Source organism: Ornithorhynchus anatinus, chromosome 4 (assembly GCF_004115215.2).
Source record: "Ornithorhynchus anatinus isolate Pmale09 chromosome 4, mOrnAna1.pri.v4, whole genome shotgun sequence".
Lineage (NCBI taxonomy): Eukaryota > Metazoa > Chordata > Mammalia > Monotremata > Ornithorhynchidae > Ornithorhynchus > Ornithorhynchus anatinus.
The window spans coordinates 69,469,003-69,541,091 of record NC_041731.1 but is presented as its reverse complement, the minus strand read 5'-3'; the positions used below and the strand labels follow the sequence as shown (position 1 = coordinate 69,541,091).

The window sequence follows — 72,089 nt, the reverse complement described above, 5'->3', positions numbered from 1 at the left end:
GAGGTGAACATTTATGTTACAGGAGTTGTGAGTACTTAAATTCTTGGGTGGCCTAGAAGAACTGAATTGATGGGGATGTAAAGTAAGGAGATAAATGAAAAGTTAATTAGGGTAGGTCTCCCAGAAGAAATGTGATTTCAGAAGGGCTTTGGAGATGGAGAGAGTTGTGGTCTGCCCAATATGAAAGGGGAGTGAGCTCCAGGTGGGGAGGAAGGCAAGAGCAAGAGGTCGGGACTTGTTCTTCATTATCATTATCATCATCATCATCTCTACTATTTACTGCACTACTGAGTGCAGAACACAGCATTAAGTCATTTCTTTTTAGATGGTATTTGTTAAGTGCTTATTATGGGCCAGGCACTGTACTAAGCACTGGGGTCAATCCAAGCTAACCACATTGGACACAGTCCATGTCCCACATGGAGCTCATTGTCTTAATCGTTGAGATCAAATGATAGAAGCAGAAGATAAGCTTCCTGACCTCTAGAAGTGTACAAGCAAAAGTCATAGTAAAAGCTATTGCATCGAATGCCCTCCCTCCCCACCTCAGACAATCTAATTCTCTTGCCCTCTTCAAATCCCTACTTAAAACTCACCTCCTCCAAGAGGCCTTCCCAGACTGAGCTCCCCCCTTTTTCCCTCTGCTCCCTCTACTCCCACCCCTTCACCTCTCCACAGCTAAACCCTCTTCTCCCCCCTTTCCCTCTCCTCCTCCCCCTCTCCCGTCCCACCCCCTCAGCACTGTACTCGTTCGCTCGACTGTATATATTTTTATCACCCTATTTTTTTTGTTTATTTTGTTTAATGAGATGTACATCTTTGTGATTCTATTTAGTTGCCATTGTTTTTATGAGATGTTCTTCCCCTTGACTCTATTTACTGCCATTGTTCTTGTCTGCCTGTCTCCCCCGATTAGACTGTAAGCCCGTCAAAGGGCAGGGACTGTCTCTATCTGTTGCCGACTTATACATTCCAAATGCTTAGTACAGTGCTATGCATATAGTAAGTGCTCAATAAATACTATTGAATGAATGAATCCTTGGTCTTCCACCTGCTCTTGCTATTTGTGACCCTAATTTCTGTTTGTTTTCTCCATTAGACTAAAATCTCTGAGGTCTAGGGATATGTGGTTTGCTTCTGCTGTACCCATGTGCTTAGTACAATAAGCTTTTGACAAATATCACTGATTGATGGACTGGGTTTGTCAGTCAGTCATATTCATTGAGCACTTACTGTGTGTCAGAGAAGCAGCATGGCTCAGTGGAAAGAGCACGGGCTTTGGAGTCAGAGGTCATGGGTTCGAATGCCAGCTCGGCCACTTTTCAGCTGTGTGACTTTGGGCAAGTCACTTAACTTCTCGGTGGCTCAGTTACCTCATCTGTAAATGGGGATTAAGACTGTGAGCCCTACGTGGGACAACCTGATTCCCCTGTGTCTACCCCAGCGCTTAGAACAGTGCTCGGCATATAGTAAGCGCTTAACAAATACCAACATTATTATTATTAGAGCACTGTACTATGCAATTGGGAGAGTACATTATAACAATAGAACAGATATTGCTGCCCACAATCCGTTTACTGTCTAGAGGGGGAGCTTATAATCTAGTGGATTTAGGCGGTGTGGGGCTTTTCTGCCATTTCCTCCTAAACCTTTAAAGGGATAATTTAGAAGTGTTAAATTTGAAAAGTTTAAGAAAATTTAGGGATAGAGAATGGAGGAGGGATGCTATTCACTCCCAACACAGGCTTGTTTCCACTCATTTCTTCAGAGCATGGACAATTCAAGAGCTTAGTACACTGCTTTACACACAGTAAGCACTCAATATATAACACTGAATGAATGCCTCCCACCTCCAAAATGTGATTCTCCTGATCTGGGCCTCTCTTTTGCACCCTCCCTTCCCTGCAGATCACCAGTTTTTCTCCCCAGCCTCTGTAGAAGGTGAAACAGAGTAAACTACTGTTCTGGGCAATAGGAGAAGACAGATGGCTTTGAGATCCCATCCCAACAACCCCTCCCCTCTTCTAAGATGAAAACATTTTGCTTTTTCCTGGTGTGTCACCTAGGTAACAGAATTGCAGGACCAAGCAAGTCATCTCACTGGTAGTGCCACCTTTGGAAACAGTCTAGAAAGCAGTGTGGCCTAATGGATAGAGCATGGCCTGGGAGACAGAGGTACTGGGTTCTGCTCCCAGCTCTGCCACTAGGGCAAGTCACTTAACTTCTCTGTGCCTCATTTTCTTCAATACAAAATAGGGATTCGATACCTGTTCTCTCTCCTACTTAGACTGTAAGCCTTATGTGGGATGGACACTGTAAACCAACTAATGAACTTAGAATGAACTGCTTAGAAGAGTGTTTGACGCACAGTAAACACGTTAGAAATATTATACTTAAAAAAAAGCAGTTCAGCTGTCTTTCTCCAGTCACACGTTATGTTCAGTTACAGTACATGAGTGCAGTTGCTGAGTAGACCTCTTCTCCCCTTTGCTTGAATGGGTAAAGCCCCATTTTTGAAAATAAGATTTTCAAAAACAAACTCAAGCAAACACAATCCCTGCCCTCAAGGAATTAGTGGGGATATACTAGAAACTTGTGTAAACCAATATAGAAGTGACTAATGAACCCTCTAGTGAAATCATAAGTGTGTTGGAGTGACAGCCAGTAGTAGCATGAACATCCCCGGAGTACACTAAAGTGTTTGAGAAGAATAAAACAAGCAAGTGGCACATCCCTTGCCGACAAGGAGCTTACACTCTAAGGGGTGAGACAGACATGAAAATATTTGCAAGTAGAGTCATCAAAGGAAGTAATTGAATGTACAACTGAATGACATATTAAAAACATGCTCAGTGTGGACATAAATAGGCACATATGTGCTAGTTTGTTGGTGGCTTTATACAACTGGGGAGCTTGGAACTAAGCAGGAAAGGCTTTCTATAGGAGGTGGAATTCTAAAAAGGTACTGAGCATGGGGAATGTTGTGTCCTGTCAGATCTTCAGAGGAAGGAAATTCTAGGTCTGGGGAATAATATGAGCAGGGAAATGAAGGCAGGAGAGGGGAGAGTGAGAGACAGTTTACTTGAAAGGAGCCAAGAGAGAGAGTTGGGGAATAATGGGTAAGGACAGAAGATGTCCAAGCTGAAGCAAGTTTGACTGATTGTTTGATTGGGAGGAGCACGGGAAGCCAGAGAAGGGTGTGGAAGAGTGAGAAATGTGTGCTGAGTGACATTCCAAGAAGACAATTGGTGCAGCAGAGAGTGGTGTAGCTTGGAGGGGGGAGAGGACAGAGGCAGCTCAAAAAAGACCCAGGTCACCTACCAGATTAAGCTAGGAAAACAACCAGGGTTGGATTTCTGGAATTTTGGAGCCCCTCCATCCCAGTGCAGGAGCCAGGAATCATTTGCCAGAGTTGGGGGATGAGAACCTTTACCGGGTCTTTCTCCTTTTGATGACATCCTGTGGCTAACTATGCAGAGGACTATGAACAGTCACACAGTGGGCTACGGTGCTCATAGCATACTTTACTTTTCTATTTATGCTTACAATTTGTTTGCTTTTGGAATTGGAGTAACTTGAATGCAGTCAAAATTGGGCTACTTGGAAGTAATGAAGCAAAAGTGTTATATGCAAATGGTACAAAAGTCACATAGAATAAGGATAACCAGCAATTAGATCCCTCAATTTGATGTCATGTACTGTTTCCCTTTAAAACACAGGAATCTCCCCATTTAGAGGTATGGCATGAAGGAGAAGAACTCAGATATAGGTCCCAATATTTCAGACAGTTGAACACTGTCATGACAGTTGAGATGAATATCTTCTTTCTTCCAATGCGAATAATAAAGAAATTGGGTTATGTCTGAGATTGCTAAATTTCCAGTTGGATAAGTAGACATGCCATTTTCTATGTGATGAGTGTTTTAAATGCATTTCCTAATATCCCTCCAAAAATCAAAACTGAATTTGGCTTTTAATTTACTTAAGGTATTAACATTTGCCCATTTTGGCTTCAAATATTGTAACAATTTATCCAAGTACATGTCAGTTAAAAAGCGTGAAGATGAGCTATTTAGTGCACTAAACTTACACTACGACTCTTTGGTCATTTCAACCTTTCAATCATTTTTTTTTCCACACATAAAAGAAAAAGACTGAGAGCTAAATCTCTTTGAAATTATATCTCTCCAGGTAATTCATGCAAACATATCCTAGGATCTAGTCACAAGTCATCATAAAAATTAGAGATGGAAATTACACGGTGGACATATGATCCCTGACTCTTCCAGTCCCAGATTATTTTCCACATTACACATTGTAAGGGAAAATAATGTGTTGATCTTAAACAGTAGAGACCTGGCAAATGGGTATCTGTAGCGACGCAGAATGGTCTAATGGAAATAACATGAGCCTAGGAGTTATAAAACAGGATTTCTAATCACTGTACTAAGTTATAAAACATGGTTTCTAATCCTGGCTCCACCACTGAATTACTGCGTGACCTTAGGTTTAACCTCTCTTTGCGTCAGTTTCCTCATCTTTAAAATAGAGATTACATTTGTCTTCTCCCTCTCCTTTAGACTGTGAGCCCCATCTAGGGCAGAATGTGTAGGATCTGATTATTCTACATCTACCCCATTTGGGATGAGGTAAGTGCTTAACCAATACCATTCTTATCATCATCATTAAATGACTATTTTTCCTACAATCTGAGAAGAGAGAAGTAAAAATAAACATACGATGATAAAACCTTCAGGAAATATTAGTGCAAGTTCTTAACGCAATATTCATTGTCCCTAACTAGACGGATATTCCCATTTCAACCTTTAGGGACTGTGGATAAATTTAATAGTGCTGAGAACTGTGACCTTTGCATTTCCTGATTGGAATTAAATTACAAGCATATTATATTTAAGTTAAACATTTTTCTTTAATACTCTACCGGGATTTTGGGTGGATATATCAAGGCTGGGGGCTGTCATTTTTCTGGGAATGGTTTTCCATCATTTGATAGTCATTTTCTATAATTTTTCTTTTCTTAGTAATTTTTGGAAAAAAAAATGACATCATCCTGGCCCTGAATTTCAATCCATATACAAATTTGCATTTTCAAAACTAAAACACTACAGGACCACTGAATAGTTTGGCAGGGTGGGCCATTTACAATGGGACCATCAGAGCATTCAGATTCTTTCTGGGACTGACTTCAAATTGGATCAATCAATCAGTTGATTAATCAGTGGCATTTACTGAGCACTTAACTGCATGTTAAGTGCTTGGGAAATTACAGTAAATAGAGTGGTTAGACCTGATCCCTGCCCACCAGGAGCTTACAAATAATCAGTTCATTCTCTGTGGAGTATCATTCAGAACTGGAGACAGTTTTGTTATTCTTTACCCTCTCAGGAGGAATAACTAGCTTATCCTAAAAGAATTCCAGTTATCGGATGATCAAGTGTCTGAATTGATTTCATAAAATGAAAAAGAAATTCAGATCAAACTCCCTCGGCTAGACAGAGGATCTAGAAATACAGTTGTCGGGTACTGGAATTCTCAGAAAACATGATGCTCCTCTGGATTCTTTCCTTGGCTGTTTTCTCCCTTGGGGGCAGGGGGAAAGTTGCAGATTTTGAGATGTGTTTCTACATGAGGGAAGCAGCCTGACCTAGTGAAAAGAGCATCGGCTTGGGAGTCAGAGGACGTGGGTTCTAATCCCGCTTCCGCCACTTGTCTGCTGTGTGACCTTGGGCAAATCACTTAACTTCTCTGTACCTCAGTTACCTCATCTGAAAAATGGGGGATTAAAAGTGTGAGCCCCACATGGGAGCCCCACATAGTAAGCGCTTAACAAATACCAAACAAACACATGTGAACAGAGATGATATACCATATTCATTCATGTAATTGCCTCACCACAACCTGATTTTTGAAGAGGAAACAGGTTGTCTTTTTTGTACCACATACGGGTAATTGTACATGGGGTTGGGAAAGGGGAAAGGCTCAGAGTGCACTAACATGGCAGATATAGGCTTGTTGAGATGGACAAACTGAATAGGAAGAAGAGATGATGGTAGGGGGTAGGGGGAAGATGGGGCGTATTACCGTAATGAATTTAGTGCCTTTTGAGAAGCAGCGTGGCTTAGTGGCAAAAGCACGGGAGTCAGAGGACATGGGTTCTAATCCCTGCTCTGCCACTTGTCTGCTGTGTGACCTTGATACTTAACTTCTCTGTGCCTCAGTTATCTCATCTGTAAAATGAGGATAAAGACTGTGAGCCCCACATGGGACAAGCTGATTACCTTGTATCTACCCCAGTGCGTATAACAGTGCTTGACACAGTAAGTGCTTAACAAATACTATAATTATCCCAGCATTTAGAACAGTGCTTGGCACATAGTAAGTGCTTAACAAATACCATCATCATCATCATCATCATTATTATTATTATTATTATTATGCAGCATTGGGGAAAGTGCAATAGAAATGAGAGACACTCTTCCTTCTCCTCTCTTCCACTCCCACTCTGTCAGACCTAATTCTCCACATAGTAGGCCCTCCCTCGTTTCGGCATTGCAAAAAATATGCAAAAATAAATATGGAAAATCATGCAAATAAGTATGGTAAATACAGCAAGGCAAGAGCGCACTGTGCCTAGAGGAGCAGGGTTTCAGTCTCTTCACTACCCTGGCCAACGGTCGCAGAGGTCAGAGCTGTAGCACTGGCCAGTATCTTCTAGAAGTTGATAGGGCCTCACACCGCTGGAATTTGAGTCATTCCTGAGTTGGAGCAGGGGGCGATGAGGGTCCCACTGGCCGGTGGGTGACTCCTCTCCTGACTTGTGGTCCAGTGTTAGGTGGTCTAATGTTAGGAGTCCGGTTGTGGACTCACCCTGCTAGTATTTGAGTCCTTCCCAGGCTGGAGCAGGAGATAGCAACTTGGAAGTTTTGAATATACTTGTGCTTCTTCCCAGGGCCCCTATTGTGAATGCTATACTGGAGGTGCATAGGCGAGGGAGAAGAGTGGGGGCTGCTTCTTAGGGTCCTTTTTAGCATTTCCCTACTTAGGTTTAGGGAAATGTTAGCATGTGCTCTGAAACCCTGGGATTAGCAGAGTTAACTGTCCATTCCTTTTGGACCTCAATATCCACGGGGCCCAGGTTTGGGGAATTTTATAATAATGTTGGTATTTGTTAAGTGCTTACTATGTGCAGAGCACTGTTCTAAGTGCTGGGGTAGACACAGGGGAATCAGGTTGTCCCACGTGGGGCTCACAATCTTAATCCCCATTTTAAAGATGAGGTAACTGAGGCACAGAGAAGTTAAGTGACTTGCCCACAGTCACACAGCTGACAGGAGGGGGAGCCGGAATTAGAACCCATGACCTCTGACTCCAAAGCCCGTGCTCTTTCCACTGAGCCATGCTGCTTTTATAATGCAGAACAGACCACACTGGGGATATAATCACCTTCTGTTCCCCTCTTCCAGAACTTTGAGGATTAAAAGTTACACTCTAATTGGAAATTGTTCATTAGTAGCATTCTACCTTCATTTTCCTGAAACTGAAACGAGGAAAAATTCAGGTGGGCAGACAAGAATTCTCTATGAAGTTGAGGCTGGGAGAAATAATGTCATATTCTTCCCTTTTGGTGGGGGGAAGAAAAGAATTTTTAAAAAACACTGGTGGTATGGCTTTGTTTTTTATCTTGACCGGAAGACGGCACTTCTAGCAGAACAGAGGCCAAGGATAAGGAACACGGTGGACTCCTGAAGGAGCAATGAATCAATACTGACTCAGAGGGAAATCTGAATCATCATCACCAATACATGCACAGCTTGGGTTTTTCTTGGAGGTCTACCATGTAAAAGCTGACCGGCTCGGCTTAGCTAATAAAACATGACAGTATCCCAGACAGAAACAAGCCACAAGAAAACCCCATATGGGCTGGTGAATAGCAGTGTGGCCTAATAGTTGGAAGACTGGGCTCAATTTCGGGAGACCCCAATTACTTTCCCACTAACTCCCTGTGTGATCTGTGTGAGACATTTACCGTAACTCCTTTTGCCTCAGTTCGGTCTTGTAGATACAGTAGATTACCAAAAAAAATTATAACCCTCATTTTCATCATCCCACAAAATTTACACATGCTCCACACTGACCGCCCCTGCCTCTCCATCCATTCCTGTGGCTACTGAACATGGAAGTTAGGAGGTAGAGCGCTGTGTGGTACAATATTTAATACCATTCATTCATTCACTCAATCGCATTTATTGAGCACTTACTGTATGCAGAGCACTGTACTAAGAGCTTGCAAACGTACAATTCAGCAATAAAGAGACACAAACCCTGTCCACACCGGGTTTACAGTCTAGAAGAGGGAGACAGACATCAAAACAAGTAAACAGGCATCAATGTGAATAAATGGAATTATAGATATAGACACATTAAAACAAGTAAACAGGGATCAATGTAAATAAACAGAATTATAGATATATACATATATTCATAATAGCAGTACCCGGAGACCATCCAGACTCAGATCATGCACCCCTCCCCAAACCAAATTTCCTTAGTTGATTGGACCTGCAACCAGGCTGCTTATAACCATGAATAAAGGTTGGATAAGGAGACATTTTTTGTGGTTGAGGAGTGGGGGGGGTGGATATTACACAGGGTACCAATTCAGGTCTTGTAGAAACAGCATGGCTTAGTGAATAGAGCACAGGCCTAGGAGTCAGAAGGGCCTGAGTTCTAATCCCACCTCCACCATTTAACTACTCTGTGACCTTGGGCAAGTCACTTTACTTCTCTGAACCTCAGTTACCTCATCTGTAAAATGGAAATTAAGATTGTGAGCCCTGTGTGGGACAGGCACTCTGTCCAACCTGTTTAACTTGTCTCTACCCCAGTGCTTAAAACAGTGCTTGGCACATGGTAAGTGCTTAACAAGTACCATAATTATTATTATTATGTTTCTATTGCAGAGAAGCTGCCTTGCCACTCAGCAGAAGAAATGGCGAAGGCTGCCATGTCTGCCCTAATGTCACCCCATTTGGGGAGCGTGGTCTTGGCTGAGGCCATGTTGAGGCCTGGCTGATGAAGGAGGGAAGGAGAAGCTGGAAACAGCAGGGCAGGGGAGATGAGAGAAGGAGGGACAAAAAAAATAGGAAGATGCCTCAGGACTACGAAAAGGAAGAGTCAGAAGGAACACTGAAAGGATAAGTTGACTAGTAGGGGAGAAAAAGGGAAGAGAAAGAAGTGGGTGGAGAGAGAAAGCGAGGTGTCTGGTCAAGCTTCTTCATTCCTTGGCTCAGCAGAGACAGGTCTTCAGGAAAGTCAGGATGGGTCTTCAGGAAGGGTCTTCAGGGAGGGCTATAAGGGTTTTTTCTGGGCCCTCACCTAGATGTGCCCAAGTCAACTGCCTCACTTGCTCTTGCCGAATACCACCTTTGGATAGAATAAAAAGTGTGTCATTCTCCATGTAGGGCAGGCAGATGCCACGGGTCTTAAATTTATTTTTTCCCTCTCTTTCACTATCTGCAACCGATACCTCCCTTATTGAACCCCTTTTAAATTATTAGTATCTTGTACTTGGGAAGTCAGAGTTTCACTCTAAAATAATGTGTGAAATGGATCCAGGGGCAACAGGAGGGCAAGCCCCTCCTCTTTTTTTTTTGTGCCCTTTCACTGGCTTGATCCAGAGAAAAGGGGGTTCTAGAGATTGCCCATTTCCCCACTCTTGGGTTCCTGTCTGGTGTGGCGTATGGGTTTGTAACTTTTTTCCACTCTTCGAGATTTGTATTGTGTATTTATTGTGGTATTTGTTAAGCAATTACTTGAGAAGCAGCATGGCCTAGTGGCTAGAGCATGGACCTGGGAGTCAGAAGGACCTGGGTTTTAATCCCAGTTCTGCCACTGGTCTGCTGTGTGATCTTGGGCAAGTTGCTTCTTTTCTCTGTGCCTCAGTTACTTCATCTGTACAGTGGGGATTCAATCTGTGAGTCCCATGTGGGACAGGGACTGTGTCCAACCCGTTTGCTTCTATTCACCCCAGAGCCTAGTACAGTGCTTGTACTAGGCATTTTAGTAAGCACTTAACAATACCACAATTACTGTAGCTATTATTAATAATAATAATCTGCTAAGTACCAGTCTAAGCGCTGGGGTAGATACAAGGTAATCGGGTCGGACACAGTCCCCGGCCCACTCTCTAGGAGTGTCAGTTCCATTTTGTACCTGCTCTGAAGGGGATGCTGTGTGATGGAGTGGCATTTCACTCCCCTAATAATAATGATGGTATTTGTTAAGTGCTTACTAGAGAAGCAGTGTGGCTCGCTGGAAAGTGCCTGGGCTTGGGAGTCAGAGGTCATTCATTCATTCATTCATTCAATAGTATTTATTGAGCGCTTACTATGTGCAGAGCACTGTACTAAGTGCTTGGAATGTACAAATCGGCAACAGATAGAGACAGTCCCTGCCCTTTGACGGGCTTACAGTCTAATCGGAGGAGACAGGCAGACAAGAACAATGGCAATAAATAGAGTCAAGGGGAAGAACATCTCATTAAAACAATGGCAAATAAATAGAATCAGGGTGATGTGCATCTCATTAAACAAAACAAAAAGTGTGATGAAGATATATACAGTTGACCGGATGAGTACAGTGCTGAGGGGGTGGGACAGGAGAGGGGGAGGAAGAGAGGGAAAAGGGGGAGAAGAGGGTTTAGCTGCGGAGAGGTGAAGGAGGGGGGTAGAGGGAGCAGAGGGAAAAGGGGGTAGCTCAGTCTGGGAAGGCCTGTTGGAGGAGGTGAGCTTTAAGTAGGGATTTGAAGAGGGGAAGAGAATTAGTTTGGCGGAGGTGAGGAGGGAGGGTGTTCCAGGACCGCGGGAGGACGTGGCCCAGGGGTCAACGGCGGGATAGGCGAGACCGAGGGACGGTGAGGAGGTGGGAGGCGGAGGAGCGGAGTGTGCGGGGTGGGCAGTGAAAGAGAGAAGGGAGGAGAGGTAGGAAGGGGCAAGGTGATGGAGAGCCTTGAAGCCTAGAGAGAGAAGTTTCTGTTTCGAGTGGAGGTTGATGGGCAACCTCTGGAGGTTTTTAAGAAGGGGAGTGACATGCCCAGAGCGTTTCTGCAGGAAGATGAGCCGGGCAGCGGAGTGAAGAATAGACTGGAGCCGGGAGAGACAGGAGGAAGGGAGATCAGAGAGAAGGCTGACAGAGTAGTCTAGCCGGGATATAACGAGAGCCTGTAGCAGTAAGGTAGCCGTTTGGGTGGAGACGAAAGGGCGGATCTTGGCGATATTATAAAGGTGAGACCGGCAGGTCTTGGTAACGGATCGGATGTGTGGGGTGAACGAGAGAGACGAGTCAAGGATGACACCGAGGTTGCGGGCCTGAGAGACGGGAAGGATGGTTGTACCATCCACAGTGATAGGGAAGTCTGGGCGTGGACAGAGCTTGGGAGGGAAGATGAGGAGCTCAGTTTTGGTCATGTTGAGTTTTAGGTGGCAGGCAGACATCCAGGTAGAGACGTCCTGGAGGCAGGAGGAGATGCGAGCCTGAAGGGAGGGGGAGAGGACAGGGGCGGAGATGTAGATCTGCGTGTCATCTGCGTAGAGATGGTAGTTGAAGCCGTGAGAGCGAATGAGTTCACCAAGGGAGTGAGTGTAAATGGAGAACAGAAGAGAGCCAAGAACTGACCCTTGAGGAACTCCAACAGTTAAAGGATAGGAGGGGGAGGAGGAGTCTGCGAAGGAGACCGAGAATGACCAGCCAGAGGTTCTAATCCCGGCTCTATCACTTGTCTGCTGTGTGACGTTGGGCAACTCACTTCACTTCTCTGTGCCTCAGTAACCTCATCTGTAAAACGGGGATTAAAACTGTAAGCCCCACAAGAGACAACCTGATCAGCTTGTATTCCCCCGGCGCTTAGAACAATGGTGTGCACATAGTAAGCATTTAACAAATACCACCATTATTATTATTATTATTATCTGCCAAGCACTGTTCTAAGCGCTGATACCAACCTACTCACTAGCCTTGGCCTCACCTCACCCACTATTGAACCCTTGCTCATGCACTCCTCCTGGCTGAAACTCCCTTCCTTTCTTTACCTGTTAAATGGGGATTAAATATCAGTTTTTGTGCTCCCTTAAACATGTGGGACAGGGACTATGTCAGTCAGTCATATTTATTGAGTGCTTATTGTGTTCAGAGCACTATATATATATGCACTTGGGAGAGTATAATATAAGAATGCAACAGATGCATTCCCTTCCCACAGTGAGTTTACTTTTTTTGGAGGGGGAAACAGACATTAATATAAACAATTACAGATATGTACATAAGTGCTGTGGGGCTGGGTGGAAGCAAGTCAGGGAGATGCAGAAGGGAGTTGACGAAAAGGAAAAGAGGGCTTAGTCAGGAAAAGCCACTTGGAGGAGATGTGCCTTTAATAATGCTTTGAAGGGGAGGGAGAGTAATTGTCTGTCAGATAGGAGGGAGGACGTTCCAGGCCAGAGTCAGGATGTGGGAGACGTCGGCAGTGAGATAGACGAGACTGAGGTACAGTGAGAAGGTTGGCATTAGAGGATCCAAGTGTGTCGACTGGGTTGTAGCAAGGTGAGGTAAAAGGGACCAAGATGCCTGAGTGCTTTAAAGACAATGGTGAGGAGTTTTTGTTTGATGAGGAGGTGGATGGACAACCACTGGAGTTTCTTGAGGAGTGGGGAAACATGGCCTGAAGGCTTTTGCAGAAAAATGATCATGACAGTGGAGTGAAGTATGGACTGGAGTGAGGAGAGACAGAAGGCAGAAAGGTCTTTATTGATTGGCTGATTAGATAGAATCTACAGGATTTGGTGTAAGACTGACTCTGAGGGCTGAAAGATGAGTCAAGGATAATGTCAAAGTTATGGGCTTCTGGGTTAGGGTGGATGGTGGTGCTGTCTACAGTGATGGGAAAGATGTGGGAACAGGGTTTGGGTGGGAAGAGATGGTGTTCTATTTTGGACATGTTCAATTGGGACCTCAAGGTAGAGATGTCCTGAAGACAGGAGCAAATGTGAGACTGCAGAGAAGGGTAGAGGTCAGGCCTAGAGATATAAATTTGGAAATCATCTGCATAGAGATGGTACTTGAGAACAGGGGAGCAAATGAGTTCTCCAAGAGAGTGGGCGTAGTTGGAAATCCAAGGGGACCCAGAACTGAGCCTCGAGGGACTCCCACAACTAGGGTGTAGGAGACAGAGGAGTCCATGAAAGAGACTGAGAATGAGCGGCCAGAGAGTAGGAGAAAGAGGAGAAAAAAGACAGCGAAGCCAAGGTCAGATAATGTTTCCAGGAGAAGAAGGTGGTCCACGATGTTGAAGACAGCTGAGAGGTTGAGGAGGATTAGAATGGAGTAGAGGTTATTGGATTTGGCAACAAGGAGATCTTTGGTGAACTTTGGGATGGCAATTTCTGTGGAGTGAAGGGTGCAGAAGCCAGATTGGAGGGAGTCAAGGAGAGAACTGGAAGAGAGGAAGTGGAGGCAATGGACATAGACAATTCCCTCAAGGAGTTGGGAGAGAATGGTAGGAATGAGATGGGGTAATGAGCGGTAGAAGTGACTGCTGTGATACTTTTGCCTTTTGTTTTTTGTTTTCCTATTTTGCTTTTTCTCCTGGTTTTTTAAAAGAAAGTAGAAAAGAGCTCCCAACTCTTACTCAACCACTCAGTATCAGTAAGCAGTGGTATTTATTAAGTGTTTGGATGCAGAGGCATGTACTAAGTGCTTGGAGGAGTACTACGTAAACAATTTAAACCAGAGACATTTGGAGTAGAGAATAACAATCAGTCAATCAGTAGTATTTATGGAGTGCTTACTTTGTGCAGAGCACTGAACTAAATCCTTGAGAGAGCACAATACGGAATTAGACACATTACCCGCCCACAAGGAGCTTACAGCCTAGAGGATGTAATATAATAGTGGGTAGTTATGTGATTATTATGTGCCAATCATTGTACTAAGTGTGGTGATAGATTCAAAATATTTGAATCAAGCCGCAGTCTCTGTCCTATGTAAATCTCACACACTAAGGTAGAGGGAGGACAGGCATTTAATCCCCATTTTACACATGAGAAATTGAGGAACAGAGAAAGTGAACGACTTGCTCAAGGTCACAGAACAGACAAATGGTAGCACTGGAATTAGTACTCAAGTCCTCTGATTCCTAGGCCCGTGCTCTTTCCATTAGGCCACACTGCTTCAGAGAAGGGACACACAAAAACGTCGGCAACAAGACATATCACGCCCCTCTCAGCAACTGGAGTCTAAGCAATGCTCACCCAATTGCTTGGGGCCACAAAAAGCCACACTACTATATTTTTATGGATGAAGGGGGCTAGTGTACAAAAGATTATCTCCCAAAGACACTCACATTCATGAATGTGCTCTCACCATTAGCAGCTTTATCTCTGTATTGAAGGGAAACTCTGCTGCCACGCTCAGAGGGCCTGTGTTAGTGTCAGTCCAGGTCTCGGAGCTGGCGCTGGTGAATAAAAAACCGAGAGGAGAGAAAACTGTCAGCACTACTTGAATCTCCAGTCAGTCAGCCAATCATATTTATTGAGCACTTACTGAGTACAGAGCACTGATTAGACTGTAAGCCCGTCAAAGGGCAGGGACTGTCTCTATCTGTTACCGATTTGTACATTCCAAGCGCTTAGTACAGTGCTCTGCACATAGTAAGCGCTCAATAAATACTGTTGAATGAATGTACTAAATGCTTGGGAGAGTGCAATATGACAATGTAACGGACACATTTCCTGCTCACAATGAGCCCCTTGGGGGGCCAGCCCAGTTGAGTCAGAGGTGGCCACAACTGCAATAACCCAAACTGATTAACGCATTGGAGTTAACCCATTCATATCAGAGGTGAAACTTTTTATTTGACTGTGGGAGTGAAATGGGGGCAGACATTGTGGGGGTGGGTGAAGATAGGTAGGAATAAGAAATGAAGAGTTAATAGACCCAAATCCATCATTCTGGGACTTCACAGCACTAATTATCTCGATCTCGTCTATCTTACCTCCATCTCATCTGTCTTGCCGCCAACCTCTTGCCCGCATCCTACCTCAGGTCTGGAATGCCCTTCCTCATATTGGGCAGATTATTGCTCTCTCCCACTTCTAAATCTTATTGAAGGCACATTTCCTTCAAGAAGCTTTCCCTGACTAAGCCTTCCTCTCCTCTTCTGCCACTTCCTTCTGCATTGCCCTGACTTGCTCCCTTCATTCATCCTCCCTCCCATCCCCACAGCACATATGTATATGTCTATGATTGATTTATTTATTTATTTATTTATTTATTTATTTATTTATCTATCTATCTATTTAATTATTTATTTATATTAATGTCTTTCCCCCCCTCTTGGCTGTGAGCTTATGTGGGCAAGGACTGTGTCTGTTTGTTGTTGTTTTGTATTCTCCCAAGGGCTAAGTATAGTGCTTTGCACAAGGTAAGTACTCGATAAATACAATTGAATGAATGAAAGAATGATTAGAAACTCTCGGGTCTTGTCAGAGACCTAAAGTTAACAAATGTGTGACTGCAGCTCAAAGAGCTGTATGAGCTTTGTCCCTTCGCTCCCACAGAGAAGACACCTCCATTCTATCCTGAAGGCTACAAATCAGTCACTCAAAGGAATTTATTGAGCACTTATTGTGTGCACACTACTACTGCCTCTGTCTATTCCTTGTGTGGCCCCGAAAAGGAACCTACCTTCAGATTACAAATTGACATTTGCAGATTGTTGTGGTTCAATCAGCAGTGGAATTGAAAAATGAGAAGAAAAACATGTACACACAAAAGAAATCTATAAATCCATCCTAGAAAAAATAATGTGATTATAGAGGACAATGACATGGAAAATGACTATTCTTATTGAACTACCCATGAACAATTACTCAATTATTGCAAAACATTGATCAGTTTACATAAATGTACAAAAGAATTAAGCAAAAACACACTGGTAGCCAGAAGTAGAATAAGTTACATAAATGAACTTAAACCAGAAAAAATTTGGCTACACATTTAGGTCAGAAGCCCTGTTGTGATTTGTTAGTTAACTAAAGCATTCTGGATGGCATTTACACTTTTGGGATGTATGGCTAAGAAATCATTGTTTATAGTTCTTCCATTCACAATTAATTACAGGGAATTAGAACCAAATGCTCTGGACTTGATTCTAATCCTGTCTAAACACAGGATAGACGTGAGCAAAAGAGTGCCCCATCTTGAAGACTGTATCCCCAATTTTTATATTCAAGATGTGAACAGCTGTTCCTCCCTCAGCTTCCCAGAACAAGCCTGAGGGACTGGGTTGGGGATGAAATGGGTGAAGGGGGCTCGCATACCAGTCAGTATGTCTTCAACATACTTACAAATGAAAAATATCTGCCTGGGTTGACATTGGATGAGCATAAACATGCTCAAACTCTTTACTATTGGTTTTAAAGCACTCAATCAGCTTTTTTAAAAAATGGTATTTGTTAAAAGCTTACTCTGTGCCTGGCACTGTACTAAGTACTGGGGCAGATACAAGCTAATTAGGTTTGACACAGCAGCCTGAGCCATATCATTCCTACATGGAGCTCACAATCAATCCCCATTTTACTGATGAGGTAACTGAGGAACTGAGGAAACTGATGAGATAACTGAGGTGACTGATGAGGTAACTGAGAAGTGAAGTGACTTGCCTAAAGTCACACAGCAGACAAGGGGCAGAGCTGGGATTAGAACCCAGGTCCTTCTGACTACCAGGCCCGTGCTGTATCCACTAGGTAATGCTACCTCACCGCATGGATCTCCTATTGTAGCCCAGCCCACATACTCTGCTCCTCTAGAGCCAGTTTACTCACTGTTCCTCAGTTCTTGTCTATCTCACCTCTGACCCTTTCCCACATCCTCCCTCTACCCTGGAATTCCCTTTCCTTCCATATATGCCAGAGCACCATTGTCTCCACCTCCAAAGCATTATTAAGGTCTCCAAGAGGCCTTCCCCAATTAAGCCCTCGTCTCTGGCTTGCTCTCTCTTCTGCGCTGCCTGTGCACTTTTGATCTGTGACCTTTGGACATTTGATATTCGTCCTACCCCAACCCCACAGACCTTAGGTACATTACATATCTTTAAATTATATATTATAAATAACGTTTATATTAATTTCCATCTTCCCCTCTAGACTGTGGGGAGTGCTCAGTAAATACCGCTGATTGATTGATCAAGAGTACCGTACAGTTATGGTGAACTGGGTCTGGGCAGTAGTAAGAGCATTTATTGAATACCCACTCGGCACTCAGTTACATGACCCCTGAGCCGATTTTAAAGCACTCAATTTCCTTGCCTCCTTACCTTACCTCACTGATTTTCTACTACAACCTAGCCCGCACACTTCGTTCTTCTAATGCCAACTTATTCACTGTACCTCGCTCTCATCTATCTTGCCACAGATCCCTTGCCCACATCCTGCCTCGGACCTGAAACTTTATATCTTCATATCTGACAGATGATCACTCTTCCCACCCTCAAGCCTTATTAAAAGCACATCTCCTCCAAGAAACCTTAACTAAGCCCCCGTTTCCTCTTCTCCATCTCCCTTCTGCATTGTCTTGGTACTTGGAATTGTATCCTTTATTCATCCCTCCCTCAGCCTCTCAGCATTTATGTACATATCCATAATTTTTTATAATAATGTCTATCTCCCCTTCTATACCTTAAGCTTGTCGTGGGCAGGGACCGTGCTTATCAACTCTTTTATATTATAATCTTCCAAGCACTTAGCATACTGCTCTTCACACAGCAAGTGTTCAATAAATATGATTGATTAATTGCACTGTACTAGGTGCTTGGAAAGTACAGTATAATCTAACGAGGTAGACCCATGAAAATATTTTCAACATTGCCAAAATAAGTCAATTGAGTTAATGTGGGCATATGAATGTGTGTGTGCCATGAAAGGGACAAATAAATGCCTAAGTACTAGAAGTGGCTGAAGGAATGATATGGCTCAGGCTGCTGGGAAATTAAGAGGGAAAACTGGCTGGAATTTTAGAAAGGATACAAATTTTAGAATTTAGAAAGGATATGAATGCAGGGAGGGCTGTGGTCTGTCCGACATGGGAAAAGAGGGGCATTATTTTCACTGACAACCCACAAAGCTGTACGACCAGTACAATCACTACTGTTACTCTGTTTGCCCATGTTTGTCTTTCCTGGGGTTCCTGAATGGGACTGGGTTGCGGTTCCTGTGTCTTCTCCGGACAAGGCCTCAAATCCTTGTGGTTCCAAAGACTGAAGATGCCCCCTGCCCGGAGTATCTCCCTCAGATCGTGTCTTCATAAGACTGTGAGCCCCTGAAGAGGCAGGGACCTTCCATACCGAATTCCCACCTGTGAAGTCTCTCCCAGAACTTAGGACAGTGTTTTGCACACAGTAAACACTTAATAAATACTATTACCTCTACTATTGTTTTCCACTTTACTATGTTTTGTCCTTGTCTTTTCATGGCTTTCGACTCTTTATAATTTCATTTTTCATAATGTATCTGTAGCAAATCCTCTCCCCTATTATTCTGAGATTCTGAGCCCACCGAGGGCCAGGAACTGCACCGGTTTCTCATTCAAAAACTGTTTCTCACCGCTTAGTTCAGTGCACACAGTAAGCACTCAACAATCACTATTGACCGAATTAATAAAATCAAGCATGGCAGTATGGAGGACTGCAGGAGGTGGATGAGTCACCCAATTGTTTAGACATAAAAGTTGGGTAACCGGTACTGAATATTGCGGCACAGTTCATTCTATGGTTTTTCCACTCCAGAAGGATGTAACCTTTCTCACGGAAGATGACGTCTCCCTATCACCAGTGCAGTTGGGGCTGTGTGGGATCAGAGTCTAACGGACTTCAAATTATAATCTGGTTTTGCCGCTAACTTGTTTTGTGACCTGAAGAAGGTTTTTAAATATCCCTATGTCCCTATCTCCATCATAGGGGAAAATACTCTGAAGAGTGTTAAAATATTAATTCATTCATTCAAATTTATTGAGCACTTACTGTGTGCAGAGCACTGTACTAAGCTCTGGGAATGTATAGTTCAGCAACAGATAGAGACAAATCCCTGCCCAACAACGGGCTCACAGTTTAGAAGCGGGGAGACAGACAGCAAAACAAGTAAACATGCAACAGTAGCATTTTTATAAATAAAAGGAATTATATATATACACACATCATTGATAAAAATAAATATAATTATGATTTTAAATATGTAGATAGATACACAAGTATTGTAGGGCAGAGGGGGGGGTGATGGGGGTGGGGAGGGGGAGCACACGCACACACACACACACAGAGTAAGACTTTGCTTTAACAAACTCTTTGAGGTGAAGGCTCAGAAATAACACTTCTCATCCCATAGTCTTGGAGAGTTCATACAGGACACAGTGTATTTTTACTATGACTTTAAGCTCACTGTGGGCAGCAAACGTCGCTATCAACTCTATTATATTGTACTCTCCTAAGTGCTTAATACAGTGCTCTGCACACAGTAAGTCCTCAATAACTGATTCTTTGATTGACTGACATTCTTTGAACACAACTGATTCTTTGGTTGATTGACAAATCTTGTGTACTCATATACGTCTGTGTTATCAGTCAGTCAAAGGTATTCAAGACCGTGAGCCCGTTGTTGGGCAGGAATTGTCTCTATCTGTTGACAAATCATTCATTCCAAGGACTTGGTACAGTGCTCTGCACACAGTAAGCGCTCAGTAATTACAATGGAATGAATGAATGAATTGAGCACTTACTTTGTGCAGAGCATTGTCCTAAAATAAAATAAATAAATGGTGGTATTTGTTGAGCGCTTACTCTGTGCAAAGCACTGTTCTAAGCACTGGGGGATACAAGGTGATCAGGTTGACCCACGTGGGGCTCACAGTTTTAATCCCCATTTTACAGATGAGGTAACTGAGGCACCGAGAAGTTAAGTGACTTGCCCACAGCCACACAGCTGACAAGGAAGTGCTAGGGAGAGTATAATACAGTTGAGTCGGTAGTCATGATAAACACCCTCAAGGTGAACACACTCGAGTCAGGGAGACAAATCTTAAAATAAATTACAGGTAGGGGAAGCGGCAGAGTATAGGATATATTCAGTTTGAATAAGTGTGTTGAGTCAAGGATAATGCAAGGTTACTGGCAAATGTGACAGGGAGTATGGTGGTATTGTCTACTGAGATGAAAAAGTCAGGAGAAGATGGAAAATGAGTTGGTAGACGGCCTACCAGAGCTTAGTACGGTACTCTGCACATAGTGAGAGCTCAATAAATATCATTGGTTGATTGCATCCTTGACCTCAAACCTACAATCCACTTGGGGAGAAAGACATTCAAATCAATTACTGGTAGGAGAAGCAACAGAGAAGAAGGATAAGTACTTAAATCCTATGGGCATGGGGGTGGGGTGAGTATGTAAAGCACTGCTACATTCTGGGAATGGAGAGAAAACCTACCGGGGCTTTTCACACTAAATGCTTGTTTGGAGTTTTTACATTCCAATTAACTTGCATACTTCCTGAGAAAGTGGGAAAGATAATAATAATGTTGGTATTTGTTAAGCGCTTACTATGTGCAGAGCACTGTTCTAAGCGCTGGGGTAGATAAGGGTAATCAGGTTGTCCCACGTGAGGCTCACAGTCTTCATCCCCATTTTACAGATGAGGTCACTGAGGCACAGAGAAGTGAAGTGACTTGCCCACGGTCACATAGCTGACAAGTGGCGGAGCCGGGATTCTAACCCGTGACCTCTGACTCCCAAGCCCGAGTTCTTTCCACTGAGCCATGCTGCTTACCTAGGAGCAGTGAGAGAGTGTGTAAGTACATAGAATGGTGGGATAACGCGACTAGTGTTCTGCATATGAGGGTTCTAGCGGGGGGTTTACAGATGCTGTTCACACCCATCCCTCTTCTATCAGGAGGCCGCTTTGGGAGAAATTCTGTCTGAATTATTACCACTGCGGGGAGGGGTTGCAAAGCTTGGCACAAGGCAAGTGTTCAACAGATGCAATAAATACAGGCAGGGCAAATATATTTTAAAAAAATAATTGGAGGCAGCACGGCCTCATGGAAAAAGCTCAGGACTAGAGTCAGAAGACTGGAGTTTTAGTCCCGGTTCCACCCTTGCCTGCTGTGTGAGTTTGGGCACTTATTCATTCAACAGTATTTATTGAGCGCTTACTATGTGCGGAGCACTGTACTAAGCGCTTGGAATGTACAATTCGGCAACAGATACAATCCCTGCCCATTGAAGGGCTTACAGTCTAATCGACTTATCTTCATTACAGTCTAATCCCTTATCTTCCCTCCCAAACCCTGTCCGCTCCCTGACTTTCCCGTTACTGTGGACGGCAGTACCATCCTTCCCGTCTCACAAGGCCACAGACTTGGTGTCATCCTCGACTCTGCTCTCTCATTCACCCCACACATCCAATCCATCACCAGAACCTTTCATTCATTCATTCAATAGTATTTATTGAGCGCTTACTATGTGCAGAGCACTGTACTAAGCGCTTGGGATGAACAAGTCGGCAACAGATAGAGACAGTCCCTGCCGTTTGACGGGCTTACAGTCTAATCGGGGGAGACGGACAGACAAGAACAATGGCACTAAACAGAGTCAAGGGGAAGAACATCTCGTAAAAACAATGGCAACTAAATAGAATCAAGGCGATGTACAATTCATTAACAAAATAAATAGGGTAACGAAAATATATACAGTCGAGCGGACGAGTACAGTGCTGTGGGGATGGGAAGGGAGAGGTGGAGGAGCAGAGGGAAAAGGGGAAAATGAGGCTTTAGCTGCGGAGAGGTAAAGGGGGGATGGCAGAGGGAGTAGAGGGGGAAGAGGAGCTCAGTCTGGGAACGCCTCTTGGAGGAGGTGATTTTTAAGTAAGGTTTTGAAGAGGGAAAGAGAATCAGTTTGGCGGAGGTGAGGAGGGAGGGGGTTCCAGGACCGCGGGAGGACGTGACCCAGGGGTCGACGGCGGGATAGGCGAGACCGAGGGACGGCGAGGAGGTGGGCGGCAGAGGAGCGGAGCGTGCGGGGTGGGCGGTAGAAAGAGAGAAGGGAGGAGAGGTAGGAAGGGGCAAGGTGATGGAGAGCCTCGAAGCCTAGAGTGAGGAGTTTTTGTTTGGAGCGGAGGTTGATAGGCAACCCCTGGAGTTGTTTAAGAAGGGGAGTGACATGCCCAGATCGTTTCTGCAGGAAGATGAGCCGGGCAGCGGAGTGAAGAATAGACTGGAGCGGGGCGAGAGAGGAGGAAGGGAGATCAGAGAGAAGGCTGACAGAGTAGTCTAGCCGGGATATAACGAGAGCCCGTAATAGTAAGGTAGCCGTTTGGGTGGAGAGGAAAGGGCGGATCTTGGCGATATTGTAGAGGTGAAACCGGCAGGTCTTGGTAACGGATAGGATGTGTGGGGTGAACGAGAGGGACGAGTCAAGGATGACACCGAGATTGCGGGCCTGCGGGACGGGAAGGATGGTCGTGCCATCCACGGTGATGGAGAAGTCTGGGAGCGGACCGGGCTTGGGAGGGAAGATGAGGAGCTCAGTCTTGCTCATGTTGAGTTTTAGGTGGCGGGCCGACATCCAGGTGGAGACGTCCCGGAGGCAGGAGGAGATGCGAGCCTGAAGGGAGGGGGAGAGGACAGGGGCGGAGATGTAGATCTGCGTGTCATCTGCGTAGAGATGGTAGTCAAAGCCATGAGAGCGGATGAGTTCACCGAGGGAGAACAGAAGAGGGCCAAGAACTGACCCTTGAGGAACTCCAACAGTTCACCTTCACAACATTTCCAAGATCCACCCTTTCCTCTCCATCCAGACTGCTACTCTGCTGGTACAGTCTTTCATAATAATCCGACTGGATTATTGCATCTGCCTCCTCTCTGATCTCCCATCCTCCGGTCTCTCCCTGCTTCAGTCTATACTTCACGCCACTGTCCGAATGATCTTTCTACAGAAATGCTCTGGGCATGTCACTCCCCTCCTCAAAAATCTCCAGTGGTTGCCTATCAACCTCCGCACAAAACAAAAAATTCTCACTCTGGGCTTCACGGCTCTACATCACCTTGTCCCGTCCTACTTCTCCTCCCTTCTCTCTTTCTACCGCCCACCCCGCACGCTCTGCTCCTCTGCCGCCCACCTCCTCACCGTTCCCCGTTCACACCTATCCTGCCGTCGACCCCTGGGCCACGTCCCCCCGCTGTCCTGGAATGCCCTTCCTCCTCACCTCCGCCAAACTGACTCTCTTCAAAGCCCTACTGAGAGCTCACCTTCTCCAGGAGGCCTTCCCAGACTCAGCCCCACCTTTCCCTCTGCTCCTCCTCCCCTCCCCATTGCCTCTACTCCCTCCCTCTGCTCTATCCCCTTCCCCTCCCCACAGCACTTGTGTATATATTTGTAGATATTATTACTCATTTTATTAATGATATATATATATGATTCTATTTATCTATTTTGATGGCAATGATGCTTGTCTACTTGTTTTGTTTTGCTGTCTCTCTCCCCCTTTTAGACTGTGAGCCCGTTGTTGGGCAGGGATTGTCTCAATATGTTGCCAAATTGTGCATTCGAAGCACTTAGTACAGTGCTCTGCACACAGTAAGTGCTCAATAAATACCAACTGTTTAACCTTTCTGTACCTTAGTTTCCCCATCAATAAAATGGTGATAAAATACCTGTTCTTTCATCCTCTTAGATTATGAGCCCTGTGTGACAGGGACTATGTCTAATCTGATTATCATGTAATGGTATTTGTTAAGCACTTACTATGTGCCAGACACTGTACTAAGCACTGGGGGGGGGATACAAGCAAATTGGGTTGGACACAGTCCCTGTATCACGTGGAGCTCACAGTCTCAATCCCCATTTTACAGATGAGGGAACTGAGACTTAGAGAGTGAGACTTGACCAAGGTCACACAGTAGACAGAATCGAGGCAGAGGCAGGATTAGAACCCATGACTTTCTGTCTCTCAGGCCCATGCTCTATTACCCCAACTCCAGTCCTAAGCACAGAGTAAATGCATAATACCATCATTATAATTATTCTAATAATAAAAAATGAGATTGCAGCCAATGATAAAATCAGTCAAAACGACAAAAAGTCCACTGCGTTCATTTTAATATTCTGTCTCCACTTTGCAAGGTTTACATTCGGAACATTCATTCATTCATTCAATAGTATTTATTGAGCACTTACTATGTGCAAAGCACTGCACTAAGCGCTAGGAATGTACAAATCGGTAACAGATAGAGACAGTCCCTGCCCTTTGACGGGCTTACAGTCTAAATCTGCATGATTTACGTTCAGGTTGCTAAAACCTTAGCAGTGTTTCAGGACCTACCTCTTTTAGAGAGAAACTGATTTTAAAAGACTTGTGCAGCATCACACTCGGTGGCATAAAACAAACCAAAAAATGGTTGCTGTTGCTCTTTACAGACTAATCCTTTTACATCCTGATAGATTTCAAACTCCTTGATGGTGGGAGTCATTCATTCATTCATTCGATAGTATTTATTGAGTGCTTACTATGTGCAGAGCACTGTACTAAGCACTTGGAATGTACAATTAGGCAACAGATAGAGACAGTCCCTGCCCAATGACGGGCTCACAGTCTCCCAATTCTGTTGCACTCTCCCAAGCATTTAGTACACTCCTCGGCATCCAATAGGTGCTTCAAAAATACTTTTGATTTCGAAGCAGTGTGGCCAAATGGATAGAGCATGGGCCTGGGAATCAGAAGGTCATGAGTTCTAACTCCTGTCTGCCACTTTCATTCATTCAGTAGTATTTATTGAGCGCTTACTATGTGCAGAGCACTAAGCGCTTGGAATGTACAATTCGGCAACAGATAGAGACAATTCCTGCCCATTGATGGGCTTACTGTCTAGTTGTGGGGAGACTGACGGACAAAAACAATAGCAATAAATAGAATCAAGGGGACGTACACCTCATTAACAAAATAAATAGGGTAATAAAAATATATACAGATGAGCAAATGAGCACAGTGCGGGGGGGAGGGGAAGAGAGAGGGGGAGGAGCAGAGGGAAAAGGGGGGAGGGCAGCACTTGTCTGCTATGTGACCTTGGGCAGGTCACTTCACTTCTCTGGACCTCACTTCCCTCATCTGTAAAATGGGGATTAAGACTCTGAATCCCAGGTGGGACAGGGATTGTATCCAATCCAATTATCTTGTAATAATAATAATGGTAAAAAATTGTGGTATTTAATAATGTTGGTATTTGTTAAGCGCTTACTATGTGCCGAGCACTGTTCTAAGTGCTGGGGTAGACACAGGGGAATCAAGTTGTCCCACGTGGGGCTCACAATCTTAATCCCCATTTTACAGATGAGGGAACTGAGGCACAGAGAAGTTAAGTGACTTGCCCACAGTCACACTGCTGACAGGTGGCAGAACCGGGATTCGAACCCATGACCTCTGACTCCAAAGCCCGGGCTCTTTCCACTGAGCCATGCTGCTCTTAAGCGTGTACCATGTGCCAGGCAATGTGCTAAGCGCTGGGGTGGATACAAGCAAATAGGGTTGGACACAGTCCCTGTCCCACGTGGGGCTCACAGTCTCAATCCCATTTTACAGATGGGGGAACTGGAGCCCAGAGAAGTGACGTGACTTGCCCGAGGTCACACAGCAGACAAGTGCAGATGCTGGAGAAGCAGTGTGGCTCAGTGGAAAGAGCACGGGCTTGAGAGCCAGAGGTCATGGGTTCTAATTCTGGCTCCTCCACTTATCCCCTGTGTGAATTTGGTTAAGTCAGTTAACTTCTCTGAGCCTGTCACCTCATCTGTAAAATGGGGATTAAGACTGTGAGCCCCAGGTGGGACAACCTGATCAACCTGTATCCCCCCCAGCGCTTAGAACAGTGCTTTGGACATAGTAAATGCTTAACAAATGCCATCATTATTATTATATTAATAGGTCGCCAGACTGTTTTGTTTTGTTCTATTTTGTGGTCTGTCTCCGCTGTTTAATAATAATAATAATGTTAGTATTTGTTAAGCTATGTGCAGAGCACTGGTCTAAACGCTGGGGGAGATACAGGATCATCAGGTTGTCCCACGTGGGGCTCACAGGCTTCACCCCCATTTTACAGATGAGGTAACTGAGACACAGAGAAGTGAAGTGACTTGCCCACAGTCACACAGCTGACAAGCGGCGGAGCCGGGATTAGAACCCATGACCTTTGACTCCCAAGCCTGTGCTGTTTCCATTGAGCCACGCCGCTTCTCTAGTTTAGACTGTGAGCCTGTTGTTGGGCAGGGATGGTCTCCATCTGTGGCCGAATTGTCCATTCCAAGGGCTTAGTACAGTGCTCTGCACACAGTAAACACTGTGGGAATGCGGGAAGCAGCGTGGCTCAGTGGAAAGAGCCCGGGCTTGGGAGTCAGAGGTCATGGATTTGAATCCCGGCTCTGCCACTTGTCAGCTGTGTGACCGTGGGCAAGTCACTTCACTTCTCTGGGCCTCCATCTGTAAAATGGAGATGAGGAGTGTAAGCCCCATGTGGGACAACCTGATCACCTTGTATCCACCCCCCCAGTGCTTAGAACAGTGTTTTGCACATAGTAAGCGCTTAAAAAATGCCATTATTAGTAAGTGCTCAATCAATGGAATTGAATGAATGAAGGAAGGAATGAAGTGGTGAAGCGGCTATTAGATGGAGAAGCAGCGTGGCTCAGTGGAAAGAGCACGGGCTTTGGAGTCAGGGCTCATGAGTTCGAATCCCAACTCTGCCACTTGTCGGCTGTGTGACTGTGGGCAAGTCACTTAACTTCTCTGTGCCTCAGTTCCCTCATCTGTAAAATGGGGATTAAGACTGTGAGCCCCACGTGGGACAACCTGATTCCCCTATGTCTACCCCAGCGCTTAGAACAGTGCTCGGCACATAGTAAGTGCTTAACAAATACCAACATTATTATTATTATTATTAACCCATGACCTTGTCTCTCCCTCACTGGTTAGAACGGTGCCTGGCACCTAGTAAGAGCTTAGGAAATATCTTCGTTATCAGGATCCTTATCGTACTAGAGAAGCGAAGCAGCATGGCTCAGTGGAAAGAGCCCGGGCTTGGGAGTCAGAGGTCATGGGTTCGAATCCCAGCTCTGCCACTTGTTGACTGTGGGCAAGTCGGTTCCCTCCTCTGTCAAATAGGGACGAAGACTGTGAGGCTCACGTGGGACAACCTGATGACCTTGTATCTACTCCAGCGCTTAGAACAGTGCTCTGCACATAGTAAGCGCTTAACAAAGACCAACACTATTATTATTATTATTGTGATTCTCTGGGCCTGAGTGACCTCATCTGTCAAATGGGAGTGAAGACTGTGAGCCTCACGTAGGACAACCTGATTACCCTGTATCTCCCCCAGTACTTAGAACAGTGCTCTGCACCTAGTAAGCTCTTAACAAAGACCAGCATTATTATTATTATTATTATTATTATTATGAGTGTGGCTCAGTGGCAAGAGCCCGGGCTGAGCCAGAGGTTGGGAAGCAGCGTGGCTCAGTGGAAAAGAGCCTGGGCTTCGGAGTCAGAGGTCATGAGTTCGACTCCCGGCTCTGTCACTTGTCAGCTGTGTGACTGTGGGCAAGTCACTTCACTTCTCTGTGCCTCAGTTCCCTCATCTGTAAAATGGGGATTAACTGTGAGCCTCACGTGGGACAACCTGATGACCCTGTATCTCCCCCAGTGCTCAGAACAGTGCTCGGCACATAGTAAGCGCTTAACAAATACCAACATTATTACTAGGGTTCGAATCCTGACTCTGCCCCTTGTCAGCTGTGTGACCTTGGGCAAGTCACTTTACTTCTCTGTGCCTCAGTGGCCTCATCTGTAAAATGGGGGTGAAGACTGTGAACCTCCCGTGGGACCACCTGAGGACCCTGTACCTCCCCCAACGCTCAGAACGATGTTCTGCACATAGTAAGTGTTTAACAAATACTAACATTATTATTATGATTCCCTGGGCCTCAGTGACCTCATCTGTAAAATGGGGATGGAGACTGTGAGCCTCAGGTGGGACAACCTGATGAGCCTGTATCTCCCCCAGCGCTTAGAACAGTGCCTGCACAGAGTAATTGCTTAACAAATACCAACATTATCATCATTATTATCATTATTCAGTCTGCCCCGTGGAGCCAGAGGTGAAAAGTCGCGGGGGCCTGGGGCCGACCGGCTGTGGACTGCGCCTGCGCGAGCGGAGCGCGTGCACGAGGCTGCCGGCCCTTTGCCCGCTCCGCGCATGCGCCCGGCCGCCGGGGCCGCCGCCAGTCCTCGCCCGTTCCCTCTCCCGCGCATGCGCCCGGCCGCCACCCGCCCTCGCCCTGTCCCCCTCCCGCGCATGCGCCCGGCCGCCGGGTCCGCCGCCCGTCCTCGCCCGCCGCCCGTCCTCGCCCGCCGCCCGTCCTCGCCCTGTCCCCTTCCCGCGCATGCGCCGGGCCGCCGCCCGTCCTCGCCCTTTCCCGCTCCCGCGCATGCGCCCGGCCGCCGGGTCCGCCGCCCGTCCTCGCCCGCCGCCCGTCCTCGCCCTGTCCCCTTCCCGCGCATGCGCCCTGTCGCCGCCCGTCCTCGCCCTTTCCCGCTCCCGCGCATGCGCCCGGCCGCCGCCCGGCCCCGCCCTGTCCCCTTCCCGCGCATGCGCCCGTCCTCCGGGGCCGCCGCCCGTCCTCGCCCTGTCCCGCGCATGCGCCCGGCCGCCGCCCGTCCTCCTGGCCGGCCAAGATGGCGGAGTACGACCTGACCACGCGGATCGCGCACTTCTTGGACCGCCATCTGGTCTTCCCGCTGCTCGAATTCCTCTCGGTGAAGGAGGTGAGGGCGGGGACGACGGCGAGGGGGGAGGCCGCGGGGATGGCGGGGGGCGGGGAGGCCGGGCCTTGGCCGTGAGGGGAGCCTCGTCCTCCTCCCGCTCCTCCCCGCCCCCCCGCCGCGCCTTCTCCTTCCCCGGGCGGGAGCCGAGGCGGCCTCGGGGGCAGCGGGGGCTCCGGGGGCCCCCGCCCCGCCTCTAACTCTTCCTCTTGCTCTTGGTGGACGCGGGGGGAGCCCCGGGAGCGGGACCAGGCCTCGCCCCGCCGCCCCGGAAGTGCTTCGCCCACGGCCATTCATTCATTCATCCATCCATCCATTCATTCATTCAGTAGTAGCCACTGAGCGTTCCCTGTGTGCAGAGCACTGGACTGAGCGCTTGGAATGGACAGTTCGGGCAACAGATAGAGGCAGTCCCTGCCCTTTGACGGGCTCACAGTGTAAGCGGGGGAGACAGACGGCAGAGCAAAACACAACAGCCTCATTCTCTCATCCACTTATTCATTCATCCATCCATCCATCCTTCAGTGATATTCATTGAGCCCTTACTATGTGCGGAGCACTGTACTAAGCGCTTGGAATGGACAGTTCGGGCAACAGATAGAGGCAGTCCCTGCCCTTTGACGGGCTCAAAATTTAGTCGGGGGAGACAGACAGCAGAGCAAAACAGAACAGTCTAGTCCATCCATCCATTCATTTATTCATCCACTCATTCTTCCATTCATTCAGTAGTCATTGAGCACTTACTATGTGCAGAGCACTGTACTAAGTGCTTGGAAGGGACAATTCGGCAATAGATAGAGACAATCCCTGCCCTTTGACAGGCTCACAGTCTAATCGGGGGAGACAGACGGCAGAGCAAAACACAACAGTCTAATCCATCCATCTATTCATTCATTCATCCACTTATTCATCCATCCATTTATCCATCCACTCATTCATCCATCTATTTATCCAGTCATCCAGTAGTATTTATTGAGCGCTTACTGTGTGCAGAACACTGGACTAAGCACTTGGAATGGACAGTTTGTCAACGGAGAAAGACAATCCCTGCCCAATGACCGGCTCACAGTCTGATTCATCCCTCCATCCATTCATTCATCCATTCAAGAGTATTTATTGAGCACTTACTATGTGCGGAGCACTGGACTAAGCTCTTGGAATGTACAAATCGGTAACAGATACAGTCCCTGCCCTTTGATGACGGGCTTACAGTCTAACCAGGGGAAAAAGATGGCAGAGCAGAACAGAACAGTCTAATCCATCCATCCATCCACTCATTCATCCACTTATTCATTCATTTATCCATCCATCCATTTATTCATTCACCCATCCATTCATCCACTTATCCAGTAGTAGTTGTTGAGCACTTACTCTGTGCAGAGCACTGTACTAAGCACTTGGAATGTACAATTCGGCAATGGATAGAGACAATCCCTGCCCAACAACAGGCTCACAGTCTCATCCATCCGTCCGTCCGTCCGTCCGTCCGTCCATCCATCCATCCATCCATCCATCCATCCATCCATCCATCCATCCATCAATTCGTCCATTCGTCCATTCATCCATTCATTCAGTAGTATTAATTGAGCACTTACTCCGTGCAGAGCACTGTACTAAGCACTTGGAATGTACAGTTCGGCAACAGATGAGACAATCCCTGCCCAATGACAGGCTCACAGTCTAATCCATCCATTCACCCATTCATTCATCTATTCATCTATCCATCCATCTATTCATCCATTCATTCAATAGTATTTACTGAGCGCTTACTCTGTGCAGAACACTGTACTAAGCACTTGGAATGTACAATTTGGCAACAGATGAGACAATCCCTGCCCAACAACGCGCTCACAGTCTAATCCATCCATTCATCCATCCAGAGAAGCTGTGTGGCTCAGTGGAAAGAGCCCGGGCTTGGGAGTCAGAGGTCATGGATTCTAATCCCAGCTCTGCCACTTGTCTGCTGTGTGAATTTGGTCAAGTCACTTCACTAGGCCTCAGTTACCTCATCTATCAAATGGGGATTGAGACTGTGAACCCCACGTGGGACAGGGACTGTGTCCAACCCAGTCTGCTTATATCCACCCCAGTGTTTAGTACAGTGCCGGGCATCTAGTTAAGCGCTTAACAAAAACCATAATCATCATCATTCATCCATTCGTTCATCCATCCCATCATATTTCTTGATGAGAAGCAGCCTGGTTCAGTGGAAAGAGCACGGGCATAAGAGCCAGAGGCCATGGGTTCTCATAATAATAATAATAATGTTGGTATTTGTTAAGCGCTTACTATGTGCCGAGCACTGTTCTAAGCACTGGGGTAGACATAGGGGAATTAGGTTGTCCCACGTGGGGCTCACAGTCTTAATCCCCATTTTACAGATGAGGGAACTGAGGCACAGAGAAGTTAAGTGACTTGCCCACAGTCACACAGCCGACAAGTGGCAGAGCTGGGATTCGAACTCATGAGCCCTGACTCCAAAGCCCGTGCTCTTTCCACTGAGCCACGCTGCTTCTCATCCTGGCCTCGCTGCTTGGCAGCTGTGTGACTTTGGACAAGTCACTTCACTGGACCTCAGTGACATCATCTGGAAAATGGGGATGAAGACTGTGAGCCCCACGTGGGACAGCCTGATCATTTTGTACCCCCCCCCCCCCCCCCCACCGCTTAGAACAGTGCTTGGCATGTAGTAAGCACTTAACAAATGCCATCATTATTACTATTCTATAAAATGGGGATCAAAACTGTGAGCCCCATGTGGGACAACCTGATTACCTTGTAGCTACCCCAGCACTTTGAATTCTGTTTGACGTGTAGTGCGCGCTTAACAACTCCCATTATTATCGCTGTTAAGCTCACCTCCTTCAGGAGGGCTTGCTAGACCGAGCCCTCCCTTTCCCTGATTCAAGGGAATCAGGTTGGACCCACTCCTTGTCCCCCGTGGGGCTCACAGTCTTCATCCCCATTTTGCAGATCAAAGAATGGAGGCCCAGAGGAGTGAAGTGACTTGCCCAACGCCACAAAGCAGACAAGTGGCGGGGCTGGGATTAATATTAGTAATCATTATTATGGTATTTGTAAAGCGCCTGATATGTGCCATACATTGTTTTAAGCACTGGGGTAAATCCAAGGTAATTAGGTCGTCCCACTTGGGGCTCACAGTCTTTATTCCCATTTTACAGCTGAGGTCATAAGCCCAGAGAGGTGAAGTGACTTGCTCAGCGTCACACAGCAGACAAGTGGCGGAGCCGGGATTAGAACCCCGTGAACTTCTGACTCCCAGGCCCGTGCTCTGGCCGCGATGCCGTGCTGCTTCTTACCGCCTCAGTCATTCAATCATTCGATCGTATTGATTGAGTGCTTCCTGTCGGCCACTTGTATTTATTGAGCGCTCACTGTGTGCCGAGCCCCATAGTAAGCGCTTGGGGAGAATACACTACAACAGTAAGGAGACACGTTCCTCGCCCACAGTGAGTTTACAGTCTGGGGGTCTGGATAGACTCCTGCCCCTCTTTTGGAGGCTTGCAGCTTGTCTTCTTCCCGCTCTGTCCCTCCTGAGTCCTGGGAAGTGCCCTGGACGCTCCTGACAACTCACATCAAGTGGACCCTCCGCACAGTCCTGCTCCCCCGTTGGGGAACAACCTTGCCCTAGTGGAGAGAGCACAGGCCTGGGAGTTGGAAGAACCTGGCTTCTAATCCCGCCTCTGTCGCCTGTCTGCTCCGTCACCTTGAGCAAGTCACTTCTCTGTGCCTCAGTTACCACTTCTGTGAAGTGGGGGTTAAGACTCTGAGCCCTATGTGGGACAGGGACTGTGTCCTACTCGATTAGCGTCTATCTCCCCCCAGTGCCTAGTACAGTGCCTGGTACATAGTAAGTGCTTAACAAATACCATTAATATCATCATTATTAACCCCAAGTGCTTAGTACAGTGCTCTGCACACAGTAAGCACTTAATAAATACTGTGGAATGAGTATTATTAGCACAGTTCTCAGGTGAAGCGGGAACAGTTCCCGGACCTCAGGGAGATCTTGGTATTGTTAAGCGGTTACTATGTCTTAAGCCCTGTTCTAAACGCTAGGGCTGTTACAAGTTAATCAGGTTGTACACAGGCCCTGCCCCATATGGGCTCACAGCCTAAAGAGGAAGGAGACTAGGAATTGAACCTCCATTTTTTCGGGTGAGTGTCCTGAGGCCCGGGGAAGTTAAGTGACTTGCCCAGGAAAGTTAAGTGACTGGCCCAAGGTCACACAACAGGCAAGTGTCCGAGCCAGGATTAGAACCCAGGCCCCTTGACTCCCAGGCTCATTCCACTAGGCCACATTCATTGTGGGCAGGGAATGTGGCTGTTCGTTTTTATATTGTATTCTCCCAAGTGGTTAGTGCAGCGCTTTGCACACAGTAAACGCTCAGTAATTATGATTGAAGGTGTAAATGAATGCTCCTCGGAAAGGAGGCAAGAGTGGGAGGCTCTGATCCCAGAAGCAAAAGGGGGAGAGGAAAAAGGTGAGCCACAGAGAGGAGAGGTAGGTGAGTGGCGAAGGAAGCTGTGGTTGGTGGTGGGACATGATCAATCAACCTGTAGATGAAAGTGTGGGCCTAGTTGGGAAAGAAGAGTACACCATCTTTCCCATGTTTCTTCAGCCTTTCTGTGGTTTAGGATTGGGGGTAGGCATAATTAGTATGTTGGGAAGGGTTTTTCTTGTAAATTGGATGCTGGGCTTGTGGTTGCTCACAAGCTTTTTCAAACAGTACTTATTTTCAAATAGGAATCATACAAACTGGCAACGTGTATGTAGTACGCAAGGGCTTTACATTGCAAAAATATGGTTTAATCCTAATTGCCGTCAATTTACTTCTCTTAATTCCATATATAAATTTCTAGGTTTGTTTTAAAATGTTTGCATCCCGATTCTTTTATAAGTTGCTGCCAAGTTGTGACACAATAGAGGGACATAGATTTGATTTTACCAAATTTCTAATCTTTAATTTCTTAAGTTGGTAATACTGAGGCACTATATTGTGGTGATGATGTGCTAATACTGGGGTAGATATAAGAAAATCAGGTCAAAGTCCTTGGCTCACGTGGATCCCCCAGTCTGAAGGAAGGAGAATAGGTTTGTTATCCCCATTTTACAGATGAGGTAACTGAGGCACAGAATTTAAGGGATTTACCAAGTCACCAAACAGGTAAGTGGCAGTGGCAGGACAAGGACCCAGGTCTCCTCACTCCCAGGCCTGTGCTTTTCCCCAGGGCCACACTGTATTTCACTGGATAACTTTCTCAATAAATTACTTAGGACATACTGTATTACATCATTTCCTATGGGTTTTGAAATCCAGCTGTATTTTATTTCAGATATACAATGAAAAAGAATTATTGCAAGGAAAATTGGATCTTCTTAGTGATACCAACATGGTGGACTTCGCTATGGATGTATACAAAAACCTTTATTCCGATGACATTCCTCATGGTACGTAGCTTAGTTAACAATCTTAACCATCTTTCTCTACAACTAAGTTCCTTTTCATAAAGAAAAAAACAGATAATTTCTAGATCTTCCCGGAGTCAACACTATGAAATTAAATAGCCCGGTTGGAAGTGAATCAGTTTTATGAGTCTTTTAAGGTATTAATTTCTCACTGTACAAGGATGCTTGAGATGTTTGAAAGAAGGTATCCCATAAAACAAGATATAAAATACCTGTTGTTCATCACGTAACTACTTTAAAGTATTGTTTGAAGGGTGCCTTTAAAATTATGGATGGTTTGGCCAGTGGTGTAGCCTAAGCTCTGGCTTGTTTTGGAGATGCTCTATTTTCTGTGGACTCAGAAGCTCCTGTCAGAGCAATAAGGAGTTCTCATGTTAGTAGAAAAATCTTTCTGGATGTTTGCATTCTTCTACTTGGTTCTTTGTTCTCTGGAGGTTACGAAGCTTAAGTCCCACTGTGCAGTAATAAAAGAAAATCTTTAAAGAAATATTTTAGGCGGGTGAGTTATTTTATCTTCATTTGAGTTACAGCATGTAACGTTTTTGTTCCAGCCTTACGAGAAAAGAGAACCACTGTTGTTGCCCAGCTGAAACAGCTGCAGGCAGAGACCGAACCAATTGTCAAAATGTTTGAAGATCCGGAAACTACACGGCAGATGCAGTCTACCAGGTGACATTCTCTTTCAACTTTCAGTGGCTTAAAAAAAAAATCAAAACTCTTCCTGGATTTTGTTATGCTAAATTCTGTTTCCTTGAGCTGTTTTCCATTTTCCTGTAGGGATTTTGCCTTTGGATATTCCGTTTATCCTATACTAAGCCCCAGCAGTTAACTCAACTGGCTGGGGTGGGGAGGGTGCAAACCACTGGCACTGTCATCAGTTCCTCTGTGCAGGCTCTCAGGCTTGAAGTCTGGGGACCGAGGCTCATTCCTCATTCTCCATATTCCTGTACTCCAGTGACGTCAACATTCTTTTTAAAATAAATGTTTCTCACTAACTAGTATTCCTTTCCAATCTTCAGTTATTTCACTAGGGCTCATCTAGTGAATTGGTTGGCAGGCAGAACCTGGTTTTCGGTTTCCCTCTGCTTGACTTTATACTCGGCCTTCCCCGTCTTCTATGTTTTTCTTTATTACTGATGGGACCTTCCCAGGAATGTGAGTTTCCAAAGACCTGTTGCATGCAATTCCAAGGGACAAAAAGAGGGGCAAGGAAGAAAGAGAAAAAACTCAAGACTGAGGAGCAGAACATGGAAATTTGGCTAAAACGCAGGAGTGACTTCTTCCAGGATGATAACTGTCCATTTTTGAGCTGCAGTCAATGGAACAAGACTCAATATGTTTGCCTCTGATTCTTGTGACTTTAACTCACCCCTTCGGCCTTAGAGGTGCTGAATAACTTTGGACCCAAGTTATGAATTCGAGGGTTAATGAAACACTTCAAATACATTTTTATTCTAAAACCATAAACTCACTATCTGGGACCTCCTATTTTGTTCTTTCAAGAGATTAATTACTGAGAGGTTTGCTAGGATCTCCTTCCACATTATTAATGTGTGCTGTTAATCTTTTGATGTTACATAATTCAAAATTCTTTTATGATATAGATTCAGAGTATCATTTTAAAGTCCATGACTCAGTTGTTTGTGTTACAGTTTTACTTGTAAAATTCAGTATTCTCAAGTCATGTGAATATTATTTGGAATGAAGAGTAAATTCAAGGTTGTTTACTTTTTTATTAATTTTTTTTTTTTTGGAAGGGTGAGGAAAGTCCTGTGTGTTAGCCTCACAGCTACCCAAGATTCTCAGCTATACTTGATTGAAGTCAATGCTCACTTATATAATTCAATTCTAACCTTTATTTTACTGAAGGCTACTGGAAAATTATTTAAAATTATAGATACTTTATTGCCCTGATTTACTAATCACTTTGGGATTCTGCCAAAGGACTGTAAAGCAGAATAATTATTGAGGTAAAGGGACACTTTCAAAAGCTTTTTATGTATTTACAGAAGCTTGTGAGTAGACATCAGTATTCTTATTGTCTTTCAAGGTATTACTAAAGGCAGATTTTCAAGTTTGATTTGAGTACTTCAGGTTCTTTGTGCTTTTATAAATTATACCTGGCTTCCTGCCAAGGGGGCAGTACACTTCTCTGTCTCCTTCCCACAGTTATAACCCACAAGTCATCAAGAATCCAAAACCTGAAGTGTCAGAAAACCCTGCAAAAAAGAAACACCCCTTCCCAACTGACATAATTCCATAAATCCCCAACACTGAGCAAGGTGTCACGTAGACTTAAGACTCAAATCATTTGTAGAGAAGTAGAGCAGCTTTGCTTCTTCTAGTTTGAACTGGGGAATCAAGACTGTTTAGAACTGCAGACTAAAATCTGAGGTTGTCATGGCAGTTTTAGTAGCAGGAATTCATATATAATTTGATATTGAAAGTATTTTCTATCCTTTGACTTTATTAGTTCCCCTGTTTTGTTTTGTTAAACTTTAAATTTATTGGGGTTTTTTTGAAACTTAAAAAAAACCTGAACAAATCTTTCTTTTTTTTTGATGAAAGGGATGGTAGAATGCTCTTCGACTACCTGGCTGACAAGCATGGTGTAAGTCTTTGTTTTGTTTTTCTTTCTTTAAAATGTTATTTGAAGTTAACAAAAAAGTGTTTCCCAAAATCTTAGAACTTTAAAGCTTTGATTTTACATATTGGGATTATTTTCTCATTTTCCTTTCATGTACTATGCATGAATTTAGAGTTATAGTTGAATGTTAATATTTAAGTTCAGAAATGTAGTTAATAAATGGAATACTTTTCTGGTGGGAATAATTGTTTAAATTTATTTTGAAATGAAAATCATAGAGGAATTTTTTTGTTTCAGTTTAGGCAGGAATATTTAGATACACTCTACAGATATGCAAAATTCCAGTATGAATGTGGGAACTATTCAGGAGCAGCAGAATATCTGTACTTTTTTAGAGTATTGGTAAGTGCGATTTATTTTTCCTTTATTAACAAAGATCATTGATACACCCTACGATATAGAGTATTTGTTGCCCATTCTTTAAAATATTGTGACTCTGCCATAGTTAGTGACAAAGAAGAGCATGAGAGCAAGCCCTGGGTTAGGAAAAGCAATCTCTCTGGATGATAAAGAGCTGTCCTATCCAAGACTGTCAAGACTGTCACTTGGACCAACCTAATGGAGGAATGCCAGCCCCACTTCAATTTCACAGATCATTGTCATTCACCAAATGACAATTCTAAGCATTTCTCCTTTTTTGCAAGAAGAAAAACACCACCAGTCTAACAATTATGGAAGCCTATACAAATGTCTTCAGTAATCCTACTTATCATTGATTTCTGCCTCAACCTCTATTAAAAAGAGAGACAGCACGAGGAAATGGAGATAGCGAAACTAACGTATTGGGTAGTTTCTCTGGGTTTATCAGTCAATCCGTGGTATATATTGCGGCAAAGCAGTTGGGATAGTACAGTGCTGTAGACTTGGTAGGCAGGCACAATGCCTGCCCAGAAGGAGTGTAGAGGGAAAGACAGAAATTAAGGTTAAAGTAAATCACAGATAGGGGAAATGGCAGAGAGTAAGGCTATGCATTGTGCTGTGGGGCTGAGGGTGGGGTGAGTATCAAAGTGCTTAAGGGAACAGGCCCAAGTGCATGAAGCTGGAAGGGCGGGGAAATGAGGGATTAGTAAGGGACAGCTCCCTGGAGAATGATATGACGGCTTTAAAGGCAGAGGAGAGTGGTGGTCTTTCCGACATGAAGGGGGAGGGAGTTCCAGGCTAGAGGACGCAAGCAAGGTGTCGGCAGTGAGACAGACGAGATGATGCTCTGTGAGTAGGTTGGTGTAAGAGGAATGAAGTGTGCGGGCTGGATTGTGTAAAGGCATCAGCAGGTAGGAAGGGGAAAGTTGTAAGTGTCTGGTAAAGAGCATCTGTTTTATGGGCAGTCGTTTGAGGTTTATTGAGGAGCGGGGAGTTGCGGACTGAATGGTTTATAAAACAATGATCTGGGCAACAGTGAAATGGCTTCAACTACCACCTCTTTGCCGATATCTACATCTCCCGCCCCTATTTCTCTCCCTCTCTACAGTCTCGCATTTCCTCTTGCCTTCAAGACACCACTTCATGGATGTCTTCCCATCACCTGTTCAAAACAGAACCCCTCATCTTTCCATCCAAACGCTGTCCTCCCCCTGATTTTCCCATCTCTGTAGTTGGCACCATCATCTCTCCTGTCTCACATGCCTGGAATCTTGGTGTTATCCTTGACTCCTCTCTCCCATTAAACCCACATAGTTCATCCATCACTGAATCCTGTCAGTCCCACCCTCACAAGATAGCTAAAGTCTGCCATTTCATCTCCATCCAAACTACCACGTTAATACGGTCACTCATCCTATCCCGCCTGGATTACTGCATCAGCCTCCTTGCTGACCTCCCAGCCTCCTGCATCTCCCCACTCCAGTCCATACTTCACTCTGCTGCCCAGGTCATTTTTCTACAAGAACATTCAGGACATGTCACCTCACTCCTTAAAAAAAATTCTGGTAGTTGCCCGTCCACCTTCGCATCAAACACAAAACTCCTCACCATTGGCTTTAAAGCATTCAATCCCCTTGGACCCCCCCCCATATCACCTCGCTACCCTTCTACTACGACCCAGCCTACAGACTTGGTCTCTTTAAGTTCATTGTAGAGAAATTTGATCTGTTACTTTGAGAGTTTACAGTAAATTGGAGCTTTTAAAGTTCCACAAAACTCAGCATGTGCTTTTGCGTACATCTGCAGGATTTACAAATTTTAAAAGTCATAGTGTTGCACAGGTATGCTTCATTAAGACTGTGGCACTAATTAAGAAAATTCTAATGGTGCCTTTTGGAAACTGGTATAAAACTGAGCTCATTCCCATAAGCATTTGTCAATGAATTAATCAGTGTTGTATAACTTACCAGCCAAGTGAAGGTAATCCTCAATAATGTGGACTATACACCTTATCAAGAAGTTCTATCTCTTGTCCTTTGAATATTCTGAAGTATTTAAGGGAGTAAAGGTCATTTACTTTGGAAATATAAACAGCTTGAACCAGGATTATAAAACCAGAACCAGATTTCATTACCAGTTGAAGAAAAGAATTGGGTATTTATATCATTTGTTAATGCTCAGAGTGAATTTTGAGAGTGAAGATTTAGTGTCCTGTTAGAGTCCCCAGCACAGTAAATTTATTGTTGCTGATCTCTGGGTGAATGTGCCATTTTTCTGATACGTGGAAACTTAAGGCACCTGCTGGAAAATCCAGCTATTGAAACTGTTCTAGCATATCCACCTCTGAAAGCAAGTAAGTATTAGTAGCCAACTAAGGACATGAAGTTTAGTTACATGAATTTAAGGAAAAAAATATACCTGCTCAAGTGCTGAGAAAAGTTTTCTACTGTGGCATGTAATGAAAGTTTCGCCATGTGCCATCCTAGAAGATAATTTCTTCTAGGAAATTCGGGCATTGATTCTGAAATGCTGAGTTAAAGTCCCTCAGAAAACAATCCTTAAAATTCCCTTCTGTGTTCAAATATCTTAACTGTATATATATATACTATTGTGTTCATTCAAACTGCACCTGCAATCCGTGTTTGGAAAGTAAATAGATCATCATGACTGGAATCTGAAATAATATCTTTTGATTTAGGATCAAGTAGTTGCAATTTGAATATAGTCGTTTGGAAAAGCCGTCTGCTTTCAATACGTTGACAGTTTTATTAAAAAGTAGTCAGTGGATTTGCTAAGATTATGTTTTTAATTGAATAATGGAGTTTTCCGAACTCTATTCTGATATTTTGCCATATTAGTGGCAAAGTTCTGTTTTGAATTTGGCTTGGAAAATGTAAAAAATCTGGTCATTCTATGTTCTTTTCTCTTAAAGATTCCTTTAAAGTGATGTTTGGGGAAACATAAGCCATGAAAGAACCATTGTAACTGTAAGATTTGAGATTAGAATTTGACACTCCAAGTGACCTGGTATAGTTCAGTGTTGTATAAATTGAGGTGTGTGACCCCAGAACTACCCTTATTTGAAATAGCTTTGGTGAATTACTCTAGGAATTCTGTGTGACAGTTTAGTTATATGCAGGCGCACAGTTAGTGATCTTTCGCTTCCTCTGATTCTAGCATTTATAAGATCATTTGAATATTTTTCAATTTATTGAGAAGTAAGCACCTTCTGATTTGAAAACAGCTATACGAGATGGCGTAGAGTGCCAGCTATGAGTGGAAGGAATTTCACCAGTTCTTGTGGTCGTGATGTTTCAAAAGGTTCATTAAATGTTTAGGTTGGTGGTGTGCAGTCAAGGCCTCAGTTTAGTGAAGTCAGTTCTGTAGATGGTGATGGAATCTCCCATCAGGAGTCAGGAGCTGCAGTGGTATTTGATTATAGCATTGGTTAATGGCTACCTCAGCACCGCTTGCACATTGTGAAAAATACCTGAATAACGGAGAGCAGCAACTTCATGGGCTTCCAAGGCAGCTATGTTGCTTCATCGTGCTGCAGCATGGCACTGGCATTCTGCTGTGGTCACTTCAGCTATAAAAAGGGACCCGTGTGTGGAAACTTAATGTGCACTTTGCAGTATGGTGCCCCCTTCACCACCACCTTGCCCCATATACTCTGTGTGCCCCAGTGGGAATATAGCTGTCAGTTCTAAGGACCCGCAAGCTGAGCTCGCCTTAATCCTCAGATCTCTTCCCCACTGCACAGTCGAGAGCCTTCCATGCTGTGGTCTTGAGTTTTGGAAAAAGGGGCCAGTGTGGTGTGATCTGAATCCCTCGCTACCTCAGGCGGAGAGGCACAGGAATGTGGCCAACACCAGCAGTCTTTGGGGAAGGAACCTATACCAGGGATGAATGACGTCTCCCTCCCACCGCAGGAAGCAAGGGCAATGTTGCAGAATAGCACCACACCTCACATTAATCTACATAGGGTTAGACTCTGGAAAGAGTACAAGACGGGGGATTATTCAGAGTAAGAATATGCTTCCCCTTCCTGGGCTTGCCGATAGATCTTAAATACCTTCACGAGATGGTCTGATGGGAGGCCATGTGGTCTCTGGTGGTCAGACACAGGCAGATGAGATAGCTTGGTTCCACTGTCACGATTACATCGGTTTTGTAGGAGCTAGGTGTAATTTTATATCTCCCTGGAAGTGGGAAAGAGTAGTTTGATTTTGGAAGGATCTAAGACTTAGCAGCTTCTACCAAAAATGAGACCCATAGACTGTACTAAGCCGTGTTCGTAATGCAATGCACTAATTCAATTTTTGGTGGGGAGTGTAGTATTTTTACTTTTTCAGTGCAGTTAGCGTGCCAGCGGTTTGCAGGGTCCTATTCAGTACATATCAATCAATCGGTACTATTTACTGACTACCTACTGTGTGTAGAGTACCGTTCTAAGTATTTGAATGAGTACATTCGAGTTAGAAGAAACAATCCCTGACCTCCGAGGTTACTTAATGATTTTACATGGTTGAATGTAAAGGTGAGCCTCACCTTTAAAGCTCCTTTCTTTTAGGACAAATTTAGAAATAGTATAGAAAACTGAAAAAGGGTTAGGATTGTAATTGGCAACAACTACATCTGGAGGAAAGTGGTTTTCTTTGAGTGGGGTGGATGGAGGGGAATATATAATAATGGTATTTGTTAGCACTTACAATGTGCCAGGCACCATACTAAGCGCTGGGGTGGATACAAGCAAATTGGGTTGGACCCAGTCCCTATCCCACGTGGGACTCACCGTCTCAAGTCCCCATTTTGGTGATGAGGTAACTGAGGCGCAGAGAACTGACTTGCACATAGCAGACAAGTGGTGGAGCTGGGATTAGGACCCATGACCTTCTGACTCCCAGGCTCTTGCTCTATCCACAAGACCATGCTGCTTCTCTGTGTTGGCTACTGGTGTAATTTGTCTTTTGGAAAAGATAGGTGGCCGCTTGTGCCTCCATTTTATAAGAAACGAGTGCAAATAAACACTGGATTTAACTGGATTAGTTAAAATTTTCCTCCTGTTCCCTAATTCCCAGTGCCTTCTGGACGAAGGTGCCACTGCCCTTAGTTCAGCGATCAAGTTGGGAGGAGGGCAATTCCACATGATCTCACTGTTGAGACTTCCTCAAGGGCCTGACTCTGTGAATTGTTTTTTTGGAACTAGTTTCTAGATGCATCCCAGGGCAACTGAACCACCTCTTGGTTTTTCACTACAGTATGCTGGCTGGCACTGTTTCAGCCTCTGGCTTTCTCTGAGCCTTAATAAAGAGTCCTCAGATTTGTCTACTCCCCCAAATAAATTTGTAAATGGAAGATATTTAAAGCAGAATGACTAGCCTATATCCAAGCGAAGACATAGTCTTGGTTTTCCAAGAAAGGACCTGCATATCTTCATGTAGACTTCCTGATTATGAGTAAGCATAAAATATGCTCAGATACTTATGTCAGAGCGCTTTTCTGTAAGGCATGTGTTGGCATTTACTCTTTTTACTTGCTTAAACAGGTTCCAGCAACAGACAGAAATGCTTTGAGCTCCCTTTGGGGAAAATTGGCATCTGAAATCTTAATGCAGAACTGGGATGCGGCCATGGAAGACCTTACACGATTGAAAGAGACCATAGACAATAATGTAAGTTAACTCTTCTTTCATTAATAAATTACAAAGGATTATGGATGATTAAATGTTTTTCTTTGTTTTCCTCCTCCAATAATTTAGAAAACTAGTGATACTGTTAGGAATTTTACGTGTACAAAATTAAATATTTGATACAAACATGATTCATTAACCTGCCAAAGTGCTTTCTTTACCTCCTCTAAATTTATTCAGGCAAGTGGGGCCTAAGTATTTTTGCTGAGGGGAGATTTGGCAAAGTGCCACAAAGAAAGCACTTGGATTTTTGAAACTGTACTGAAACAAAATGCTGTAGGTGTGCATTGTGCTTACAAGTAAAGAGCAGTGGAATCGCTGGTTAATTGGATCTCCTGGGAAGACCCCACGTACCCAGTCAGAAGCTAAAAGCATTTTGCCCATGTCCCGCATATACTGGTGATTCTAATCAAAGGCTGGCCATTTTCCAGAAAGAATTTGTAAAAATAATAAAGATATATTTATTATAAAGGTTATAAGGAAGGTCACAAGAAGTTATCTGGGCTCATTTCCACTTTTAGGAAAATTATTTACAACAGATGGATTGTTTTATCTTTTCTTAAGATCTCCAGCAATGGAGACAATCCCCACTCCCGGCATTTGACTAAACTTTTCTACTAGACATATTTCCTTTTGCCTTTCCTGTCTATTGCTGCTGAAATTTTTTTTTTCATTTAATTAGATTTATAGTGCTAAATTAGAATGAGTATCACAGTAAAAATACTCTGATATCATGAATCAATAATATTTATTGAACACTTACTATGTGCTTAGCACTGTGCTGTACGCTTGGGAGAGTATAATACAACAGAGTTGTGAGACATTCCCTACACACGAGTTTGTAGTCTAGAGGAGTAAGACTGTTAACCAGAACACCTTCTAACATTTCTGAATCTTCTTGTTAGTAAAGACCTACTGGCCTTACGGTTAATGTTAGCAGGAGAAAAATATAGTTGAATTTTAGGCCTCTGATTGTACATCTTAGGACCTTATCGTTTAAGTCAGTTTTGAAACATCAAGAAATGTGTATATTAAAGGTGTCCTAGGAAAAATATGTTAAAATAAGCTTTGAACACAAAATAAACTAAGCAGTCATATAAAAATAGATTCTAGAAGCTACTTAGGAGACAAATGTATATATGGCTCTCTAAGTACTGTAGCCTGGGATTGGTGTTTTATTAATTTTTTATTGTATGTTTTTGTTCTCAGTCAGTCAGCTCCCCACTCCAGTCTCTTCAGCAGAGGACATGGCTCATTCACTGGTCTCTGTTTGTTTTCTTCAACCACCCTAAAGGCCGAGATAATATTATTGATCTCTTCCTTTATCAGCCACAGTAAGTAATTTCACTATAGTATATCCTAATCCAATAATTTGAAATTTGATACAAGAAATGGCAGTGGTTCCTTTACTGTGTCTTAAATTTGAACCCAACTTTAACCTGGAACTAATTTTTTTCATCCAGTAATTTGAAATTTGATGCAGGAAATGGCAATGCTTCCTTTACTGTATCTTAAATTTGAACCCAGCTTTACCTTGGTACTTATTTTTTCTTCTTCCTTCAGAAGGTGGAAGCACTTGGATTCTTTTTAGGCTTATCTGTTAACTGCGTGAGCTATTTATAGTTCTGTGACTGGCCAAATGCAGACATGAGTTCATAAAGTACTAGCACAGGCATTGGTCCAGTGATAATTTTTTGTTCTGTTTTGTCAACTATAAAATCTCTGAATATTTCTTAGTGTCTGTAATTTGTGATAGACCTATCCTTCTGAAAATAATGTTTATTTTTGTGCCAGAGGATGCGGGAAAGGCTATTGAGACGCATGGTACATAATTTTCAGCAAATCTTGAAGTAAAAAAAAGTTCATGGGTCAGCTGGGATGTCTATGAACAGTGTGGTGTAGTGGAAAGAGCAGGGGTCACAGACCGGTGAGTCAGAGGACCTGGGTTATAATCCCGGCTCTTTGACTTTTCTGCTTTGTGTCCCTGGGCAAGTCACTTGATTTGCCTGTGCCTCAGTTTCCTCATCTGTAAAATGGGGATTCAGGACCTGATCTCCTCTGCAACTGCAGCGTAGCAAATTCAGTAGCAACTGGGACTTGATGTAAAAGTTTAAAGAGTAATTATATTTACCTTGCAAGCTGGATAATGGTGTCATTGGCTCACTAATTGGATATTGCCTTCTGTGATGCTAAAAGTCCTGAAACTTCAGAGTCAAGTGGTTGCCCTGGTTGTTCTGAGTAGGCACTTCCTTGTCAACCCCCATAGGAGGTCTTTAATCAGGTCACATCTTCCTTCTGCAGTTTGAACCCAATTTTCATTTGGAACTTAATCCTTTTGAGGTTTAAAATTTGTGAATTATAATTATGGACAGTGTTAAAAATGGATTCTAATCTCCAAATAAGCTAAATTTTATGACTGTTGCCAAGCACATGTTTTAGTGAATTTATTTTACTTCAGTACAATATGTTCATAGTTGAAATTTTCAGACCGTAATTTTGATGTCAGGACTCAACTCGATCCAAAATAACTGCATGGAAATCCTGCATGAATGCTTGTATTAGGAGGGAAAAGGGTGATGGGTGAAGCATTTGAGGATAGACTTCCCTTTACTTGATCTGCCACTTAGAACAAAATGGGCTCAGAGTGGCCCACGGGACACTGGCCAGTCAGAATTTTCCTGATGTCAGGGGGCCGGGTTCAGGTTTAGCTTAAGTAAATTTAGTGTTTATATTAGGCTAAATCATGTAAGTCTTTTAATAGGTATTTTCTGGGGTTAAAACTTCAAAATTTCTCTGTAGACTTGTGGAGTGAGTATTAGAAAGTAGGGAGTTTGGACAGGTCTGTGTCCCAAATGGGGCTCATAGTCATTACTTGCCCAGGGTCACATAGCAGACAAGTACCAGAACTGGGATTAGAGCTCAGGTCATCTAATTCCTGGACCCATGCTCTTTCACTGGGCTCCTTTGATTCTCATAAGAATTTTTAAGGCATAAAGAAGCAGTTACTATAAAAGACTTACTTTAAAATAGTACTGCAATAAAATGTTTCCCATGAAGTTCAGGTAAAAGACCAATTCACTGTAGTCCAGCCTTTTCTTGGCATTCCTTCAATTTTTAGTTCCCAGACTGTACTGAATCTGGACCGTTCACAAGCAGTACAAGCAGTACATTCAAATGTGCTAAGAGTGTCAAAATCAACTGCACTTTTATAGATCACTATGTGTTAGTGTAGTAAAAGTATGCTATATCCTACTTGTGCTTGTACATTTTGATTTTTGAATAATCAACATTAATAGATGGCATTCATTGCATATCGACACATGCAGGAAAATGTAACAATCATAAAACTACGAAGTATGAGGAAATGTGAAAAAAAGTTTCAGCATCATATCATGAAATACTAAAATAATGAAGAAGCTCTAAAAATTCCTTTAGTTTCTTCAGTGGTTTGAAACACAATTTAAATACATGATCTCCCTTGGAAAATGGTCTAAATTTGCTAATAAATGTTCCCTTCCTATACAAGTTTATTGATGATAAGTTAGAGTTTAAACTCTTTGAAGGTGGAATCCCCCTCTTTTATTTTTTTTGGAAGAAACTTAGGCATTGGAAATGAAATATGTGCTACGATAGACCATTAGACTGTGATAGAATTTGTGATGAGGCATTTAAGTGATTTTGATTGTTAAGGAAAAAAACTATCAAATGCCCCGAAATTAATCTCATCTGCCCCAAATATAATAAATGGATATGCATTTCTGTGGGTGTCTCTTAGTAGTACATAGTTACACATTATAGCACTTCTGTTCTCCGTGAAAATCTATGACTTCATAAATTCTATTAGTTCCTCAGGGTTCAGTGAAACATACGCTATGTCATAGTTGGAAAATGTCTAACAAACCAACAAACTCATAGAACTTTTGGGAAGGAGAAAGAAACAGCCTTTAAATGGTGTGCATTAAATTTCCCGTATTGAATGTTAACTGTCCCCTGGAGTCTGGTTAATGGGAACATTTGGAATATAAATCCGTACTTAATTCAGTTTTCATATTAACTTTGAAATTCCGTCTCAATACTACTGCATTTAATCAAAATTATGAGACACAGAAGGCTCAATCATGCTTAAAGTGAGCATGCTCAACATAAAAGATACTGGTATGGTGAGATTCTTGCAAAAGAGGTAATGGTTTTTAAGCCTCCCCTACTGACCTCCCAGAAACCAAACACATGTTTGACATCAAGTGTAGTAGAAAACATTCTTATGCTTTTGTGGCCTAATAATATTACTTCTGCTGCAGATTTGTGATTTTTAAGGAAAACTGGCTGTTAGGCTTTTGTGTTGGAAAGTGCTACATGATGCTTTGTGTAACATACTATTGTTAGATTAATTTATTTGTCATTCGATGATGATAATGGATTTAGGAAGTGCTATTCCTTTTTTAAAAACATGATACAATTTGTTTTAACATTTTTCACTAAATTTTGATATTAACTGATGCTGCAAATTTTGGGCTGTCTCATGCTGTGGAATTAGGATGATTGAATTTTTGTGGGGAAACCATGAATTTCAAGTACTTTTTTAGACACATTGAAGTAGCATATAGTTTTATTTTTAGATCTGAAATTCACAGAGCAAAGAACATGGTTGCATATACCCCCAGTTCTCCTGTGAAATAGGTACTGTGTTCTTGCAGAGCTCCACATTATGGAAGATTTGGCACTGTAGCACTCACTGTCGAACAGCACACTTCACTATGTCCAAGTAGCCTTATATTCGTAGCTAGACGTTCACTAATTCCCTGTTAGCATCGTAGTTAAAGCGCATGGTGGAAACATATTCTGTCAGTGCTAACTTTTCCAGGTTTGAGCATTCTAGATTTCCCTTCGCCATCCTTCCTAAAATTAGCTACTTGCTATGATCAGGAACCCATGTCACACTCTCTCCAAATCATTCCCCTTAAGGTGACCAGGTGGTCAGAGAGGGAGGTAGAATGGAATACAGGGTTCTCCCAGGATATGTCCCTAATAAGTCCCTCAAAAATGGGAATGTTTCGTTAACAGTTAAATCATAGAGTACCATTTTCCCATGTAAATACAATGAATTTGGTTCTATTCCAGAAGCAGCCTTAACATGATGACCCAATACTATAGGTAATTCAATCAATTGTATGTATTGAGGACTTACTGTGTGCAGAGCTTTGTACTAATGCTTGAAAGACTACAATATAACAGTATAACAGAATTGTAGATATGTTCCCTACCTATAACGAGCTCATAGTTTATTAAAAATTACTCTATAGATCACTCCCTTCCCTTGAACATTCCACTCCACCTTTTGTACTGAGATTTTGTCCCTTGTGTATCACAAGCATCCCCTCTTTCCCCTCCCCTCCAACAAATCCTTATTCTCCACCCCCCCACCCCTCTTATTCAACTAAGCTTTTTTGGGTGGAATGGAGATTATTGGGGAAACTTGTGGACCCTGCAGAGGCCTTTGCTTCCAGCAGAAAATGGCAAGAAAATATTACCCAGTCTTGGGACTCTGAAGACCAGATAAATTTGCTCTGGACCACCATGTTCCAGGAGTCAGGGAGCTGGTTTAGTTTGATCTGGCCATGTCCCTCCTTTGGTTCTCCATTGGCTCCTAATTCCAACCAATGTACAACTCTGTCCATCCTCTACCTCTGTGTCAGCTTTCACCCCCATGGAGACCAGACATTGTTCCACTCTGGAGCCAAATCCAGCTGCAGAGGAAAGCCAAGGGAGGTGGGAGAAGTAGGACCAGCAAGATTCTCTACCTAGACACCTGACTGCACTTAATGAGGCGAAGAGGGTACCTAAGCCCACCAAAGACCTCCACCCCTTTCCTCTGGCCCCATTTGTGTGGCCAAAACACTGGCCAAAGGGGAGAAATGGACTTCGTGTCCGTGTTCAGGAAATAGTGAGGAGGAGGTGGTGTGAGAGAAAACATGTAGAGGGAATTGATTTCCCTGCAGTGACGGAATGTAATGTCTGAATGTAACGTCGGCTGGGACTGAGAGCTTCTGGGCTGTGACAGTAATTAGTGCATGATGTGTTCCCACATTTTCTGTATTGTGTTAGGTGTTTAAAGGGTTAGGCAGGATGAGATGAGAGAGTCCAACCAATCAATTCACATTTAACTTTGGTGTGAATGGTTACAACTTCTGGGATTGGGAGTGGGAGGGTCTGGAAAGATGGCTAACAACTACAGAAATTAAATCATGAGGGAACTTTTTGTTACTGAAGGAGGATTTTAGAATGAAATCATGAGCAAATGAAATATATGAAGTAAATAAGCCTGTTGGAAAGTCAGTTTTAGAACTGAGTAGACATACGGTGAAGTAATGAACATTAAATGTTTAACTGAGTGATGAAAAGCCTAAATCAGACAATTGGAACTCATCTATCGACTGCTATATGGCTGGCTCATTACACTAGATGCCTGCTACATTTTAGGAAAGATAAAAGACTGTCCTCAGCAGGAAGCTGGAAACTATTCATTCATTCATTCAATAGTATTTATTGAGCGCTTACTATGTGCAGAGCACTGTACTAAGCGCTTGGGATGAACAAGTCGGCAACAGATAGAGACAGTCCCTGCCGTTTGACGGGCTTACAGTCTAATCGGGGGAGACGGACAGACGAGAACAATGGCACTAAACAGAGTCAAGGGGAAGAACATCTCGTAAAAACAATGGCAACTAAATAGAATCAAGGCGATGTACAATTCATTAACAAAATAAATAGGGTAACGAAAATATATACAGTTGAGCGGACGGGTACAGTGCTGTGGGGATGGGAAGGGAGAGGTGGAGGAGCAGAGGGAAAAGGGGAAAATGAGGCTTTAGCTGCGGAGAGGTAAAGGGGGGATGGCAGAGGGAGTAGAGGGGGAAGAGGAGCTCAGTCTGGGAACGCCTCTTGGAGGAGGTGATTTTTAAGTAAGGTTTTGAAGAGGGAAAGAGAATCAGTTTGGCGGAGGTGAGGAGGGAGGGCGTTCCAGGACCGCGGGAGGACGTGACCCAGGGGTCGACGGCGGGATAGGCGAGACCGAGGGACGGCGAGGAGGTGGGCGGCAGAGGAGCGGAGCGTGCGGGGTGGGCGGTAGAAAGAGAGAAGGGAGGAGAGGTAGGAAGGGGCAAGGTGATGGAGAGCCTTGAAGCCTAGAGTGAGGAGTTTTTGTTTGGAGCGGAGGTCGATAGGCAACCACTGGAGTTGTTTAAGAAGGGGAGTGACATGCCCAGATCGTTTCTGCAGGAAGATGAGCCGGGCAGCGGAGTGAAGAATAGACCGGAGCGGGGCGAGAGAGGAGGAAGGGAGGTCAGAGAGAAGGCTGACACAGTAGTCTAGCCGGGATATAACGAGAGCCCGTAATAGTAAGGTAGCCGTTTGGGTGGAGAGGAAAGGGCGGATCTTGGCGATATTGTAGAGGTGAAACCGGCAGGTCTTGGTAACGGATAGGATGTGTGGGGTGAACGAGAGGGACGAGTCAAGGATGACACCGAGATTGCGGGCCTGCGGGACGGGAAGGATGGTCGTGCCATCCACGGTGATGGAGAAGTCTGGGAGCGGACCGGGCTTGGGAGGGAAGATGGGAAACTAGTAATGTGCTCTCATGTTTTAATCTTTGAACACTAAATTATGGTATTATTTGAACACTAAATTGTGCTATTATGTCTACCGTTTAGAAAGATTGAATTGAAATGGTCCGATAAACTATTATTAATAATAATAATAATGGTGATGTTTGTCAGGCACTTAACTACGTGCCATTTCCTGTGCTAGCCACTAGGGTAGATAGAGGATAATCAGATTCCACATGTGTCCCAAGCTCTCCAAAGGGCAGGGAGAAGTGATATTTAATGTTCATTTTACACACGAGAAGACCGAGGCACAGAAACATTATGACCTGCCCAAGGTTGTTAAGCGGCCAAGGCGCAGACCCCGGATTAGAACCCAGGTCCCTGACTCCTGGTCCCTTACATTTTCCATCCGGTCATGCTGCTTCGCAGACTATTGCTCTGGTTAACTGTGAAACTTTCTCAGTCACTGGCAACCATAAATGGATGACCCTTCTGGGCAGTTATTGGGGACCTGCAACCATAATGTCTGGGTCCCGTGCTCCTTGAGCCCTCTCTTGTGTTTCTAGCCCTCTAGACTATAAGCTCATTATAGGCAAGGAACATGTCTGACAACTCTCTTGTATTGTACTCTTCCCAAGCACTTAGTACAGTGTTCTGCACATATAGTAAGTGTTCTGCACACAGTACGTACTCAATAAGTAGTGTTGGTAGTGATAATACCTGGTCCAAAGGGGCACGAAGAGTGCAGGTGCAGGGCAACCCACCTGGCAGCAGTTCACTGATTGTTTCCAGGGTCACATTCCAGCCATGATAACTTGGAAATTTACCCCTGTGGCGTGGTTACTGTTGCCTGCTTTGGTGCATTTAGGACCCCAGGGAAATCCCCCTGCTTGCTCTTAGGAATTGATCACTTTATAATTTTTGTAGTAGTGGGCCAAATTTCAGATTACAGGTTTTTCTTCGCAGTCGTTTTTTTTTAGCAACTTTTCCATGGTCTTTTTTTTAAGTGCTTACTGTGTACCAGGTGCCGTGCTAAGCGATGGGGTAGATACACAATATAATCAGTCTCGACACCATCCATGTCCCACTTGGGGCTCACGGGGAGGTAACTGAGGCAATGAGGAGTTAAGTGACTTGCTCAAGGTCACACGGCAGACAAGTGGCAGTTAGAACTCAGGTCCTCTGACTCCGAGGCCCATGCTCTTTCCACTAGGCCATGCTGCTGCTTAGCAACTTGGCCTTTGAAAATGAGTGAGTTCAGTTGGACAGTTGGACTGTTCCAGATCCCAGGTAAGGTGTTTTTTTAAGAGGGTTCAATTGAATAAGGTAGGTGAGATTCTTTAAAAAGGTTCTTCAAGCTTAAACTAGGAGAGAATGTAAGCTTACCAAACTATTAGTAAAATAAGACCAGAGTTGCAGGACCCAAATATATCTCAAACCATAGTGAGTGTTCGTCCCTTATCAGTTTAATTGATTTAGGTCAAATTAAGTTTTTAAAAGACTCCTGAATGCATGGTTTGTATAATGGAAACTCTGAAACATTGTGTGCTTGTCTCCACGGTTGGGGGAAAAAATGACTATTTGTAGACCTACAGTAGGAAGGACATTAGCATAGGCTAAAATAGTAAAAGTGATCTAATCTTGCTAAATATGGAATGGGATGCCTATTATTCTGAAAGACTTAATGTTCAAAGATGAAATGTCCTCTGAATGTTGACAGCTGGCACACAGAGTGGACCTTAAGACAGCTCTAGGTAAGAGCTGCCCGGACCAGAGTTTCCAGGCTCTTCTTAGCCCATTTTGGCAAGCATTAAACATTTAGGATCTCACTTGCCTGAACCCTGAATCAAAATGAATTGTTGGGCTTCCTGCCCAGGGAAAAAGAAGGGTGACTACCAGGTGTTGTGGCTGGGTGCACAGGTCAGCCTGATGCTCACTCCACTGTACCTGTTTCATACATGGCCTTTTTTTAAGCTTCATTGAACTTCACCAAGATGTGCGTTTCACCTCATCCCTCCACCTTCTTCACCACTTCTTTGTTTTTCATTTGAAGATTAGCTACTTGGGGCAAGGGCTGTGGTTGTATTGTATTCTTCCAAGTGCTTAGTATAGTACTTTACACAAAGTAAATTCTCAATAAATACGATTGATTGAATGAATAAGTAAATGAAGATTATTCTTTGTTGGGAAGATGCAAGTGTTCACTTCCCTAGAACTGTCAATCTTACTCCTGGCTCTGGTCATGCAAGAGGAGGGCAAAGGAGGTCTAAACCTACCTGAACCTAACTGGGTTCTTTGGACACCTGACCCCTCCCCAAAAGTTTGGTCACTGGGGTTTCTAGTACCAGTTCTAGCCCATCTTTCTGCTGTTTCAGGAAGGAGGAACTGACTACCTTCCTCTCCTCAAGCAATCAGAAACAGAATTCAGTCAGTTGGATCCTAAGATTGTGCACAGTTAATTTCCTCCTGCCTTGGTGCCTTTTGCTTTCACGAAAGTACAGTGATTGCTTTGTTCGCTCTAGGCACTAAATAAGTCTGCAGTTGACAAAACTGTATGTATTTTGTGAGCACCTGCTAATCTTCCAACTTGAATCTATGAGAATTAAAAGTACTGTTGTCATGAACTCCCTAATGATAGTTTATTCTTGCAGTAAAACTGCCCAAGTCACTGCTTCAGAAGACTCATATTGCCCAAGGCAGCATTTACCTATATTTACCAAACCCAGACATCTTTGGTCATCCAGATTTAAACTAGGCCCGTCTAGAGCCTAATTGTGGAAAGGCACACGAGAGGAGAAAAAACAAATGGGCACCTCTCAACAAGAACTTTTAAACTTTAATCTTAAGGAACTCTGATAATAGGTTGGCTGTAGTAAAGCTTCTAATGGTCAGATTAATCTGTGGGTTGCTTTATTGTATATTGTGTGGATTGTCAAAAGAGCTTATGTCCTATATTTTCATTCTAAGACGCTTGTATGTAGCAGTGCTGTCTGAATTCAGGTAGAACAAATATTTTCCTTAAATATTGTTGCTCTGTATCACCTATAGTCTGATTGTTGGGTGAAAAATTTGAAATTTCACTTTAAAGCTGAGGGCACATTATTGCTTTTTTAAAGCATATTACATTGCCTGATACATAGTAAACGCTTAACAAATACCATAATTATGTAAAGGGATTGTGAGTTTTAGGTGGCTTTTTTAATCTTAAGGAGCATGTGGAAATGTTTGTCCTTGAAATGAAAACTTAGATTGACTGTGCAATTTTAAGTCACTTATATTGTACTTATTGATATCTTTGCCTCAATTTTCTATCTAAAATTGAGGTGGCTTGTGCACTTGACATATTTTAACTGTTAATTGTAAAACAATATCTGAGATACCAGATACCAAGAGTCCTTGACTAATAGTAGAAAGCTAGCACCGTCACTAAGTGTACATACCAATATGAAAGAAGATGCATTTTTAATATGCTTTGCCTAATATCTAGTTGTACAAGTGTAATATGTAAAATATGTCCATTTTGTCAATTTGGAAAAGGTTAGATAATATAAATTTCATATTACATTAGTAAGGAAGATTTTCTTGGTGTTAAATGCATATGGAGAAGAGGGCGTAAATATTTCTGTAATTGCAAGTATGGAACCCATGTAGTATGTTAGTTTTATATCCACCCCAGCCACCCAGCACTTGTGTACAGAAGCAGATTGATGTAGTCGATAGAGCATGGGCCTGGAAGTCAGAGGACCTGGGTTCTAATGCTAGCTCTGCACTTGTCTTCTGTGTGACCTTGGGCAAGTCATTTAACTTCTCTGTGTCTCATTCACTTCATCTAAAAATGGGAACTAGAATTGTGAACCTCATGTTAGACTTTTACTGTGGCTGACCTCATTAGCTTGTGTCTACCCCAATGCTTAGTATAGTGTCTGGCATAAAGTTAGTGCTTAAAAATTAGTGGTTTTTAAAAAATCTGTAATTCATTTTAATGCCTGTCTCTCCCTTTAGATTGTGAGCCCTTTGTCAGCATGCCCACTGACTGTTGTATTGTCCTCTCCCAAGTGCTTAGTACATTGCTCTGCACCCAGTAAGCACTCAATAAATACGATTATTGACTGAAGTAATAGTAGTGATTAAACCCTTATTGTGTGACAAGCACAGTACTAAGCATTGGGTTAGATACAGGATCAGTAGGTCAAATGTATTTATTGAGCACTTTCCATGTGCAGACCACTACTAAACACTTGGGAGAGTAGTGTAACCGAGTTGGTAGACATGTTTCCTGCCGACAAGAAGCTTACAGTCTAGAGTGGAGACAGGCATTAAAATAAATTATGGATATGTGCCTAAGTGCTGGGTGGCTGAGGGTGGGGTGAATAAAGTCTGCAAATCCAAGTTCAAGGGTGATGCAGAAGGGAGAAGGATATGAGGGTTTAGTTGGGGATGGCTCTTTGACAGCTTTGAAAATGGGAAGAATGGTTTTCAGATATGAAGAGGAGGGAATACCAGGCCAGAGGCAAGATGTGGGTAAGAGGTTGGTGGCGAGATAGGATCGAAGTGTGTTGGTGTTTGAGGAGCCATGCAAGAATGATGAGTTTTTGTAGGAAATCAGGGAGTACGGTAGGAGCGGGCACAGGGATTGCTTTAAAAGCCAATGATAAGGAGTGTCTGTCTGATGTGGGGAGAGTGGGCGACTAATGGAAGTTCCTGAGGAGTGGGGAAATACGAACTGAACACTTTTGTAGAAAAATGATCCGGGCAATAAAGTGAAATATGGACTGGAGTGGAGAGAGACAGAAGGCAGGGAGGTCAGCAAGGAGGCCAACATAGTAATCAAGGCAGGATAGGCTAAGTGCTGGGATTAATGTGGTAGCTTGAGTGGAGAGGAAAGGGTGGATTTCAGCATTGTTGTGAAGGTTAAAGTGACAGGATTTGGTGACAAGTTGAATATATGGATTGGATGAGAGAGAAGTCAAGGATAATGCCAAGGTCATGGGCTTGTGAGACAAGCCAGGATGGGGCTCTCTTCCGTGATGGGAAAGTCACGGGGTGGGCAAGTATTTGGTGGGAGTGTGAGGAGTTCTGTTTCAACATGTTAAATTTGAGGTATCTGCAGTACATCAGAGTAGTCCTGAAGGAAGCAGGAAGTAGGAGGCTGCAGAAGCATAATCGGGTTAGACATAGTCCGTGGTCCGGATGGGACTCTCAATATATGTTGGAGAGAGAACAGGTATACAGTCCCCATTTGCAGATGAGGAAACTGCAAATAGGCATCTGTAGAGCAGTTAAGATGTGCGGGCTGAAGATGCAGAACTGGTAGCTGAAACGCTGCTCTAGTAGTAATGGTGACTTCTGTGTGAGCAAGTGACCTCCCTGAAAGAGTGACTGTATATTGAGAAGAGAACCCAGAACTACCTCCCACTGCAGTTAAAGTAGTGCAGAGAGAAGGAGGCTGAGAAGAAATGATCATGAGGGGAAAACTGTGCCAGTAAAACCACCGCTGAAAAGAGTTTCCAGGAAGGGTTGTCCGTGCTGTCGAAGGCCACTGAAAGGTCAAGGAGGATTAGGGCAGAGTAGAGGCTGTTCAATTTTGCTATTTCATCCAGATTTCAACTATTCCATTACTGGTTGTGTGCCAGTTTGGTCTCTCTGTTGTTTCTTCCCAGCAGCTGGTGGTTTTGCAATTTTGGGGAAAGTATTATACCCTTATTCTGTCCAGTCAATGGATCGATGGTATTTATTGAGGACTTCTTGTGTGTAGAGCCCTATGCTAAGCGCTTGGGAGAGTACAATACAATAGAGTTGGTAGACAGTTCCTGATGGAGTCAATCATTCATTCGGTTGTATTTATTAAGCACTTAATGTGTGCAGAGCACTGTACTAAGCACTTGGGAGAGTACAATATAACAGTAAAAACAAATTCCCTCCCCACAAGGTGCTTTCAGTCTAGAGGGGAAAAAGATATTAACGTAAATAAATTACAGATCTGTACATGAGTGCTGTGGGGCTGGGAAGGGGTAGAAATGAAGGGAAGTCAGGGCGACACCCAAGGGACAAGAAGAAGAGGAAAGGAGGGCTTTGTCAGGGGAAGGCCCACTTTGTTCCCCAAATTCAGGATATTGGTGAATATTGCACATCAGGTGAGGAAAAGCAGGGTGACAGGGCTAAATAGGAGCTCTTGGCAAGGTCAGTGGTGGAGTAGCCATGAGAACAAGGGTGGCTGGCTATGAAGTTTTCCAGTGAATGTTGGCTTTACCCACTATGTAAGCAAATGTGTTACAAAGGGGATATTAGGAAGTTTCTGTGGTTCTAAATGACAGTTGGTAAGGACTGTCCCTCACTACAGTCTCCGGTCTGTAGCCCCAAGGAGTGAACTAAGTAGCCCCAAATTATCCACTGCCCCAATTTTCAGATTTAGCAGAAAGGCAATCCCTGCTGGTTTGGGCCAGGAAGCTGAAATTTACAGCAAGGAAGCCCTGATTGCTGATTCTCAATTAACAAAAGAAACTGGATGCAAAGGAAAGGGGGTTGACCCCTGCTTGTTCCTATGCTTCTACTTTTCCCCTGATGACCCTACATTCCCAAGCATTAGTACAGTGCTCTGCACATAGTAAGTGCTCATTAATTGATTGGCCTTTGGGAATTACAATGCACTACCTACCGATGGGAAACATAGGACAAGTACCTGAGTCTGGACTTTTGTTTGTGTGTGTGAGTGGGTGTGCTCATCTTCATGAATATTGGAGGAATTTGGCTCCTGTTCCTCTATGCCACTGAATATTTTATACCAACTTGATCTTACTTGTAGACTGTAAGCTCATTATGGGCCTGGAACGTGTTGTACTCTCCCAAGCACTTAGTACCATGCCCTGTGCATAGTAAGTACTCAAATGCAATTAATTGATTTAGAATTAAAAGAGCCAGTTGTAAGCTCCTTGTGGATAAGCTTTGTGTCTTTTAAACCTATTGTATCATATTCTTCCACGTATTTACTATGTTGCTCTGTACACAGTGGGCACTCAACAGATAAAGGGATGAATAGTTTCTTGATGTAGTAATTCTGAATTGAAAGAAGACAGTTATGTTGCAAGAATAAATCTCTTCTAGAAACTAACATTCCCAGTTTAGATATTAGGATAGTTCCCGAATATTGAAGAAGTTGGCCAAAATTACCTCCTTTCATCTGTCTCCATTAATGGGGGACACAACCCTGTAGATTTACAATTTAGTAGTGTTTAATGAGTATGGATCAGTGACGCCGTGGTATTACTGCTGGCATTTAGAACTTAGAGCTGGAGCAGATTAAATGTGATGCTAAGGTGAAGGCCCCTGTGTTGGTGTTTTCTTGGAATAGACCGAGTGCCAAGAAGTCAAGGATGCCACATGGATTGCTGCTCCTGCCCTTCCAACACTAACAGACCACCCCCTATTGATAATGATGATGGTGATGTGTTTTGTGTGATTTTGGGTGGTTTGGTGAGAGAACGACAAATATTCAAACTTTGTATCTTTGAAATCTCAACAGACTTAAATGGTAGTACTTCACCATGTTCAAACTTATTGTGTTCCTCTTTGTCTTCTGGTTGGAATCTCTGTTTTTAGGAATCTTTGGAAAGGTACAGGAGGTGTTAATGTTCCTTGGTTTCCTTTTAGGTACCTTAATGCAATTCAGACTATGTGCCCTCATATCCTTCGCTATCTGACTACAGCCGTCATAACAAACAAAGACGTTAGAAAACGCAGACAAGTACTGAAAGATCTTGTCAAGGTTATCCAGCAGGTAAGAATTTTAAAACTAGACTGATTAAAAATAATGGAAATTTTAAAACTGTAAAATCTCCTCCAAAACTTTTTTTTTGGCTAAATTGTGTGTTCTGTGCTGTCCTTCCTGATTAAATACTAACACATATATATGGATGTCGTGACTCAGTGGAAAGAGTCTGGGCTTCGGAGTCAGAGGTCATGGGTTCGACTCCCGGCTCTGCCACTTGTCAGCTGTGTGACTATGGGCAAGTCGCTTAACTTCTCTGTGCCTCAGTTACCTCATCTGTAAAATGGGGGTTAACTGTGAGCCTCACATGGGACAACCTGATTACCCTGTATCTACCCCAGCGCTTAGAACAGTGCTCTGCACAATAGTAAGTGCTTAACAAATACCAACATTATTTTATATATATATACACACACCCACACTTATATGCTTGAAACAGGAGAGTATAAATCCAGGGAACAATGAAGCAGCATGGCCTAATGGAAAGAGTACGGATTAGGAGTCAGAGAAATCCCTACTGTGTGACTTGGGCAATTCACTTAACTTCTGTACCTCTGTTTCTCACTTGCAAAGGGGGGAGTCAGTACCTGTTCTCCCTCGTACTTAGATGAGCTCCATGTTGGACAGGGACTTTGTCCAGTCTGATTAACATGATCTCCCCCAGTCCTTAGAACAATGTTTGACACTTCCTAAGCACTTATTATTGTTTTGATTAGGCATATTTCTGTTTTCTTCTCCAAGTTCCAAAGTGCCATAATGCTACCCCTTGACTCTATTTATTGCCATTGTTCTTGTCTGTCCGTCTCCCCCAATTAGACTGTAAGCCCGTCAAATGGCAGGGACTGTCTCTATCTGCTGCCGACTTGTTCATTCCAAGCGCTTAGTACAGTGCTCTGCACATAGTAAGCGCTCAATAAATATTATTGAATGAATGAATAAATGTGTGCACTTTGATTAGCGGAAGTTGTCATTTTTTGAGCAGCAGTGTAGGTTTCTTCACTCTTATCAAATGGAATGTGGATCCATCGGAATTAAACAGCACTGGTGGTTGAACCAAGTCTCTCCAGTTTTCATATACATAGTTACATTTCTCTACTGTACAACAGTATTTGTTGGTCCATAATGTTCCCGAATCTCCTAGCTCATTAGGGTAACACCGCCAAGGATGGGGGTATGTGCCAAGCAGGGAGATGCTGGCTGAATATGTCGAACCACATCTTGGCCCAAGTTTGCTTCCTTGGACTAGCACAGGAGTTGACAAGTTCAGCCCCAGGGTCTAATTTCACTAATATTTATGCTTCAGAACCTGCATGACATGCAGAGTCTTTGCTGAGTTACCCAAACCTGGTTGGTAGCAGTGTGCCTAAGAAGTCCTATTCTGTCCGTCCCTGTAAAATTTGTATATTTCATTTATCAGAAAGAGATAATTTGATAACGTAAGTAATCATAATGATGTTCACTTCGAATAGATTGCCTTCCACTCTACTGTAAGCTCCTTGTGGGCAGGGAAACTGACTACCATCTCTGTTGTATTGTACTCTCCCAAGTACTCTGCATAATGCAATTGCTTTACGGACAGTAAGTGGTCAATAAATACCATTGATCAACTAATGCTACATTGATTTTTCAATTGGGGTTTATTATTAACCTGTGAATTTACCTCTGTTTAGAGATTCATAAGGAACAAGGTTTCATGATATTGAAAATGACAATTAAATCCTGGCTACCACTACTTCAGAAGGCACTTCTTTTAAAAAAAAAAATCAATTTGTAAGTGTGACTCTAAATACAAAAAATCACATCATGCCCATTCTTTGTGATTTGGATGTAATGAAGACTAATTTCAGAGCAAAAGTTGTCACGAAGACCTATCTAACCTACTATAATTTAATATAATCTGATTTATTTTCACACACTTCCTCAGTACAGGTGCCAGGGAATACATACTTTCAATGAGAACACTTCAGAGAAACTGCCAAACCAAGGGTTTGATGTTGGTGATGGGCCCCCTGTTCCTTGGAAAACTGCAAACACATAAGGAAAGGGGAACAGCATTCTGACTCTGCCTTCCCCTACGACTCCCAGACAATGCTTAACAGACTACTCTCAGATAGATTTATCCAAGTTGGGATAGTTGGGATAACTTTTCATTGAGATAAGTTCCGTTTCACTTCTTGCATGTACGATTTAATGTATACATACTAAGTTATATGACACAAGATTTGATAATGCCAATGCTTTATTTTTGCAGGAGTCATACACTTACAAAGATCCCATTACAGAGTTCGTCGAATGCCTGTATGTTAACTTTGACTTTGATGGCGCCCAAAAAAAATTGAGGGAGTGTGAATCGGTAAGTCTCAAACACAGCTTACCCTTGCGATGGCTAACTTGCTAAATTTTTTAATATGTCTTTCTTTGGTTGTTAACTAAAGCAGCAATGGCCAAGTAACCCCCATACTGTTCCACTTTGACCAGGTAGATTGGCTGGTGTGCATTTTGAAATGGTCGCTCTGGAAATCTGTGAACTAACTGCATAACACAAAGCATGAAGACAATAAAGACTAATGCTTTAATGAAAAGTAGCTCCGAGATGATTGTAGTTAAATTTCATTTTAAAATATGGACTATTGAAAGAATAATTCTCCCATTACAACTGCCCACCCCACCATGCTGTCTTTTAATTCTTACATTCTGCCTGTCACTAACTACTGCTGCTGTATCAGCTAGGTACTTCCTCTCAAATCCTGTAGATCACAGCTCTTCCCATATCGAAAATCTGAAAGCCTATATCCTTTATCCTATATCCAGGAGGCAATCCCCAATTACAGTTCACATTCCCATGTTGGATCCCTGTGTTTCCCAACAAGCACACATGTATTTATATTCCTCAATTTATGCACTGAAGCACTTGATAGTCATGTCACCCCCTTATGTATATAGCTGTTTGATCTGCTATTTCCATCTCTAATTATTGAAATGTCTGCCACCTGCGGTAGATAAACTCATTGTTTACCACTTCCATTGCATTGTACTTCCTCAAACATTTAGTATAGTGCCCTGCACAGAGAAAGAACTCAATATATGCTATTGATTGGTTGGTTACACTCATTTCCAACTACTCTTTATTATTCCTATTCATTTATCTGTGTTGCCTGGCATACTCTCAACAACCATAGTGCCTTGTGAGTGGCCTCTGCCTGTCAGTTTTCCGTTAGATTGTAAACTCTTAGAGGGCAAAGATCGTGTCTCTTGATTGTATTTTCCAATATGGTTACCAGCCACAGCTCCTTAAATACTATCATTAATTTAATACTTTTATTCTTTGGTGTTTCGCTCCAGCTATCTCAGCCAAATTCAGTGCAAGAGAATCTTGAGCCAACACTTTATTCTGTTTTGAAGTCTTGTATGTTTTGAATGATAAATTTAAGCTATTTCCATGTATTCATGTTTTGAGGCAACAGAGCTCCTTCTGAATTTGATAAATTTGCCTCCCTTCACCACCAAGAATGTAAGTGCATGCTAGGTTCTGGCTTGGTTGGCTGATTTTTTTTTTTCTATGTTCGTTCTTCACCTAATTTCACCCCACATCATGGACACTACCTAAAACTAAATATACAGATTCTGGTGTATGCATTTTAAAAGTGTGACTTCAAATTAAAGTAGCTGAGTCTTTTCCTGAACAAGATTAGACCAACGAAAGGAGGAAGTTTTCAAATCTTTTTGCTACTCAGTGTTCCAGTGACATAGAAAAATGGTGCTGGGCTCAGTATTAGAAGAACCTGTTAAAGATTTCATGTAATTTGCCAGGATTTGGAAATAGAGATTATCAAAGGATATTACTGGAAAACTTGTTGTGCTCTAGTGGAAGTGCAAATATATGCTTTCTGACTCATCTCCTTTTGTGCTAAGGGAGACGAGCAGTAAATGAACTAGGTATGGAATGGAATGACTTGAGGGGATTTCCACGTATGTAAAATTATTTTTCAACGTTGCTCCCATGGTGTGTTTAAATGTTAATTGCAATGGATGATATAGGACAATTGATCGAGTAGTGCCTTCTAGCACTGGCTTCCCTTCTTTTACTGCAGTGCTAATGATTTAAATGGAGGGTTGAAGTTGGTTGTAGATGGAGTGTATAAAATTGCCTAGTCATTTTAGCCTGAATGCAGATTTTTTATGACTTAAATGTGGAAAAAGCTAAACTGTGGTAATGGATACAGAATAAAAGTACTGTTCTAAAAACTTCCTGTTAAGTTATTCTTTGTCACTTTTCTTTAGGTCCTCGTGAATGACTTTTTCTTGGTAGCTTGCCTTGAAGATTTCATCGAGAATGCTCGACTCTTCATATTTGAGACTTTCTGTCGTATTCACCAATGTATCAGCATTAGGTAGGCACATTTTGACTGCATTTGCTCCGCATAAAGTTAATATATAATTATTTTAATTGGTGTCAAGCGTACGCTTAACATTTTATGATTTCCAAATTCAACTTTGCTATTGACTAGGGAAAATTACCAAGAAGTTTTATAGTGCTGCTACTAATGGTCACAAGTTCTACTTTCTGTTTTTCAAACTTTATGCTGTTGTAGATTTGAGTGAAATATATTCTTCACTTGACGGTGGCTACTGCAGTGGAAATTCACAGCTATGTTATGGTATAACTCTTCATAAAGAGTGGCAATAGGATCCAATGATTTTTAGGTCAATGGCTGCTGGAGGTTATTACGGGAGGCTTCATGTTTTCATGACTATCTCAAAAAGATTGTAATTAGAAATAATATTAAGGACCTCTACATCACTTTGGGTCAAGGAAAAGTGATTCCTTCTTCAGTCCCCTAGTCATTTCAGGTGTTTGATATATGCAGTTTGATAAAATTCTCCAGTAGTTAAAATTAAGTAGGAATTTATTTTATGTTACATTATTAGATTTTAAAATAAATTTATCATTTATTGAATGCTTACTTTGTAGGTCACTGTGCTAACACTTGCGAGAGTACAGTATACCAGTTTTACTAGACATTCTCTCCCTACAAGTAGTTTACAGTCTAGAGGGAACATGTGTCTACAAGTAGTTTACAGTCTCGAAGGAACGTGTGTTATTCATTTTATACCCTATAGACTTTTAGGACAACTTGCCATTTAGCTTACAAATATGTGCATTGCCAGAAAACATTACTTTTGTTTGGCGGGATGTTATTAAATTTGCTGTGGGTTAGTAGTTTATCAGACATGGTGTGCTTGCAATTTAAAAGCTGTTTTAAAATAACATTTGGTCTGGTTTTTTTTTCTATTGCAAGTAAGTCAAAGCACAAGGGTGATATTTTAAATGTTTATCATACACATGTTTGAATATAGAGTTGTGTAATTTTCCTGAAGGCAGTTCATTTTTCCCTTAAAACATGACCTAGAGTTGCTAACAGCTGCTGTATTTCTGAAAGTTAACTCATTACATTTTGCCCATTTGATGGAACTGGTGTTAAAATAGTAGGTCTTTTCAATATTTACTTTAATGGCACTTGTCAAGCACTTACTGTTTACCAGATACTGTACTAAGACCTGGTGTAGATACAAGATAATCAGGTTGGACACCATCCTTGCCCCACAAGAAGCTTGCTGTCTAAATTGGAGGGAGAATTCAATCCCTATTTTACAGATGAGGTAACTGAGGCACAGAGAAGTTAAATGACTTGCCCAAGATCACCCAGCAGACAGGAAGCAGGTATTTTTTTTTGTGATCACAGTTTGAAGTACTTGATGTTTCTGAGTTTTTAAGTAGTTTCCAGATTAAGATGTCACAATTTTATGCGCTACATTTAAAAATTTAGCTCTTTAGGTGTATTTTAAGTGTTTTCCTAAGCCCTGTGGAAAGAGCATAAGATTCCCAGTGGCAGTCATTGCCATTAGCCTGCTTTGCAACCTTAAGCAAATCACTCTACTCCTGCCTCAGTTTTTTATCTGTAAAATGGGAATAAAATATTTGCTCTGCCCACCTCTTAGAATGTGAGCCCCACGTGTGATAGAGACTATATCTGATCTCATCATCTTGTATCTACTCTAGTTCTTAATCCATAGTAAACACGTAAGTAAATACCACCATTATCATTCCTACATGCAGAAGCAGCTTTTCACTGAGCCTTTACAGTAAGCAATAGCCCAATTGAAGACTGTAGTATTTCTTGAATTGTGTGAATAACTGGACCCTAAACTCGTTGTGGGCAAGGAATGGGTCTTCTGGCTGTGTTTTATTTCTCCTCCAGGAGGCCTTCCGAGACTGAGCCCCCCTTTCCCTCGCTCCTCCTCCCCTCCTTCCCCACCTTCTGCTCTTCCCCCCTTCCCCTCCCCTCAGCACTGTGCTCATTTGTATATATTATTTATTACCCTATTTTGTAAATGAGATGTACATCCCCTTGCTTCTATTTATCATGATGGTGTTGTCTTGTTTTTGTTTTGTTCTGTTTTGCTCTGCTGTCTCCCCGTTTAGGCTGTGAGCCCGTCACTGAGCAGAAATTGTCTCTATCTGTTGCCGAATTGTACATTCCAAGCACTTAGTACAGTATAAGCACTTAGCACATAGTAATGAATGAAATACTTTCCCAACCACATAAAACAGTGCTCTGCATACAATAATTGCTCAATAAATATGATTGATTGACTGAATAACTTACATTGGTGCTCCATAAAATACAGTCTTGAGCCAGTCAGTAATGCTGTCTTTATAAACCAAAATGTTAAATGGCCAATCAAAGGTCAACGTATTTTATAAGTAATTTTAGCAAGTGTGATACCAATAAAGCAGACACATAATAGATTCCTTCCAAACCAGTATATTTTTGAAAATTGCTGACTTAAAAAAGTGTCATTTCACAAAACGTTCTGTCTCCCTAATTAATTTTGAAAAGTCTGCCAAATGAGTTCCATTAATCTTAATTTTAAACAGCAGTTTCCCAAATTTCTTCTCTTCAGTGATTTAAATTTTTCTTGTTCCCAAATCACATATTTACTATTCTGCGGGGATATGAAGAAATGTATAATGTTAAATAGAACAGTTTATGTAAAATTCAGAAAATCTCTTTATGACAGCTTTAATAACAGAAGTTTCCACATAATTCTCTTCAATTCATTTTATTGAATGCACGTCTTAAATATCCTCCATATGTAGCACATCCGTATTATGAAGCTGCCCGTCCAGATGATCCCTTTCGCTTTTATATTAAAAATCTCTTCATTCCAAAAGACCAGAGTAAAGTATGGACCAGAGAGGGGAGGGGCAGGAGGGAGGGAGGTCAGCAAGAAGGATGTTGCAGTAATCAAGGTGGGATCAGATAAGTGCTTCAGGTCAGTGAGTTAGCAGTTTGCATGGAGTGGAATGAGTGATTCTAGTGGTGTTAACCTGTATTTAATTAACCTTCATTTCACTTACAAACCCAGTGCAATATGTTGTTCGAAACACTTGTCATACCCTGTCACTGCTGCTACATTAACTTCCTTGCCTCATATCTCTTCCCCTCTCCAGTCCATATTTCACTCTGCTGCAAAAATTGTTTTTCGATAGATTGTTTTTCAAAATAAACACACTGCATATGTTTCTCATTGTTCAGAAACCTCCTATGGTTACCTGTCCATGTCTGCATCAAATAGAATTCCTTATCATCTTTCTAAGACACTCAATCAGCTCTCCCTTTCCTACCTCTCTCGCTTCTCTCCCCATACACTTCCCTCCTCTAAAGCCAACCCACTTACCGTCTTAATCTTGTCTCTTGCCATCGGTCACTTCTATATCTCCCTGGTTGTGCTGAAAACAGAGAGCATTGATTATTTTACTTTTCAGAACCATCTGAGGGAAAAGTAGATCCAGAAAGGTTGTCCTTCTGGGTGTGTTACCTAAGCTCAAGCACTGGCACCAGCATTTGTCTGCTGCGTGAACTTAGGCAAGTCACTTATGTTTTAGGCACCTCGGTTTCCTTATTTGGAAAATGGGGAGAAAATACCCGTTCCCATTCCCTCATAAACTGTGAGCTCTTTGTGGGGCTGGGGTTGTGTCCTATTTGACTATCTTGTATCTACCCTAGCACTTTGCATAGTGTTTGATCCATTGTAAAGCACTTAATGAATGGCTTTACATTTTTCTCCATTCCCACCAGTCGAGTGAAACATAGAGACCGTGAAGAATAAATTGACAAAGTACTAGTTTTGCTAAATGTGAGTAAATAATTTGAGGTTTCTTTTAGGAATGGGAAAGAAAGGGGTCATTTCTGAAATTTCATGTCTCTTTTAGGTCAAAATAAAGAATACTGCCTTCAGGTTTTACAATCTAGTTGGGGATGCAGGCACTGAAAAACGTTTCAGATAGAAGGAAGGGGGTATATACATGAGCAGCATGGCCTAATAAAGCACAGGCACAGGAGACCGAACGACCTGGGTTATAATCCTGGCTCCACCACTTGTCTGCTGTCTGACTTTGAGCAAGTCAGTTCACTTCTCTGTCCTTCAGTTCTGTCATCTGTAAAATGGAGGTTAATGCTGCGATCATTTGAGACATGGACTGTGTGTCGAACCTGATTAGCTTGTATCTACCCCAGTGCTTAGAACAGTGCCTGGCACTTACTAAGTGCTTAACAAGTACCATAAAAAAGAGTTCTTAGGAGAAGCAGCGTGGTTCAGTGGAAAGAGCCCGAGCTTGGGAGTCAGAGGTCATGGGTTCTAATCCCAGTTCTGCCACTCATCAGCTGTGTGACTTTGGGCAAGTCACTTAACTTCTGAGCCTTGGTTGCCTCATCTTTAAAATGGGGATTAACACTGTGAGCCCCACATGGGACACCTTATTATCCCCTACATGCTTAGAACATAGTAAGCGCTTAACAAATACCATCATTATTATTATTATTATTATTATTATTATTATTATTATTATATAGATGTTACAGGAGGTTGCAAGGTATACAAGAGCTGAGCTGATACAGAAGTACTGAAGGAGAAGTAGTGTGGCGTAGTGGCTAGAGCATGGGCCTGGGCATCAGGTCATGGGTTCTAGTTCTGACTGCCACTGGTCTTCTGTGTGACCTTGGGCAAGTCTCTTCTCTTTTCTGGACCTCAGTTATCTCATGTGTAAAATGGCGCCTGACACTGTGACCCCACATGGGACAGGGACTGTGTCTGACCCTATTTGCTTCTATCCATCCCAGCGCTTAGTAAAGTGCCTGGCACTTAGTGCTTAACAAATACCATAATTATTATTGAGGCACCATGGCTTAGTGGAAAGAACAAGGGTCTGAGGGTCCAGAGACTTGAGTTGTATACTAGGTGAAAGCACAGGTTTGGATGTTGATAGATTACATCTCCAAAATAAGGTGCTCAGTTTGTACTTGGTTTTGGATTTTTTTTCTTTCACTTTTTTCTTTACAGGACTGGTATTGTTGGATGAGAAATAAAAGAATTACGTGAAAGGTGTTGTCTTCATAGGGAAGACTGTAATGGAACAATTTGAGTTATGAAATGGGGTTTTAATAGGTTTTGTACTGAGTAAACTTTAGAAAGGATGCAACATACAAAAAGACCCAGAAAATCACCAGACTCTAACTTAAAAAAAAAAAAGTCAGGAAAAGAACACATGAGTTCAGGGCCAGAGGAGGGCAGCAACAGAGAGAAAGATCATTAGAGGAAAATTTAGAGGAAACAAAAATGGTGAGAGAATGAGAAATATGTTGCATGCTTTACCCAAGCAAAGATTCATTCATTGTCGAATTTGTTGAGCGCTTACTGTGTGCAGAGCACTGGACTAAGATTGATTTTCTCCTAGTAACATAAGCAATGTCATATGTGGTGTTCTGTCACCATTTTTAGAAAATAGATAAAATGTATTCTTTGTAATAAAATTATGTAGGTTATCCTCCAGTTATTGGGTGTTTAATTTATAATGTATGTAAGTGGTATATTAGGAAACTGATCTGTTTACTTTTCAAATGGAAATTGAAGTCAGACTAGCAACAAGCTGATTAAATGGGACAGTTCATGTTCTTCAGAGGAGGTCGACGTATCCAGAGGTGTGATGGGCTTGTGGAGTTCTTGTGGCGTAGAGCATCAGTGTGTTGCAAATGGATAGCTGTGGCAGGGCTGCTGCTAGCTTCGCCACAGCGTCATCCTCCTCCAGACTGTGAGCTCGTCATGAGCAGGGAACTTGTCTACAAACAGTTTTTTGTGCTATTCCAAGCTCTTAGTACACTGCTCTGCACACAGTAAATACCATTGATGATGGCAGAGAGAATATTGAACTTTCTGCTTAAAGCTTGACGGGTTTTCATGATAGTATCAGAACAAAACATCACCTGCATTAATAAACTGAGTAAGATTTAGAGACAGACTTTTTTTGAAAAAATTTCCAGTTCTGTTCTTGGGTCAGTATTTTCTGGTTTTCTAGATTTCAATTTGAGATTTGAGATTGTCATTCAAATGTTGCCTTTTGCCTGCTTTACACATTTTAGAGAACTTGTCATGACCAACACTGCAAATTAGGGTGGTCTGGCCTCAAAAATGAAGAAATGCCTTGATGATGGTCATGTGTGGTGATGTTGCTGGTAGGATACCATAATTTGTGTATTAACTTTTTTTCTTTTAAAATATGAACAGAATTTCATATGATGAGGAAATAATTTTTTTAGTTCACTATGTACATTCCAAATATAAAAATAGTCTAAGAGTAGTGATGTAAATAAGTAGCTCTTTCCTTTGCATATAGTCCTGAAACAGTTACGTAGGACAAAACATTAACAAGACACAGTGTTTAGCCTTACATGTCATGCTACTTTGTTCTAGCAACAGAGAAGAGATAACATAACTATTTGTGCCCAGGTAACATTTCTAGTACTTCTTTGTCTCTTTAGTATGTTGGCAGATAAGCTGAACATGACCCCGGAAGAAGCTGAGAGGTGGATAGTAAATCTGATCCGAAATGCAAGGCTTGATGCCAAGATAGATTCCAAATTAGTAAGTATTACACCACCATGGAAGGGAGTACCTGCCTTGTAGTTATTGACTTTCACCTCCACGTTCATTTGACAGCTGCCCTCTTTCTGACCCACTAATATTAAGGCGTTCAGAGATTTTTTGCATCACAAACCAACTCCGGAGGAGCAGTTAGTTCAGTAATTCGTCCTATTGAGTTCTATGTGGGTGGCAGAAGATTTTCTTAATATGTGAGTAACAGAAAGGGTCAATCTTCTTCTAGCTAGAAAGGTGGGGCAGTTTTCCTTTTCTCTCCCCCTTTTCTTTTTTCTCACTAAATCTTTCCATCATCCCTCAGAGATTCCTCAGATCTCGGACTGGTTTAGCCATTGTTTTTTGTCTAAGTACCTGCTTATGTAATAATCATGCTTGTTAAGCATTTCCTAAGTGCTGGGCACTGTACTAAGCGCTGAGCCAGATACACGATATTTAGCTCGAACACAGTTCCTGCCCCACATTGGACTCACAGTTCCTCTTTATACCTCTGTGCTCTTCTACTTTCACTGGTCTTAGCTTCACTGGTGCTGTTCCTTAATTCCTCCTCTCCCTTACCTTTTTGCAGCCTGCTGTCCCTAGTTTTATGCATCTGGAAAACCATAGCCACATACCCACATCTTTTTATAGATATGGTTTGCAAGAGGGCAGAAATCACATAGTTGCTCCAAACATTCTTCAGCCATTATCCCAGATAGACCCTGAGCCAGTGGATCATTGACCTGACCCAGTAATTCATTCATTGATTCCGTATGATTTTCCCAGTTCATGTATTTATTATAAGAATACTTTTCATTATGTTTTATTTCAGGGCCATGTGGTCATGGGTAACAACGCAGTCTCACCTTATCAGCAAGTAATTGAAAAGACCAAAAGCCTTTCTTTTCGCAGCCAGATGTTGGCCATGAACATTGAGAAAAAGCTTAATCAGAATAGTAGGTCGGAGGTAAGCATCAGGCGCTGTGGTTTCTAATTTCAGTTTTTGCTTTAGTACTGAGAACTGTATAACTCAGTTGTCAAAGAAGTTTTTTTCAGAAATAAAGAAAACCTGGCTGTCAGGTGTGCTGCAGAATTTGTAGTAGGGAAGCAGGAGCACCCAATCTGGAAGGCCCACTAATATTTCAGGGTGACGTTCACAGAAAACTACTTCCAGGAGCCCTGCATCCTTCATCGGCCTCACTGACGATGATGATGATGATCATTTGTGGCATTTGTTAAAGCACTTATGTGTCAAGGAGCATTTTAAGTGCTGGGGTAGACACAAGATAATTGGGTTGGACACAGTACCTGTTCCACCCAATCAGTGGTATTTATTGGTCTCTTACTGTGAGCAGAGCACTGTATTAAGTCCTTGGGGAAAGCACAGTTCAGGGGACTTGTTAGATGTGGTCTCTGCCCCTAAGGACCTTATAGTCTACAGGGGGACACAGATTTTAAAATAGATTACAGATAGGGGAAATAGAGTCTACTCATGTGCTGTGGGCTGGGGTATCAGAGTGCTTAAGGGATACTTAAGCATAATGACAAATCATTGTGGATTTACTAACATGATGGGGTGAGGTAGTTTGATTTGGTGTGCTCTCAGGGCAAGCATCGATGTTACTTTTTTATAAACTCATTCATACTATTCTCTATTGGTAAATTTTACAGATAAGGGAAAACAGTTCCTCATTTTAAGTCTCCTTTGCTCTGTGTTGTTTCAGGCTCCTAACTGGGCTACTCAAGACTCCGGATTCTACTAAATCCTTCGAGCCCTTTGAAAAGAAAGACTTCATTCGAGATTAATTTTTCATTTAATTTACCCGCCATATAAATGATCATGTTTTCCAAAGCAAGCTAAAATATTTGAAGATGTAAGAATTTGAATAAAATTGGCTACATTTCATTATACTCCTCCTTTTTGTATTTTTTTAAGTCAGCTATTCACTGGCTGCAGTGGGGGTATTGGGTATTAAATTTAGCAAATGTCACTTGGATGTCATGGTCCTGTTAATTTGGGATTCTTAATGTTTAGGAGTTAAAAATTTTCAGTGCACAAAAAGCACTCAAGGACTGTTTTACACTGTTTGCTGTCACATTCCTGCCGAGGAGAAGGCAACATACCCTGGTGGGAAAAAAACATGGAGATCTAGATCTGGATCTGCCACTTACCTGCTCTGTAAAATTGGGCAAGTTATTGAACTTTTCTGAGCCTCAATTTCCTTATCTATAAAATGATTACAAAGTACTCATTCTCTCTCTCTCCTTCTTAGTCTGTCAATCTTCTGTGGGACAGAAACAGTGTCCTACCTTATCTTGTTTTTACCCTAGCGCTGGCATAGTGTCTGGCACATAGGAAGTGTTTAATAGATATCATTGTCATTAGCACTTAAAAATTGAATCAAGATACAGACCAAAATACAGAAGGCCATGGTACTGTCCAACCTTCTTACTTGCTGTGGGATTTGAATCCACCGCAGTTGCCACAGAGGTCTCTCACACTACATATGAAGTGGCAAAATAGGATTACAATGAGACCAAAAAGCACAGGATTGGGATTTGGGTGATCCTGATAGATTGGGTAAATGAGATGTCAGCAGGATACCATACAACTTATCCAAGGTGAGTTTTTAATGGGAGTAA

The 72,089-nt window shown here is 43.0% G+C and overlaps 1 protein-coding gene across 1 annotated transcript; it reads left to right on the top strand.

Moving 5' to 3' along the window:
• The first annotated feature begins 28,794 nt into the window (after positions 1-28,794).
• Positions 28,795-71,357, top strand: EIF3E (eukaryotic translation initiation factor 3 subunit E). The gene is made up of 13 exons (XM_029063426.1): positions 28,795-28,919; positions 34,275-34,389; positions 34,959-35,076; positions 36,976-37,018; positions 37,292-37,396; positions 42,963-43,088; positions 44,316-44,440; positions 58,355-58,481; positions 60,724-60,825; positions 62,754-62,863; positions 69,353-69,455; positions 70,279-70,413; positions 71,171-71,357. Exons 1-13 carry the CDS (start codon positions 28,830-28,832, stop codon positions 71,207-71,209), a joined length of 1,338 nt encoding a protein of 445 aa, XP_028919259.1. The 5' UTR covers positions 28,795-28,829; the 3' UTR covers positions 71,210-71,357.
• Positions 71,358-72,089: the final 732 nt, after the last annotated feature.

Excerpts from the sequence above, each read along its gene's own strand:
- EIF3E (XM_029063426.1), top strand. The coding sequence starts at position 28,830 with ATGGCGGAGTACGACCTGACCACGCGGATCGCGCACTTCTTGGACCGC. Across the intron at positions 62,864-69,352 it reads CACCAATGTATCAGCATTAG|TATGTTGGCAGATAAGCTGA; the intron begins GTAGGCACATTT and ends TTGTCTCTTTAG. Across the intron at positions 69,456-70,278 it reads CCAAGATAGATTCCAAATTA|GGCCATGTGGTCATGGGTAA; the intron begins GTAAGTATTACA and ends GTTTTATTTCAG.